We start from the raw sequence: 69,105 nt of genomic DNA, 5'->3' as shown, positions 1-69,105 counted from the left end.
AACTGCACGAGGTACAGAAGACAATGGCTCTCCAGCTTGTCCTCTTGAGCAGGCATCTAACAAGGCACAGTCACCGGAGCACGACTGCTTCCAAGAAAGCAGTCTTCTGCCTTGCTTTTGCCTCAGAAATTGGCTGCAGATACAGGTTGTTTTGCTGCGGGGTTTGTGAGCCCAGCTTTGCCTCATACCTCTCCTTCTTCAGCTTGCCCAGCCGTGGCTCCTTCTCCTCCTGCCAGGCCGGAGAGCAAAGAGGGTGGTTGCTCGAGAGGCACGTCTGCCTGACGTACCATCTCCACCTTTATGCCACGGTCCCCAGGCTCATCTGAACACAGCTCTGGAAAGCAAAGGCATAAGGGACGACACGTGTTGGGCTTGGTTGAGCTTTAAAAGTCATGACCCTGCCCAATGATTCAGCAGGACAAACTACATGCCAAGAACGTGCCGCAGAAGGGCTCCTGTGAAGTAAACCAGCCAAAACCTACACCCCAGCTGAAGAGGGACATTGTTTGGATCTGTCAGCCCTCTGATGCAGTGTGCTCCACACTGCTGCTGCCCTCCTCAGGAGGGACTCGTGGCAGCTGTTGTCACTGTGGCTGAAATGCTATGCCAATGGAGAAAGGCCTCAGTGCAGCTGCCTCAGAGGGGCCCCAGCAGCGGCACTGTTCACAAAGCTCAGGCCATGTCTCATGAGCAGCTGCAAAGAGCAGGGAAAGCAGCCCTGGCTTGTGTGCCAGGATGTGCTCCGAAACCTGAAGAAAGGTCAATTAATCTCTGCAAAGGGTCACCCTAGTTTGCCCTGTTTGTTAACATTAAAGCCGCGACTCCCAGGATGGGATAAGGGCAACAGAGAAACACAACCCGAGGCGATGCTCCCAACTGCACCATCAACTGCCTGTTTGAGGTGCATCTGGATCTACGGGCTTTGAGTTGGAGATGAAGTGAAAACCATCACAGCATTCTACCTGTCTGCACATCGTCGTGCTCTCTGCCGTCCTTGGGCTCCAGTGCTTTTGACTCCAGCTGCACCTGTGCTGGCTGCGTGGCCAGGTCTGTCCCGTGGACTTCTCTGTGCCTTTGAGTCTGAGGACACTGATGTAGGCTCACCTGCACAGGTGGGAGGAAAAAAAAAATCCTTCCCAGGTTCCTTTCCGTATCTCAGTGGTACTCCTCCCCAAAGGTCAATGATGATGGTCGCCCTTAACCCCACGGACTTGCAGTTTGGGGCCCTGACCCTGAGGAGGGAGTCATGGGCTCTGTGCTCCACAGGGCTGTTCGCTCCAAAGGCTTGCGCTTCCCCCTTTGGGGTGACACTGGACACTGACCTCGGGATCTGCCCCACAGGGGACCGCCCCAGCACCCTTCTCAGCTGCTCTGTGATCCAGAAAAGCCATAGCCAGGCACAAGTTGTCTGCATGGTGCACAGGGGACACAGGCTGCCCGTCTGTGCTCTCCACCCCTGCACTGGCGATTTCTGCCCAAACGCCGCCAGGGAGAAAGCGGCCTGAGTCATGATGGCTTCCCACCCCAGAAAAGCTTAGTCTCCTAAGGCCTCTCCCACCCATACACACCGCCAAGGTTGAAGAAATGGAGCCACTGCTTACTTTTGCCTGGCACTGAACCAAAGTCTTGATGGTCTTGGCAGTTAACGTCACCGGCTAGAGAAGAGAAGAAAGGCCAAGTGAGAGAAACTTCTCTGATTGCCTGTGCTAGAAAACAGAGTCCCTCTCCTGACCTGTCTGGAACAACCAGGACACTTACAGATCTATAGAAGCCCAAGACCATCACGAGGAGATTCATCGAGGGCACTGTGGTCATTCGCATCTCCTGGGCTCCGCTCCTTTGCCTGCACACAGGGAATGGACAAAGGAAGAGCTCTGTGTCACTGAACCTGGCTTTGCTCTCTCCCCTGCCAGCTCGTCCCGCACCATTTGCGTCAAACTGGCCGAAGAAGTAGTGCGGGCACAGAAGGAGCAAGCGGTGACAGCCGGCTCGTCTTGGCCTTACTTTACCAACGCAAGGCTGAGAACCCGGCTAGCACTGCCCCGCAGCTGCCCCAGCAGCACGTGTACCTCTCCCCCAGCTCTCGAGCTGCCTTTCAGCTGCAGCCACGGCATCCCACCCACTGCCACGCTGGCGCCAGAGGTTTGCTTCTCCAGCGGGGCTTACCTGAGGATGGCATCCAGCCAGAGCTCTTTCACCTCTTGCGAGCTGCAGAAGAGAGAACAAGTGTCACGCCCTGCTGCCACCAACTGGGTGCAATGCTGTGTGCCGCACAGGGGAAAGCCCCGACCTCTGGGATCAGCTTTGCCTCTCAAGGGGTGATGTGTTCTTCTAGCAGAAGCAGAAGACATCAGGCTGATGCCTCTGCTTCCCCCCACTCCCCGAGGGCCCCTTTCCCTGCCTGCAGCTGTGCCTCAGTCCCAGCAGCTGGAGTACATGAACAGCAGGGCTGTCCTCCCCACATCATCTGGGAAGGGGGCTGGAGCTGAGCCCTGGGACCTTGTGCCACTCTGACACCAGGAAGACCTAGCCAAAAAAGCTGCTCCTCCCTTCTTCTTGGGCCTTCCCAAAAAGAGGCTCCCACTGTGCCCGGGAGCTTAGGGACTGACAGAGGGAGCAGGGGCAGTAGGATCAAGCGTCTTTCTGCTCTCTTTGCACAGAAGAAGAACATCAAAGCCAAGAAGGGTCTGCTCGCCACCGAGCCTCGTCTCTCCAGGAGTCCCTTTCGATCCTGCAGCTCTACAGCCTTTGGGATGCCCCTGGGCTGAGAAGCACCATTGCAGACACAGGTGTTCTCCAGAGTGGGGAACGACAGCCCAGCTCTGCCAGAACTGCACCTGGGCTTTCCTGGGACGGAAGGGGATCGGTCGACTCTGTCTGCACACACACACGCCCTGCACCCAGCTCACGCTTGGCCTCAGCCCTTTGACAGTGCATGCCTCGGGCACAGCCTGTTTCCAGAAAGGAGAGGGTCAGATCCGAAAACAACCTATTCATGCTGCAAAAGCAGAGCGGTGCCCCTGCTTTCCCTCCCCACCCCCACCCCCTGACGTGAGCCTGAGGAGCCAGCTGGGGTCTGAAGGTGAGCACTGGGTCAGGCAGCCCAGCGCCTGTGCCACACGTCACCACAACTCACCCGAAAGTGACCACGTGGAAGCTGCTGGGCCAGACGAGGACGAGGGTACTGCTGCAGTCCAGGCCCAATGCTGCATCTTCTTCTGCACACCCGCATGCCGCCTTCTTGCTGCACAACACCCACAGCTCGCTGAGATGCACCCTGTGCTTCAGCCAGAAGATGCTGCCACATCTGCAGCCAGGAAGAGCAGAGGTTGATGGCGAGGTTGCCTTCTGGGGGCACAACTATGGCAGTCCCCCCTTGGGAGAGCCACTGCGCCCAGGCCGAGCCCTGGGAAGGGCGGCCCAGAGCAGCAGGTCGCACAAATCGGTGACATCCCTGCTGCCGGGGAGACATCCTGACTCTTACAGCGCTGGTTTCTGACCCTACCGAGGAAGCCTCCCTGGGACTTTCTCGGCCATCGGACCGAAGGCAAGCCTGGGAGGGCTTTGCCAGATGTCTCTCAAGGGCTGGTGTTGGAGGCAGGAGTTGGGAAGAGTGAGCACCGGCCTCTTCTCTTCTTACCTGAGCTTGGCAATAGCAAGGGAGTCTTGGAAAAGCAGGAGGTGTCTCCTCTTTGTCCTCCCACGCTGGGTCACCTCCACGCACTCGCAGCGGAGGAGCTCGGGATGCCGTCGGGACACGAGGGCACCCGACCAGCTGCCACTAGAGCTGCCCCTGCAAAGGACGCAGTCGCAGGTGTCGGGCACGTGGCTCTGCTGGGAACCGTCCGTGCCTGGGTGCCACAGAGAAGGAGCGGGCTCGCGCCGGGAGAAGCAGCAGTTCAGCTGGCCCATCGTGCCGTGGCCAGGCAGACGCTTGTGCTGGGGAAACGCTCAGCAAGGGGAAGAGCAAGGCCCCGCACGGTCTTCTGAGGCTGGGAAGTGATGTCCCTGTGCCAGGGCTGTGCTGCTCTGCTCAGAGCCTGTCTCTCCCCAGCACTGCCCGTGCCAGCACAGCGTCGCACTGGGAGATGCTGGTGGCCGTGGGCAGGGTGGCTGTGATGGCACAACGGACCACAATGGCACTTTGTGATGCGTGCCCCCTGCGCATTGTGAGGTCACAGCCACCCCACCCAGCATTCTGGAGGACCCCATGGGCCGATGGATCTGGGCAGCAGCCATGTCTCAGCTCACCTGGAAGAAGCAGCAAAGGGACTTTGAAAATCCAGAGCCCCATTCATGGCAGACACAAAGGATACACCCGTGTCTCCACGCTGGGGCATCCTTCACAAGGGCAGAACGTTCAGGCCTCCCCACCCTGCTTCATGATCAGACCATACTGAAGTGGCAGAGTTAAGATTCATACAGGTAAAAGCCCAGAACAAACGTTCCGAGCCAAAACAGCCTGTTGCTGTGTGTGCAGTCCCACGAGACACAGACACACCCCAGGGTCTGCTGGCATTTCTCCCCACACTTTCATTACTTTTGGAACCCCATTTACTGAAATTATTATCCAAATCTCTAACGTCCACACTGTCCTTTATTACTCTTGAAAAGTTTTTTGGTGGGAACAGAAGGAAGGTGTCACTCAGCTGCTTCACTTTGCAAGAGCAGCTGACCTGACTTTGTGCCTGACCCTACTAAGTGCTCAGACTATTGTGAACAGCCTTAACCCAGCAGTTGCTGCTGCCCCGAGCACTAACAAAATCAGACTGCTTTCCTGCTTTGCCAACCAGAACGTCCACCCTTTGTGCAAGAAGCCTCCTGATGTTTCTAACTCACGGAGCGCAGAGTTCAACACTCTGATTAAGAACTAGAGTTTCTCAAGGCTAATTTGGTTGTTTAAAGTTACAAAAGTTATCCAGCAAACATGGCTCCTTCCAGGCATGAAATCACCACAGTGCCCAAGAGCATTTCTCCATGGAGAATAAGGGCCCTAATTTTCCCTTATTAACACCCAAACTCAAGGCTCCCTACAGGCATTACAGAGGCTGTAACAGCAGAAATAAAAAGAATTAAACCACTAAAGGAACTTGAGCAATTAGCTCAAATATAAATGCAATACATGTGAAAGCAGGGCCACTTCAGACTTTATCCTAATGGCAGTTCTCCAGCATTCTTATCCTACAAGTAGCATGGGCTAACAGGGCCATGGGCCACTCTTCTTCCAACCACCAGCCTGCAGACCGCCTCCCTTTGTTGTGTCACACAAAGTGGGTGTACAAGAAAGGGCAAGAAGAGAAAACAACCCCAGAAAGCAGGTCTCAAGCACCAAAACCCAAAGATAAACATGTTCAGCATTTACTAAGCACTGCTTTGGACGAGAAATCATTTCCCTTCCCCTTCTGGCTAACTGGACCAGGGAACAGATGGATTTGCCCGCTTTTCTGGGACTTGAAAGACCAGTGCTCTCAATCCCAGCTCTACTCTGAAGCTTTTTTAGATCCTGACATTGAGTACAATCACAGATCACATTCCCTCCTGCTTCCATTCATTCCACATCATTTTTTCTGTGGACTTGCTGTATACAGCAAGACATCACCTACACAGAGATGACCATTCCCTTCCCCTCGAGTTTCACCCACATCCTGCACGCAAAGCAGCAACTTCACTCCTTTACTCCCAAAGCAGCTACAGCATTGCACGTGGTTGTGGCACTGGGCCTTTACAGTTTCAGGGAACAACAAGGTTGTTCCTTTTGTTCTTGCAAGAAACAGGAGCACAGCACTGTCCTACGGACACTAGGACCTGCTCCAGCAAGAGCTAGGATTTAAAGCTGGAAATGACTGTTTTTCAAGAGAGAAATCTAATGGGGATGATACAACATTTATCTGGATTTCAGTGCTTTATTACTGGGTCTTGAGAATAACTGGATTATTTGTTCCAATCTTCTACCTGCAATTTCACTTCACTTGAAATTAACCCTGTTCATCATGCCCACAATGCTTATTTCCAGAGGGTTTCCAGCCTCCACACCCCCCATCCCAGTCTTACAGCTTCCCCTACCCTCTAGCCCTGGAGTAAGGCTCTCCCACAGCCCCACTGCCCTAGAGCCTGCAGGGATCAGCCTCCCACATTAGGAGGAAAGGAGCAGAACTACCAAGTCAGCCCCATCTCCCTGCAGAGGCAGGACAAAGCAGCACCCACAACACGGCATGCCTCCAGCCCAGCACCCCTGTCTGGTGGGGGGAGATCTCCATCTTCCCCACCTCAGACAGCCCTCCACCCCCCCACCCCCCCCCCCCCCGAAATTAAGGAAGGACTAGAATCCCCCCTCTGCTCCAGGCTCAGGGCACAGACAGCTCTGGCACCTCACGTTTGGGTTCAGAGCACGAATGCCCTGAGCCTGGGCAGAGAACCAGCTGGGCCAGGACACAACAGCTAACACCACCTAGAAAAGCAATGAAGAAATATGCCCAGGGCTGGGGCAGAAATTCCTGACATGTCGCAGAAACCCAGATGCGGCAGAGCAGGGTGCCAAGCTGAAGATCACCAAGGCCATCCAAGCTTCAGCCTCCTCCCCAAGGCTCCCTTTATCCCAGTATCCACAGCTCAGCTAGAAGCCTCTACCATCCCTGCAAGCTACACAGCAATTTTAGAATGCATTAAAAGCCCTTGTACCTCCCCAGACCTGCTCTTAGACCAGGTACATAGTTAAATCCTGCCGAGTATCACAGAGCTGCTGCCCCCCGGCTGTTGGCCCTCCTGCCAACAAAACTGCCTCCATCCTGCCCAGTGGCCACGCACCACCTCAGGACACGTAATCCATGCTTCTCTGGGAGGACACACTTTGTGTAGTGCCCAGCACTGCTTCCTGAACCCCCAGGGGCTATTTGGGGGCTGTGAACAGCCGGGAGGGACAGGAGCAGGCCAGCGAACCACGGGTGTGACCGTGCACCCACCAGTGCAGCAATAACTGTCACTGGGCTGGCGGCCGGGGAAGAAGTTGACAGGAGCACTTGGATATGGCCCTACAGCATCCCAATCCCTTTGTGCACATGTCCAACAGCTTCCTTCTGTAAAATACAACTGAGCAGCTCTCTGAGGACACTGGGCTGAAAAAGACAGGATATCAAGAATAAACAGCAAATTTCTTAACAGACATTAAGGAAAAAAAAGGGAAGTTTCATGTAAAGACAGCTTCGTGTCTATACAGATCCTGTGGCTTTCATTATGCCACATGCCAGTGCCCTCATTTCAAGGGACCCCACGTCACTTGGGCTGAAGCAGCAGCACCAACCTTAGAGCTACTCTGATACCAACCGACTGCCCTCCGAACTTAAAGGCTGGGCGTGTATCGGCACACTCTGCACCACAGTACAATCTACCCGACTTTTCTGTAGGAGCACAGGCTGGTGGCTGAATCTTGCCTCAGTGTACACCATAAACCCTCTTCCTTCTTCCTTCCACAAAGAGAAACCATCTCTCTCTGGACTGACTGGTTAATTTGCCTTTCTACTGCACTTTGCCGGAAGACTAAAACAGGAGATCTGTTAAAAGGGAGAATCAGGATGCTATTTCACCCATTTTGTTCAGTTAAATCATTTTGCCCTGTTCAGGCTTAAGTAGCAAGATCACATTTCTTGCCTAGAAATCACCTGCTTAGCTATAATTACCATATAAACAGCATCTCAAGGAAGCCACGAAAGGAGAAGCAGAATTTCCAGGACTAATCTCTTGCCCCTCCAGCCCACTGCTAAGTGGCTGAGGACTTTCTAAATCAACTCTTGCTACCCAGGAAGTCTCACCTGTCATCTTGATATTCCAGTCCCTCTGTGTTTTATCACTTAGGTACTGTCATCCTGCACTTTAATACAAAAGCTCTACCATAGCTGAGAAAATTAATAGGAGCCTGGTGTTACACCTTCCTGATATTTCTTTTAATGAACTTCAGCTGACAGTGAGATGGACCAAGCTCCCCTCCAAGGGTCTGATGGAGATTCCTCACTTCTACACACTACAATTTACAACTGTGGCTCCCGCCTTAAGTATTCACAATTTACTATTACTATTTTCCCTTTCCCAACTGCCTCCTCCAGCATCTGCTCTCTGCTGTCCTGGCTTTGCAGCTTTACAACTCCTTTTTTATTTACTCTTTTTCTGGCATCTGGATCACATTTCATAAAATCATTTAGGTTGGAAAAGAACTTTAACATCATTGAGTCCAACTACTCACCTAACACTGCCAAGTCCACCCCTGAACCACGTCCCTAAGTGCCACATTTATGAGCCTCAAACACCACAGTGACTCCACCACTTCCCTGGGCAGCCTGTTCCGATGCTTGACAACTCTTTCGGTAAAGAGACTTTTCCTCATGTGCAGTCTAAGCCTCCCCTGGCACAACTTGAGGACATTTCCTCTTGTCCTATCGCTTGCCACTTGGGACAAGAGACCGACCCCCACCTCACTCCAGCCTCCTTTCAGGCAGTTGCAGAGAGCAATAAGGTCTCCCCTCAGCCTCCTCTTCTCCAGACTAAACCACCCCAGCTCCCTCAGCTGCTCCCCATCAGACCTGCTCTCCAGACCCCTCACCAGCTTCGCTGCCCTTCTCTGGACATGCTCCAGCACCTCCGTGTCTGTCTTGCAGTGAGGGGCCCAAAACCGCACCCAGCATTCGAGGGGCGGCCTCACCAGTGCCCAGTACAGGGGCACGATCACCTCCCTGCTCCTGCTGGCCACACCATGGCTGACGCAGGCCAGGATGCTGTTGGCCGCCTTACCCCCCTGGGCACACTGCTGGCTCACGTTCAGCCGGCTGCCGACCAGCACCCCCAGGTCCCTCTCCGCCGGGCAGCTTCCCAGCCACTCCTCCCCAGGCCTTGTAGCTTCAGAATGTAAACCCCCAACCTCACCTTGGCCGGCTCCAGCCTCATACCCCATTACCCAGCACACACACAGTACTGCCTGCCACAACAGTAAATATTCTGTACTTACTGGATTGCTACCGTAACACTACAGCACCAGCTGGAACCCCAAGGTGTTACAGAGGGAGCTTTGGCTTCACCCAGTTATTTCTCACCTTCAAGGAGCAAGGCTGGACAACCTGTTACGAGCAGCCCGCACCCTCCTGGAGGAGCCCAGCCTTTGTCTTTTCCCTAGATGTAGACAGGAACTGCCTCTTAGAAAGCCACCTATGGATTTAAAGTGCAAGAAAAGGATAGATAGCCGGGGTGAGTTAGCTTTGCAGTCACTTCTGCCTAGGCCATCTGTGGCATTTTTTCATAAGCCTTCACACCATTTGATAGACACAGCAAGACTAATCTCATCCCTCACTTACAGGCTGGGCAACCCAGACAAAAACTTAAGGCCAAAATGTCCAAAAGCCCACATGCAAGACCAGGAGGGCAAAACCAGCAGCAGCCGGGCAGGCAGCCTCTGTCCCTGCCATGTTTATCCCACAGCCTGGAAGCAGTCACCGCTGCATCCCATGGGAAGCAAGGAGGAAATTTAGGAAGTTCCCTGGAGCAAAGCTGGCTCCCTGTCCAGCTCTGCTGAGGGGAGAAGCAGCTCCAGCTCCCAGGCCCCAGCACTGGGGAGCTGCTGGGAGCTGCACCTGGGCGCTGCAGCCTCCAGGGGCCCCTCACCCAGCACAAGAGCCCCCCTTGGCTCCACGGGCAGCCTCAACCCTAAAACCCTCCCCGCAGAGCGGCTGCCTGGCTGGGCAACAGCCCCGCAGCGCCGGGCTCTGCTCAGCCCCGCTCCCCAACCCGAGCGGCCCGGGGCTCACCGCCCCCCGTAGTTCGGCCGCGGCGCGGACACAGCCCCCGTCACCCCAGCGGTGGTCTCCCCAGTGCCCCCCCCCCCCCCCCCCCCCCTTCCCCAGTCCGCCCGGGCACACTCACGCCGGGCCCCGCAGCCGGCCAGGCCGCTGCCCCCGTTCCCATGGCAACACCGCCGGGGCGCCGGCGGGGGCGCGCGGGGGGCGCGCGCAGCGGGGGCTCCGGGAGGCGCCGGCGGCCCCGGCGGCAGCGGGGACAGGGCTGCTCCGGCCCGCAGAGGAGCGGGGGCTGCCGGCGGTCCCCCTGCCCCAGCTCGGCGGAGGGGCAGACCCGGGAGCGCGGCAGGAGCCCAGGCTGCCCAACGGCCCCCGACAGCCTCAGCAGGGAGCTCCTGCCCCCTCGGGGCTGCCCCGGGCCCCCCAACCAGCTGCCCCCCTCCTGGCTGTCGGGGCACGGGCACTGCGGACGCCCGCCCAGCAGGGCCTCCCCTCCCAGCACTCCCAGCAGCGCGGGGGAAGCGCCCAGCGAGGACACTGCCTCCAACACACCCTGCGGCTGCAGCCCAGCCACAGCCCTGCCCGGGCAGCCCGACACCGAGCAGCGGCGGAGAAACTCCCGGCAGAACCCGCAGGGGGTCTCCCAGCTCCCAGAAAGCGAGCCAGCACCCTGGACTGGTCAGGAAAGACCCGCACACCGCCGGGAAACACCCACTATGTCCACGGAACCTAAAAATCGAGTCACACACAACCCACAGATGCCAGCGCTGCCCTCAAAGGGACCGTCTGCTTTCCTCTCCTGCACACTTTGTCGTAACCTGGATCCCAGTTCAACCAGCTCACTGCTTTGCTGGCACCCCGCACCTCCCAGCCTGCCCCTGGCGGGGCTCTCAGCACAGGCTGACACCGATGCACAAACCAGCACAACCGACCTTGTCATTCCCAGGGAAGCACTGCAATAAATAAACCCTGATCAGCACAGCCCAGCAGACACAGCTCTAACCTCTTCCCTGAGCCCAGACTCCCCCTCCTGCCCTCACTGAGGAGCTCCCGATGGGCTCTGAGCTCCAGCCACCTCTGCTCTGCTCACCCAGACGGATTCCACCTGAGTGCCTCTGCCCAGGGCTCTTGTGCAGGGTCTGACACTAAAGCGAGTCAGTGCTTGCTGAGGTTTGCTCAGATCCCTCATGTTCATTTCAAGGCCAGAGATGCTGCTGCAAGGAGGAAAACAGCCGGCTGATCCCACCACAGGGGAAAAATGAAGTTGCCTAAGATGGCAAACAAGAGCATTTCCAAACCAGATTATCTGGAGATTAATTCCTGCTTCGTAGTGAGCATCACCAGCATTGCATTAAGAATCAGTCCAGGACACCTCAAACTCCAACCACGTGCTTCACCCGGGAGCGTGTGCATTGTGTTCCTGGGCAAGAGCAAGCCTTCGGGCAAGGCTCACCCTGTGCCACAGGAAGGGACACAGCAGAATGCCTGATGCTCAGTCTCTTCCAAAGACCGAGCAAAAAAATGTAAAGGAGAGCAATCAAAAGTCACCTTGGTAGGCAGCACATCCCCCTCTGGTGCCCTCAGCAGGAGCACAGCCTGGGCTCATCCTCCTCTCATCACACTTTGGCCGCGGAGTTATGAGCTACCTACGGGTCAATTCTTTGCTCCTTATGTTCCCTACGCTGCTACAGAGACGAGCCAGTCGTTACCTGGCACGGGGAAATGCAGGGCTCTGAGGGCAGCTAAGTGGGGCAAGACGTGACCCGCAGCTCTTCCCAGCCCCTGCTTTCCTTCACCAGCCTCGAGCAGCCAAGGTCAGCTTACTCACCCCCATCTGACCTGGGGGACATTGCGATTGGTTATTGCACTCTATTTTCTCACACAGATTAAGACCCACCAAGATCTTACAGATGTTGCAGAAAGTTTAGGCAGGTTCTTTTCCCCAGACAGGTTCATTCCAGAGTAAAGCAGAGCTCACAGTGCAAGAGAAGCCTGGGATGGGGGAGCTCAAACATGCTGGACAGGGAAAAACATATGCTGAGATTTCTGTATGTGTATGCCTTCACTCCAAAGCCTTTTTCTCCCCGACTCCTCCTCCCTCATCCCAACTCCCAGACATAAGTCCCTTATTTCAGCTCCAGGCAAATCTCCACCTGCTATTGCCAGACCCTGGGCTGGACATATCCAAGCCCATCGACTGGAGGGCAACTCCAGCACGCACGGCAACACAGTTATCACTGCGGAAACTCCAAATGGCAGCCCTGAAGAGGTCACCCCTTGGTAAGAGCACACCAAGACAGCCTGCAAGAGCTCGTTTTGGCCACCCAGGCTAGAGAAGCACAGCACCCAGAGGGCCCCAGCTCCATCCCTGGCTCAGCCAGGCTCTTCAGCCTCCCTGCAGTGCCCATTGCTAGAGGCCTGGGTAACCCTTGCAAAACCTACTCCCAGCCCCACAGGAGGCAAACTCCCTCTGCCAGAGCCTTCCACACCCAGACAAAACCCTTGCAGGCAGCAGGGAACAGCTGTGAAAGCAGAGCTGCAGAGACCCTGATGACCAAGCAGAAGGGCACCGATGGGCTCTGCAAAAAGCAGCTCTGTTCGATTCTCTCAGCTTTTGCACACAAAGCTCTTGGGGGGCTCCAGTGCTTTGCGAAACACACACGTTCTGCCAAAGCTGCTTGATTTCTGATGGCAGGGAAGGCAAACACTGCGGATTATTACTTTTTTCCAGCTAATGGGGATTTTGAGGGACAGGAATACACTGCATTCCCAGGGAACACAGCAGGGAGATGTCACTGCAGGTGGATGCTACCAGCCAGACTGCAGAGGGAGGCCACAGCCAGCTTGTCCTGTAGCTTCTTCACCACAACCATGGCTCTTGATGGCCACAGACACGAGGCAGCCCTGCCAAACTACCCTTTTGGAACAGCAATGGACCCAAAATTAAAATCAACATGGGTGCACATAATTTGCAGGTCTACACACACAGCTCAGGACACCCTGCAGGATGCAGAGGACTGCAGCCACCACTTTCTAACCCAGTTCTGGGCTTCACCCTGCTTGGAGATGGAAGTCGTAAGACAGACCGTCCCTCTCACAGAGCTTGCTGCCCAGGTACACAGGTGTAGCTGAGACAGGGCAGAGGAGGAAAGACCAAGCCTCTTCCAGGCTTCTTCCTCAGGACAGGGCTGATCAGCCCAAAGGCAGCTTGCAAGCCAGCCACAAAAGGAAGCATCACCCACCGCCCCAGGGCAGACCCACACTTTCCAAAAGTGAGCCCAGGAGCCCAATTTCACACCATCACAGATGCTCGGGACCACGGGCTCAGGGGAGGTACAGAGTTCACATCACTGTGCCCTCTCCATTCCTGGGGCTGTACGTACCCACCCCTGCACCCTCCTCAGGGACCAACAAGTTCCCTCGCCAACACCCTCTCTGCCCCAAGAGCCCCCCTCTGGTTTCCTTCACCACGTCCAACGGTCACCATCAAGCCCAGCTCGGAGCCATCACGCCCCATCACACCCGCTCTCACCTGGCTGCCTGCACTTCTGACTCCAAGGACACATTCCAAGCAGCACAGCCTGCGGCCAGGCCCCGGGAAGCGCAGAGGGGACCACACTTGCACACAGCCCAGGCAGAAGCCAGCCAGCCACCGAGCACTTCAGACAAGCCACCCTTCTCCACCCGAGCAGGTCTGACCAACCCAGGCTGTTGGCCCTGCTCTCTTCAGAGGCACAGGTACTGCTAGTTCATGCAGGGAGCTGCTCTTCGGGGCTGAAAATCCCTCCCCCTTCCCCTGGGAAAGGCAGTTTACTCAACTCCCATCCCCCTGCAGACCCCAAGGAGCACACAGCCCAGGGCAGCAGGCAGGCCTGTTGCATTATTAACCTCTCCTTTGCTGCAGTGCTAGAAGGACACAGAGCACTATCAGCCAGCGTCCTCAAAAGCCCTGCTGCAGGCTCTGAGGTGAGACCTGACAGCACAGGCACTGTCCAGCTTCTGAACACCAAAACCAGAGCCCCCGGGGGGGGGGTTGAAACAAGCCCATCACAAACATCTTTCCTGTCAACACTGTCACTCACCAGATCAAAGCCATAGAGTTTTGGACTCACTGGGTCTTGCAGAGGACACGGAGCTGCAGCAAAGGCAGAGACAAGGGCTGCAGCAAGGATCCAGGGAGAGGAGGGAAGCGCTGGCACAGACAGCTCACACGAGCAGATGGGAGCATTCACTACTCCCAGGTTAACCCAGCGCTCGGTTAAAGAAGGGACTGACAGTGACACTCCAATCACTTGAGCTGCTATCAGAACATTTCCCATCGAGTGACTGCGGCGAGATCACTCACCCACCTGCACCTTGATGAAGTCACAATCATGAAGTCACAACAGGCGGCCCATAACCCTCTTCAATCCAGGCAGGGTTCGTATTGGTTTTCTTCTGAGAAATAAGGAAAGGAAAGTTGGCTCCATTTAACCATGTTTCCCCTGCCTTCCTCTGAGCAATGCAATCCCATATTGCAGGGGAGAACAGTGATTTTTTGGATAGCACAGACCTCCACAAACAGCCCTGGGTTTGCTTTCTCCCTTTTTATTCCCATGTCAGGAATGAATTTTATTTCCTCACTTTTTGCTTGTTTTATATCTCATTTCCAAATCCTGAACTGTTTCTCTACTCCTTTTCTAAATCAAGACAATATTTCAAATACCCACATTTTGGAGACACTGACATTAGCTGTGCAGCCATGAAATCCAAAAAGCGTCAATTGTTTTTTTCCCACTGCTTTTTAAAACAAAGCAAAGCCCTTGGCCCCAGCAAGTGTAATGCCTCCTAGGTTTTCTTTTCCCTTAATACTATTAAATCATTTAATCCAGCCAGCTGTCTTTGTGTAAATGCAGAAGGAAATTTATAAGCCTCAAGATGTTAATCACAGTTCAAGGGGAATCTCTCACACGGAGGTTAGCAAGGCAGTAACTGAGGCTGTGATTGCCAGGAGACAATGTCACAGGAAGACAGGTAGATTTTGGATGGAGGTTCAGGCCTGACTCAGCAGTAACATCTCAGCCTAAACAGGAAAGCTGACAGATGCCAAGGGCACTGATCACCTACGCAGTTACCGGATGGTTCGATAGTTGTTCCTGGGGCTGATCCCAACTGTCTGGGCCTCGTGTTTCCCCTGGCAGCTAAAAACCATCTAAACCCCCACAATATTGAGGACAGAAACACGCTGCAGTACCACCACGCGGCAGGACGAGGGCTTAGTGGTCTTTCACAGTCACAGAGGCAAAGCAGGGGTCAGTCTCTCCTCCTTCACACCCAGCTCTTTTCATCTGGCAGGGTCCTGCCAGGGCAGTCTCCATCCCACCCAGCGCCATGGGGCACCACAGGCTGGGGAGCACCAGGCCCTCCTTTCCTCCACCCAAGGCACAGGACATCCTTCAGAGCCTGAGCACACGGCAGCTCTCTGCTCCTCGGCACCACGCGCATTTAAAACCGCAGCGATACCTGAGCACCCCCAGCCCACCAAGACCCTTCGGTGGGCAGCTCCAAGGGCCACGCTGAACGCCACAAGCGGTCCTTCCTTCCAACTGCTCCAGGCCAAGAAAAACACCTTCACCTGCTGAATCCAGGCCACAGCAGCTTGGCTGGCATTTGCAGCTTCTGGCATCACTTGGCAGCTCCATTTGCAGCAGGACGAGGCTCCTTGGCTCCTGGCTTCACAGCAAGTCGGGCGTTCACAGCCCCAGCAGGTCTCACCCCTCTCCTGCAGGGGACTTTCAAACACCAACATCTGCGTCTGTGATTTGAAGCCTGGCAGAGGAAGATTAGAAAAAACAACAGCTGTCAGTGGGACACAGGGAAGGGACAAACAAACCCAGCCCATGACACGGGTTCCAACACGAGCCCACAGGAGCCCCTGGCACAATCCCAGCAGCTACGAAGCACCACAGGGTGTTCAGCAGCAGTGCTGGGAAAGGAGTAGCTGGTTTTATTTATCACTTGGGAAGCACCAAAGGGACAAGCTGGTCCCCTTGACACTGCCAGGCCAGCTGGGGCAGCTCCCTGCAGCACACAGGGCTGTGCTGAGAGGTGCTGGGACAGCCTGCAGGCACCAGCCCTGCTGGGCAAGGAAGTGACAGACTGAAGGAGGCACTAAGGAAAAAAATGTCAAAGCCGAACGTGGCTTTACCTGCTCCAGGCAGTTGCCTTCACAGGCCAAATCCAGCCGTGCAACAGCCACAGCGGCTGAGTTTGAACTCGAGCAAAATCCTGAAGCAATTCCCCATTTGCTCAAGGAGGGACTGCTGGATCCCCTTTTGCTTAGGCAAGTATTGGGCTGCATTTGTGTCCAAGTTTTTTGCCAAAAAGACTGGGAGTTTTGTTAAAGAGTAGCTACGCAGAGGCTGTCCTGGGCTGGAACCTGAGCCAGGGCTTTCTGGTTTTTAAACAGGGCACCTACTCCATCCCTTCGAAGAGCCTCTGCTCTCTGCCATGCAGGTACCATCAGTCTCTACAGCTTTTACGTGACCCAGGTCTCCATGCTGACTCCAGCACATCACATTTTGGCAGTGGGGTCAGAGGGGCAGGTTTTCACTTTCCACATCGAGATTGTCCAAGCTGAACTGTTAAATGAGTTCCTCGGGTTCTGCCTTTGAACTTATTCCCATCCTTCACATGTCCTAAGAACTACCATGAATCAAAGAGCCAGCAACAAAACCAGCCCCAAACATCTCCTGCAGATTGTCCTTGAGAGAAACTTCCACACTCATGAAAGCCCAGCTTTGGAATAAATATACGGACTCAAAAGCAGAGGGGAAAATCCTTCAAAACACAAAGCAGAAGGGGAGCCACTCAGGAAATTAAGCGTGGTTGATCAAAAAAGCAAATAGGTCTGTGCAGAGAGCACCAAAGGCCTAAAAAATGAACGTGTCAAGTCGCTGATGTCATTTAAAACAGCTGGGATTGCAGAAGACAAGACAGTAGCCACACTAAAAAAACAAAGATGAGGATAAGAACATTAAAAGACGAGCACCCCAGTGGGTGCAGAAACAGCCAGGTTTGCATCTCTGTGACCGTCAGCACAAGCACCTCTGCGTTTCAAGGCTCAGACAGACCCACCCGATGCAGAGCTGCCAGCCTCACTGCAGAGTTCTTGTTTCCCCTTACCAGGTCTGTTACAGGAGCAGCTCCAGAGGGTGCAGGTTTGATTTGAGCAACCTCTCTCTGCCAAGGATGAAAGCAAGAGCAAGCCTGCGAGCCAAGGACATGTTCCTTGACCACACACAGTCAATTCGAGGAGTGGTCGAGACCTCCCACTCACGGACCACCTACCCAAATCATACCCCCTACTCACAAGGGAACAATACAAGACTACGACAGAGGCTGCGTGCTAATTTGCATCAGAAGTGAGGAAAGAAGAACCAATCATTGAGAGGATGATAATGAATATGCATTGTATAGACTGAATCTGTATGAATTTAATGTATAAATATTTGTTGACTGCAATGTGCAGGTGGACATCTTGGGGAAGGATCTCATGTCCCTGGTGCGCATCGTTAATAAAGGACATCTCTACTCATCTGACTGTGTGCAGAGAAGTTTTCCTTACCAGTGCAGATTGGCGAGTCACAGAGCAGAGACGGAGGATTTAAGAAAGGGCCCAGTAAGGGGGGCAGAGAGAGACTCCAAAATACCAGAAAGCCTCGATGACCTCAAGGGGGGAGACAGGGACAGGGAGCCAGGCAGAGACCAGCGAAGGCAAGAACGGGCTACGGGACAGAGGGGGAAGAATGAAAACACAGGGACAGGACCCTGGAACGAGAGAACGTCAGGGGCTCCTGGAGGCACTGTCCACGTCCGTCTTGCCGCCAGCACGACGGGGCTGGGAGCGGCCCGGGGCTTCGGGACAGGCTGTGGAGGAGGTGCCGGCGCTGGGGGCAGCTGCACGGGGCGAGCGGGGCCGGGGACGCTCAGGGGCGGCTCCGGCGACCCGCGGAGGCGGCCGGGGTCTGCGCCCGGGGTGGGAGCGGGGGCTCTCCGCTCTCGGCAGCTCCCCGGGGCTGCCCCGGCCCGGCTCGCCTCCCGCGGACCGGCAGCCGCCGCAGCGGGGGGGGTCGGCGCTTCCCGTGCCGCCACCCCCGGGCGCCCCGCGGGCAGCAGACATCCCCGCGCCCGCCCAAGGGGCTCGCTCGCCTCACCGCTGGCCTCGGCCCTCACCCGCCGCCGCCGCCGCCGACACCCGCGCCCGCCGCGCCGCCACGCTGCTCCTGCCGTGGCACCGCGCATGCGCCGGTCCCGACGGCGCGGCGCAGGGGCCAGAGCCGGCGCGCGACCGCGGGGCTGCAGGACCGCGCTTCGGCCACGCGGCGGCGGCGCGGCCCGAGCGGGAGGGGGCGGTGAGCGCGAGGCACCGCCCCGCGGCACAGTGCTGCCACGGCGCATGCGCGGCGGCCCGGCCACAGCAGCGGGCGTCGGCACTTTGGTGGTGGCGGGGTAGGGTCGCCTTGGTCGTTGTGTCGCCTTAATGACTCTGTGTCCCTAATGACTCTGTGTCCCTAATGACTCTGTGTCCTTAATGACCCCTTCCGAGCGCCCGGCCGGGCGGGAACGGCCGGTGCCTCAGCCCCGCGGGAGCCGCCGAGCCCCGGCCCGCTCGGGGCACAGGGCTGCAGGTCTCTGCCCGGCCCCGCTCGCAGCCCGCACAGCCTCATTTTCACTTTCTGAAGTCCTAGATTTTGCTTCTGAAGCCTCATTTCAGGCTCCAAAGGCTCATTTTGAGGGTTCAAAGGGTCAGCTTTACTTTGCAAAGTCTCAGCGTCCAAAGGCTCATTTTTAGGGTCCATAGCTCAGGTTCCAGGGGTGAAAGCCTCATTTTTATGCTCCAGATCCTCCTTTGAAGGTGCAAATTCCTCACTTGAGGCTCAAAGCCTCATGTCCAAAGCCTAATTTTCAGCACCCAAAGACCCATTTTTAGGCTGGAAAGCCCTATTTCAAGGGCCCAAATCCTCACTTTCAGGCTCCAAGCCCGGCTTTTCGCACCCATTGACTTTTTTTAGGACCCACAGTTCCAGTTTGAGGCTATGGCCCTGCTGACTGGCTCAGCTGTGGCCGATGGCCCCTCCTCTCAGAGACGCCCCATGCCCCTTCTCGGGCCAGAGGGCCCTGACCAGGCCCAGGCCGTTGCAGTCATTCCCAATTCAACATGGAGCAGGAGAGCAGCCACAAACCCAACCCCAGCGGCTTCCCCAGCCCCACATGGCCCAGGCTCAGCCTCACTCCTCCCTTCCCATCTCCTCGGCCCCCTCTGCCCCCTGAGTGGCGCAGGGGGATGGGGAACGGGGCTGCAGCCTCCCTGATGGGCCTGTGCCAGCACAGAGCTCCCAAAATCCCCAGACATCAACCTCCCGCGCTGGGCATTTGCACCAAGAGCCCCAAAACCTGCACAGAAGAAAACTCCCTGCAAATCACATGTGGAAGGTCAGTGCGTGCTTTTAATCATGGCTTTGGCTTTTCTGCTTGCTCTCCTTCTTGCTGGGCACTGGTGATCTGTGTGCTCCACAACCTGGCTGCGGAGATCGTAGCCCTGCCGCGGGGATCTGCTCCGGACCCTCTCCCTGGCGCCAGTCCTCTGGCAAGGGGATGAAGGGCTGAATCCTGGTCCCGCAGCACCCCCCTGCTTGCTGCCAGCCGCCTGCCGACTGAGGAAGGAATGGGCGTGTGATGGTGCCGGTGAGGAAGGCCGCCTTGGTTCAGTCTCCACGTCCAGGCGCCTGGAGACAAAAAGAGTGATCTCTGGTTAGGGCTGTTCTCGCAGCCTCCTCTGGGCTTCAGCCATTTTCTTGGGGCGGTTTCTATGACAGAGAGAAGATGTAACCAGGACCACAGATGGGAAACGTGACTGGCGTCTTCCCACCAGGTCTCCCCTGCCGGGGCAAGTCCTCGTCTTCGTACCCCCTACAGCCTCCATTTCATAGGATCATGGAATCACAGAGTGGTTTGGGTTGGAAGGGACATTAAAGACCATCTAGTCCAACGCCCTGCCATGGGCAGGGACACCTCCCACCAGACCAGTTGCTCCCAGACCCATCCAACCTGGCCTTGAACACTGCCAGGGAGGGGGCAGCCACAGCTGCTCTGGGCAGCCTGTGCCAGCACCTCACCACCTTCACAGTGAAGAACTTCTTCCTAATATCTGATCTAATTTACCCTCTTCCCATTGAAAACCCTTACCCCTTGTCCTATCACTGCACTCCCCCATGACAAGTCCCTCCCCTTCTCTCCTGCTGGCCCCCTTTACATGCTCTTCTCTGCTTTAGCCAGCTTCAGATCATTGAAACACTCAGGAGGGTGAGAAGGAAAGGAGCAAAGCCAGGAAAAGGAAAGCTATTCTGAGCACCTTCTAACACTGCTCTTACCTGATGTAAAAGAGTAAATAGGCTTGCTGCTTGAGAACTGTGGTGATGTCACAAGGATTCACAGCTGTGTCATCCATCTGGTACCACAGTCCGTCGCTGGCCTGTACAAAAAGGCACCGAGATCTGGAGATGAAGTGCACGGTTTCTCCACAAAAACACAGGTTCAGAAAGCTGCGGCACCAAGAGGACGCCCCAAGCAAATCCAGCCCAGCCCCTAAGGAGACCTTCTTCCCCAAAACCTTGGCTGCCAGGAATGCTGCCAGGAAAGTTTGTCTTCCCCAGCACACGTTGCTCCCTGGCTGGGGAGGAAGTTGCTCTTTACCTTTATGTAGCAGAAGTAGTGTCCTGCACCACAGCTGCCACCTGCGTGCACCAGGACAGCATACAAGGAGTAGAGGAGAGGCTCTCCAGCTGTCTCGGATGTGTATGGGCGAAGGTCCAAGTACTCGGGGTACTGCACAGCCTACGGCGAGAGAAAGAGGGCTCAGAAACCATCCTGAAACAGTGCGTGAAACAGCCTTCCAAGGGCCAGGGGTTCATAAATACACCTCTGGGTCCTGCACACGCTTGCTTTTCCCCAAAGCAACATGTCATGGTTTGGGTGGCGGGAAACTGCTCTTGGCCAAAGCAGCTCTGTCACAGCAGAGCACAGGCTGGTCTTCCCACAGGAAGCCTCCTCTCCCCAGAAGGGAACACGAAAAACCCAACGTGACCAGCTTGGGAAAGAGCGCGCTGCTTTGGGAAATCCGCTCCGGGAAGAGACGGTCGCACTCCAGCTGCCTACGCACCTTGCAGATCTTCCTGCCGGTGAAAACGTTGTACCTCTTCAGACACAGTGTGAGGACCTTGGGTTCGCGATGGACAGTGAACCCCTTGGAGACAGCAACTATCTTGTTGCAGCTGGAAAGCAAGCACAGAGCCTGGTGCTGAAATGCACCCTCTTGCCGCCAGAAGGCCAGGCTGCCTTCCCTGTCTCACACACCCCTCCGCTCTTTCAAGGCTACTCAGCACCGTGAGGCCATAGGAAGAGAAGCTGCGTCTCACCGTTGTGCATTAAACCCAGGGGAACAGGTCACTTGTGCTTGATGCCGTGCAGCACCTTCCTGCCGGATCTGGTATTAATAATGGTGTCAGTGATCATCTTACCTGGCACATTTAAAGCAGTTTTGGACATCCAGCCGCTCGGGTTCCACAAAGGCCTCCAGGGCTGCGGCGACAGATGAGGCTGCCTGGAGGAGTGAGAAAAGAGAGCGCTGAGCTCTGGGAAACATCCTTGCCCAAACTCTCACGAGCAGTTTATGCCAAAACCCAGCTCGGTGGTGCCAAGGAGAGCCACCGTGAGCCCATGAGCCGTGCCCAGGAGGAGGCAGAATGAGGGTATTTGGCTGAAGAGTCCCTCAATTCCCAGGGATTCCCGGGGCCATCAAGAGCCACGGCTCTGTGGCACCGCTCAGCTCAGCTCCCGACAGTGTGCGGGGTCATCCGTAATGAAACCAGCACAACCCATCAGCCTGGGCTGGAAGCCAGATGGGTGCGGGGGGAGGGCAAAGGGAAGAAGGACGAGAGTACATGGAGGGTGCAGAGAGGACAACACGTGCTTGTGCAGCTGAAAGGCAGCTCCTCCAGGGAGAGTGGTGCCATGGCCTCCCCAGCAGGACACTGTTCGTTCCACCTCCCACCCGCCACCAAGCTCTCCTGGGTTTGCACTAGAGGCGTTTAAGCCCACTGCATGAATTCTGGAAAGCTACAGGGAGTCTGGAATCACAACTAGAGAGCCTCTTACTCTGATATCCAAAGGGACATCCAGGAAGGCCTCGTAGGAATCAGAAACCGCTCCACAGCTCAAGCACGTGACTGGAAGGCAAATCAAAATGCTCAGCGACAGGGGAAGTCGACTGGCTGTGCCGGCTTTCGCTCTTCTTGCCGACCACGCCAGTCACAGTGTCAGTGGTTTACCCTAGGCAGACAGAAGGGCACCGGCAATCCCAGGGGGAGCAATAGTTGTGGAAAAGTACCTCTGGATCTCAGGGAGCCCCAGAATATTTGATGGATGGCGGTGGTCGATTGAGAAGAAGCGTCCAAGCTGGAAAGCAATGGTAAGGCAGAGGGTTAGTTATCTCCTCCGAGAGCTTTGCTTTGTCTGAAAGCCCTGGTCATACGGTTGCCTTGACGGGAGTACGTCAAGGAGCCCCAAGGGCTCAGGAACATTGGAAAGGTCACTGCTTGTGCTTACTCGCTGCTTCCGTGCAGACAAGCTGTCTGCATGGCATTCAGAGTGCAGAGGAAGAACTCGTGGGCATCTTCCTGCTCATCAGGCTGGAAATGCTCTCCTATTACTAAGAAAGAAGAAGTTAGTTGTTCTCTCCTACAAGAAGGGAAGAAAACCTGTAAAAGCACCAGAAGCGACTTACGATTGAGGACATTGCTGATGGCCGTAGGATAGATGGCACTGATTGAGCAACTCAGGACCTTGTTGACGTGCTCTTCCACTGCGCACATCACACAGGTGTCTTGCTGGAGACCTGAAGAGGGAGGAGGGAAGGAAGAAGCACCTCAGGTTAGCAAAAGAGCCGCAGGGATGGGAAATCTGATGGTGATCTTGACGTTCTAAGAAGAGTCTCCGCTCCTCTCCTCCCAAGGTCCCAACAAGCCCAGGAGAAAACTTTCTTCGGAGGGATGCTGAGAGCCGGGGCTAGAAAGAGGTGCCTTTCTAAAGGTGGACACACCTAGATACGACAAGCGGCTTCTAGGCTTGAGTGTTCTAAGAACACCCACTTGGGGGGCCAACAGAGAAGGGCTGCTTTTCTCCTAAATCAGATTCCAGACTCTGGGAACCCTTGGGGCGTGCCCAACAGATTGACACGGAGATGTTCATGAAAGCACTCACATGACTGGCTGTGCTCCCGAGAGAGCAGGTAGTTGCCCAGAGGCGGGGTGTAGGTCAGGCACTGCAGGACAGAGTTGAGGAAGCACGAGTTGCCCAGGTTGTAGAGTCCCGCTCCAGCGCCCCATCGTTGCTGCCAGTCCAGGCAAATCTTTTCCGGGGGACAGAGGATTCTTCGTGGTGGAGCCATCCCTTCGGCAACGACTGCAGAGAAACAACATTTGAAAAGAGATGAGACAAGCAAGTACTTCTCAGAGAGGGTAACCCTACGGATGTCAGATCTTCCCAGGAGCAACGTCATCTCTCAAAGTCTGGTTCCTAGTGACAGAGGAGTGAAAAAATTTGTTTTCCTGCGACTAATCGAAAACATGTGGGTAAGTCTGGCTGCTATCAGGAAACCCCCCAGAATGCACTCTGGGCGGTCAGCGCATCGACGGCCAGGGATGGAGCATCAGCCACGTCCATTGCCTGTGGGGATTCACAAAGGCCAAGGCTGCTGGTGAAGCCCGTACTCACAGGAGTTGTTCCCCATTGCGGCCATTGCTCCTCAGGAACAGAGGGGAAAGCTCAGGATGACCAAGGGTGTCGGGACGTGCTCCAGAAAGAGAAGATTAGTGCCAATCTCATCACCTGATGGCAAAGAAATAATTGTAGATCAACAAAATGACTTAGAAAAGCCCCAAAGATAACCCACAGATCAGCCCCCGCCATCAAAAGTGTCTTGGTGGTACTTGTAACTGCTGCAGAGCTGCAGGCTGGTGGCCCTGCTGTCCCTGTCACAGGACTCCAACTGTCAGCAGTTCCCAAGGCCCTTTGGAAGACTGCATTGCGTGCCACCTTCTCAGAAGCGAACCTGTTGCCAGTGTTAGCAGCAGAGCCCTCTCCTCCTTGTAGGCAGGAGCGACCGGCTTTTGGCCACGACTTTAATGGCTGCCTTTGCCAGGCTCCTTTTCTGTTTCCCTTCCGACCCATCGGTGAGAGTGGGTGGGCTCCTTGTCACTCCAGGCTGAGCCCAGCCCCTCAGGCTAGACTGCTACCCCCCCACTTGCCTATCCTAGGCTATGGTAAAGAAATCAGAATCGGCAAGTAGGATCCCTACCCACAGCCCACCTCTGGCCGGCCTATGCAGGTGCAATAGCTCAGCCCCGAGCTCAGAAGGCAGAGACCAGGCTGTGCTTCTTTCCTGTGCCTACCCACCTACAGTCTGTCCCGAAAGTCAAACCATAATTACCTTTGACAGAGGATGGACGTTGCAGACAAGCGGCCAGAAAACGAGAAATGGCTGGAACAAAGTAGCCGCACCAGCAGCAAAGGAAGGACCAAGCTGCTGACCCAAAGGCCAGCTCAGCCCGACTGGCTTTCGCTGGGCTGCTTCTCGGGATACCAAGCCTTGGCCAGGGGAGGTCACAATAGCCAGGCGGGTACTGCATCACTGCCCCTTTGTGACACGGGGCCATGTCACAAGCCGCTGGGCTTCCCCAGGCGCCGCTGGCCAAGGGCTGTTCGTCTGCCAGCAGAGCTCCCATCTCTGCCCTGGGCCGCCCCAGCCGGGCAAATGGAAACCTGCCCAGGGCCGTGAGCACGCCTGTCCCCAGCTTCGGCCGGCACAGGCGGGTTGCTGAGGGTTTCTTTTCCACTCGTCCCAGGTCCGGGGCTGTGTCTGTGAGCCTCATGTAGCAAAACCCCCGCTCTCTCACAGTGTCATTTCCAACGCCTTTCGTCTGCCCCCAAGATACAGCCACGGGCTGACGCCGAACAAGCGCTGCCCGAGAAACACCTTCAGCAACTGCACGGGGTTGAGCTTCGCTGGCTGCCAGGCCCCTGCCCAGCTGCGCTCTCGCCCAAACTCCTTCATGGGCAGCTCTTTGCCACCTTCCCATTTCTCCTGCCTCCAGGGATTGTTAGCTCTCTGTCAGCCACAGCTTGGCCAGATCCCTGCTCGCGGTGGCTGGAAGCAGTTTTGTTCCTGCCCGGCCTGGCCTGCATAGCTTTGGGCTGCCCAGATGAGGCAGCTGGTTGCTATTCCTGCCCCACTTGAACTGGCCAGTTTGGCCCCTGCCCCAAACTCAGGTCATCCAGTTTTCCCAGTGTCCACTCAGGGCAGTTGGTTTTCCTCCTGCTCAGCTCAGGGCAGTTCGTTCTGCCCCTGCTCCACCCGGGGAGACTTTCTTCTTTTTATCCCCCACTGGGGCATCCCGTTTGGCCACAGCCTTGCTTGGGTGCCTTTTGCTCATCATGTCCCCCTCGGTTCTTCCCCTCCCTTGCTTGGGGAGGCTCCTTTTGCCCCTTCTCCACACAGGCTGCCTGGATTTACTCCAGCCCTGCTCTGGGGGCTCTTTATGCCCCTGCCCAAATCGGGGTGGCTAACTTTGCTCCTGCCCCACTTGAGGCACTGAGTTTTCTCCCTGCTCCCTGCTCCCTGCTCCCTGCTCCCTGCTCCCTGCTCCCTGCTCAGGGCATCTCATTTTGCCCCTGCTCCCGCCCTGCTTGGAGTGCCATTTTTTGCAAAGTTCCCTCCTGAATCGAAGAAAACTCAATAACAACCCAGTGTTGTCAAGCAGGGATTCTTTATTGCGGTGCCAGGCAGCACGAGGGATGGCTCCTTCCATCCGTGTGTGCGCAAGCGTTAGGACTCTTGCCTTATAGTTACAGCTTTTATACATATTTATTACATTTCTAAGGAAAGGTCGGGTTATTCTAAACATTTCCAGGAATTCGTTAACGTAAGTTCCTCCCATAGTCCCGCCTCAGTCCGCCCAAGTTACGCCCCCATCGGGGGTCCTTGGTGGTCGTTGGGGATGAAGGTCCGAGCCTTCCTCAGGGTTGAGCTTTTGAACTTGTCCTGTGGCACATGCCCTGTACCATCCCGGGTCTTTTCCAATTTGCAGAACCAGCTCATGCGAGCTGCCCTCCCTGTCTCTCCTGCTCAATCCTTTGTGTTCCTTGAGCCCCACAGTCTGATTGGAGGAATCCAGCCGGTGTCCTTCATTTGGCTAACTTGGCTTCCTTCTCTCTAAAGGCTGGTTAGTCAGTTGGCAATGGATACGTACATATGCATAATTCATTACAAAACGGAGAACAACCAGTGGTGGATGGGGATCAAGCCAGGGGTTACTTGAGCAAACTGCGCTCTTCCCAGGCCATGGGACTTGGAGGGGCTGCATCCACAGGTGCTGAGAGAGTGGTTTTTCCCCAGGAGGCACCAGTTCATTATAATTCCACTAAGAAAGGCACTCAGATCCTGTTTATTAGCACTAAGACTATAAGGAGAGAATCTTGCAGATAATCTTAGGTCCCTTTAACAGTGGCAACCCCAGGGAGTGTAGCATCGAGCGGGCCTTTGACCTTAACGCAGCCAAGCATGCAGACCCCATCCATGGAAGAATCTCCAGATTTGGTCACTCAAGCTAGTACAGGATTTTCTGACAAGGAAACAGCTCTATTCATGATCTTGAAACAAAATCCGGAGCTTCCAAACCCCCCTGCTTTCTCATGCTCCTCACCGAGGTGGGAGGCTTGGTGCGGCCAGGTGAGGGTTTCGAGATGAACGCTCAGTAACAACAGGGTGTCATGAAGCAGGCATTCTTTGTTGCAGCGTTGGGCAGCACCAGAGATCGCTCCACCACGAGTGCTGCACTGGAGCAGTCTCACAGAATAGCTTAAGGACAGTTTAACTCGTGCCTCTTCATTACAGTTCTCAGAACTAATTGTAACATTCAGGACTTTCCTGGAACTCATTACTGTGTGCTAATGATTTTGGAAGATGCGCAGTTAAGTTATGGTAGGGGTCTCTTCTCCCTCTGGTGGTCGTCTGTAGTCTTCCTCACGTTGTCCTTCCTTTAACCCCAATCACCACACACGCTCAGTTGTCCTTTGAATGTATTTTTGTGTCTCCTGGTCTGGAGCTTTACTTGGGTGTTTTTCAAAGTTCCTGTTATTTGCATATGGCGGTGTGTTTATATCTTCCAGACACCAAAGGCCACACAAACTGTTCTTCCCTGACACAAACACACGATCAATTTCCCTGTATCTTAACTGGTAAAAATATCATTCTCTGACAAACAATGTAAACTACAGACAGAGGGTGTAAGATCAAACGATCCTCGAAGACTAAGCTCCATAGCTGACAACAACCAGGCTTAACACCCATGTGGTGTGGGGGTGTGTGATGCCAGGTCCAGGTCAGCAGTAGGACCCCTCCCAGGCTCCATGGAGGGTGGGTGAGGAGACAACAAAGCGCTGGAGCTGTAAGGACCTTGTGTCCTCCAGCGGGTCTCAGTGGAAAAGACAGAAGCCAGAGCTGAGAGAGAAAGGGTCTCAGTTCTGTTGGGGTGTCAAAGCCCCTCAAGGCCCATGGCTATCCACACCACAGCTACACTGTCCCATGCCCGTGCCCGTTACCTTGCTTCCAACACCAAGCTGTGGTTTGCTGAGCATTCGCCAGTGCCTGTGAGCTCCCCACAACCCAGCCCATTTCTCCCAACACCTTGCTAATGCCCATTTTCACCCAAGGTTTCCGGTCCCCAGACAGGTGTGACTTCTCTATTGCGCGTCCTTCTCCTGCTGCCTGGAAATACAAACACAACCTATTTCACTTCAGCTTGACACCCTCAATATTTTGGGTCTTCTTCCTTTCTTCAACGCACTCCCTGCTACACCTACACTCATCTCTCCTGCACTCCCCTGTGTCCAACAGACACAGAGGTGGGATCTGAGTGGACATGCTCCAGGGCACAGCCGTGGTTGCCCTGCTCACCCACTAGCCATTTTCGAAAGCCCCATTGAACATCTGGGTGCTGCCAGTAAGAAGGGAGTTCCTTCCACCTCCATGACCTCTCCAAGATGATGGAGAGTGGCTTCATGGTGACACCAGCCTGCTCTCTCAGCTCCCTTGGATGTCGCACCTCCTGTCCCTGGGAAAAGCTTGTGTTTGCTCAAGTGACCTCTGACTTCATCCCCATTTGCCACTGGTTCTTCTTCTCACCGGTCCTGTCTCAAGTCACAGAAGCCTGTGAGACCTTGCTGGGGAAGGCTGAGGCAAAGAGGATGGAGAATCTCAGCTCTAGCTGCACCTGCTCTCCCATTCAGCAGTGGCCACACATTGTGTTTGTTCCTTCTTGAATTGTCCCTGACATTTACAGCAGTAAACAGGCACCGTGGGGCCCTTGAATTGTCTTTCAAGCTCAGAGTGACTTTCAGTCTGGGCTGTCGCTGTGCCTGGAGGATGGTGTCCTGGAACAGCAGCTGTGCAGAGCTCTGCCACCGTGCCTCACCCGTTTAATCCCCCAGTGCCACAGCTCCTTCTCCAACAAGAAGAGCTCCAGCTTGTCCTGTCTGTGCCCCTGTCTGAGAGTATTGCTGTGCGTTTGGGCTGAAGCAACACAGCTGGGGAACCGGGCAGGCTCCCCCTTGCCATAAGGAAATCTTGCTTGCAAGACCCTGTGTTTGCTTCAGGGCAGAGACACGGCATGGACAAAAGTCAGCTGGATGTCTGCCTTGGTCTCTGACTGCCGTCAGAGGCTGAAATGGCTCTGCTCACTGAACTGAAGACATCCCCCTGCTGGGAGAAATTAGAGCCTTGCCTGTCATCTTCCTGGTGTGCTGCCTGATGGTAGGGGAAGGAAAGGTGATTCTCCTGCCCAGCTCTTTTCCCAATAGCAGAAATAGCACTCCCAGGATGAGAGAGAGAGAACATCAGTGGTTGCTTCAGGGTGTTTGACAGAAGGTTCCCCTGGAGGCCCAGGGACACCTGGAGGGAGCCCAGAGGGGGCAGAGAAAGGGCTGCCTTGGGCTGCTCCCCTGCTGCTGAGCTGGGCTGGGCTCCTGGGATGGAGGGAGCTGCTGGCAAGCAGGCAGCGCTGCAGAGAGACAGCTCTGCCCAGGAGCAGGGCTGGGGGCACTGCCTGCAGGCAGGGAGGGGAGAGGAGCCAGGCAGAGAGAGGTTAAAGGCAGCATGGGGTGGGAGGATGGCTGAGAGCTCACTGGAGGAGAACTCTTCACAGCCTCTGACCCAGTAAGTCTCTGGCTGCAGGGCACTGAATCTGCAGTTGCCGGAGGGATCTCCAAAAGCTGGCGCAACCTACAGCCTATGGGATCTGTAAGTACAACTCTGCCAGTTTCTCCAGTGTAGAGCAGGACATCTTGTGAGAGCAGGCCTTCCCTGCTGCCCCGTCAGAGGGACAGGGCACAATGTGTCTCTCTGGGTGCGCGGTAATGCAGAGAGGCTTCCTGGAACAGTGTCCTAACGCTGGCATAGCCCACGTCTCATATGACCTGTGAGGAAGGCTCCCAAGGATCCTTCAGGGCTGAGAAGGATGTGCTCCAGAGCAGGGCACCCCTACCGCATCATCAAGGGGACAGAACATGATGGCTCCTTGTCCCAGGCATGGCTTCAGAGGTACAAAGCTGGGTGTGCAGCCAGGAGTGCCCAGGGCTCTTCCTCCAAGCAGGATCCCTGTGTTGCAGCGGGCTGTGTGCTGGGGGCAGGGACCCTGCTGCCTGCCACAGTCAGCACTCAGCCTGCCCGGGGACTTCCCCATGGCACTGTGGGGAGAAGCTGTGGATGGAAGGAGTGACCCTTGCAGGGCATGGCAGGGTCCTTCTGCCATCGGGAGGGTGCTGCGTGGGTCAGGTCTGGTCACAGCTCCAGATCACCCCTGGCAAATTTGCAGCGTGTCCATTTGCAGACGAGCATTGAGGAAGCATTCACCTGAAAGACAAGGAGTCTGTGCTTTCAGTGTTCTCCTCATGGCTGACTGGGTGGGTGGAGGAGATGGGAATTTCTTTCTCCCTTGGGGAGAAGACATGGAGAGCCCAGTTCTCGTTGGCACGTGTCTGCGCTACTCCTTAGCCCTTGCCCGCACAGAGATGCTGCTGGGCAGTGTCCTGCTGCAGAAGGTGCCTGCAAGGCAGAGCTGAGAACACAGCAGGGTGCTCTGAGCACTGAAAGGGAGGACAAAGGAACAGCCCCCGGCAGGGGCAGCTCCAGGCAGCAGAGAGATGGGCAGGGAGGGAGAGGGAGCTGCTGCTTGAACGGTCTTGGGAGGGGGGATTCCAGTAACTCCCTGCCATCCCCTGCAGTGCAGGTGCCTTCCTGGAGCAACTCCGTGGTCTCCTCTGACACACAGTACAGTCCCCCACCCCTTAATATCACGGGGAAATAGCCCTGCATTATCCTCCAAGCAGCCCAACCACCAAAGAGGAGAAATGCTTGAGTGTCTGACCGGGTCTCCCCATCCTGACTCTCTCGGCAGCAGAACTTTGGCATGTTCTCCTCTTGCCTCTGTTGACCTTCTTCTTCCCCTTTTTCTCTCTGTGGTGGGGGGGGTGAGGATCCAGGTACAGCTCAGACACTGATGCTGCATGTCCTCTCCTGCAGGCGTAGCCATGGAGGAAAAGCACCAAATCCCCTAATATCTGGGACTCTGGGGACGGCAGTGTGTGGGGCTGGGAGTAAGCCGACCCTGCTTCAGGGTGCCCAACTGTAGGACTTTCCCTGGAGGATCCTGCTGGGATGCAGGCTGCCCTCCACAAGGGCACAGCTCTCCCATGGCATCTCTGTGTTTTCCAGGAGCCCCTTGGAGAAGACGTGCCAGTGCCAAGGCCATGAGAATCCTGCTGGAGGGCTGGTGTGGGCAGCTGCAATGAGCACTGTGTGTCCCTGGCTGGGAGAGCAGAGCTGAGACCCTCCTCAGGTATGAGGAGACTGGGTGAGGGGGTGGGAGAGGTGCACTCGTCCATCTGACTCCTCTGCTGTCAGCAGTGTCCAGTTTCTTCTCAGGGGAATGGCTGAGCGTGATCATCCTCCAAGTCAAAGAGGTGCCAGCACAGGGCAGCTGAGAGCAGCAGTGACGGACAGACCGGCTGTCCCCACCCTGCACTAAGGGGAAGTCCCTTTGTCTCTTAGGACCCACAAGGTTTCACTTGGAGCACAGCAGAAGAGGATCTCTGCCTTCAGAACCCTTCTCAGCTGCGGTGGGCAAACTGGAATGTGCTGCTCAGCTCTTTCTGTTTTCCTTCTTGCTTGGAGCAGAGTATTGTCTCCTCACTGTCATGGCCTACGACCGCTACGTGGCCATCTGCAAACCTCTGCGCTACAGGACCCTCCTGGGCAGCAGAGCTTGTGTCCACATGGCAGCAGCTGCCTGGGGCAGTGGGTTTCTCACTGCTGTGCTGCACATGGCCAATACATTTTCACTGCCCCTCTGCCAGGGCAATGCCCTGGACCAGTTCTTCTGTGAAATCCCCCAGATCCTCAAGCTCTCCTGCTCACACTCCTACCTCAGGGAGGTCGGGCTTCTTGTGGTCAGTGCTTGTTTAGCATTTGGGTGTTTTGTGTTCATTGTGGTGTCCTACGTGCAGATCTTCAGGGCCGTGCTGAGGATCCCCTCGGAGCAGGGACGTCACAAAGCCTTTTCCACCTGCCTCCCTCACCTGGCCGTGGTCTCCCTCTTTCTCAGCACGGCCTACCTGAAGCCCTCCTCCATCTCCTCCCCATCCCTGGATCTGTTGGTTGCAGTGCTGTACTCGGTGGTGCCTCCAGCAGTGAACCCCCTCACCTACAGCGTGAGGAACAAGGAGCTCAAGGATGCAGTGTGGAAGCTGATGACTGGCTGCTATGCAGAAGCAAGAAACTGCCCATCTGCTTCTGCATAGCAGTTGCCATGTACCTCAGCACAAGCCCAGCCTGCTGTTGGTGGCGGTGTTTTACTTGCCATTCCCTTTCTAATTTGCTGTCTGATTTCCTTTCCCAGCTGAGTGGCTGTCTAAACGCGGAGCTCTGCTCTCTGTGCGGTTAAACAAAATAAAGGACCCTACAAAGACTTTTTAATTTTTTTCTGATCTCCTTCCTCCAAGACCGTTTGAGCTGCAGAGAGAATTCCTCCATGCAGAGGTGGAGGGGAAGAGAGCTCCCACATGGCAGCACTGCGAGAGAGCTCTTGGTCTGCCAGAGCTCTTCTCTTTCCACTTCCACACTCTCCCTCTGAGTCCTTGTGTGCTGTAAGGCCCAATCGCTCTGGCAGCTCGGTCACAGTCCTGCTGCGTGGTGGTCCCGTGACCGCAGGCAGGGACAGGCAACGGGCATCTCTGCCATACAGCTGCCCTCTGTAAGAGCGGTTCCATCGTGAAAGGGGATCTCCTCAGGGCAGGGCCTGCAGGCTTGGCTCTCCCTCCAAAGGGGCTCTCAAGAACATGCCCAGGAAAGCATCCCACAGATGAAAACACCAGTGAAAAGCTGAAGAGTGTGAGTGTGCAGGGTGGGGGCAAACAGCAGTGTCCCCACACAGCCAGGCCTCCTGGGAGAGACCTGAAGGACTAGCAGAGCAGCGTCTGGTCTGTGCCTGGGCTCACTGGACACCCTGGGGAAGCTGCCTGCGCTGGTTTGGGCTGGGATAGAGTTAATTGTCCTCACCGTAGCTGGTAGGGGGCTGTGGTTTTGATTGATGCTGGAAAAAGTGTTGATGACCCAGGGATGTTTTAGTTATTGCCAGAGAGCGCTTGCACCGAGTCAAGACCTTTTCTGCTCCTCAGCCCACCCCAGCAGCGAGCAGGCTGGGGGTGCACAAGGAGTTGGGAGGAGACGCAGCCGGGACAGCTGACCCCAGCTGACCAAAGGGTTATTCTATACCGTTTGACGTCATGGTCAGCAATAAAACGCTGGGGGAAGGGGAAGGAAGGGGGGCCTTTTGGATGGATGGCGTTTGCCTGCCCACGTAACTGTTAGGTGTGTTGGAGCCCTGCTTTCCTGGGGATGGCTGAGCACCTGCCTGCTGATGGGAAGCAGGGCCTGAATTCCTTCTTTTGCATGGGTGGCTTTTGATTTACCTGTTAAACCATCTTCATCTCGACCCACGAGTTTGCTCACTTTTGCCCTTCTGATTCTCTCCCACATGCCTCTAGGGGGGCAGCGAGTGAGTGAGCGGCAGTGTGGTGCTTAGCTGCCAGCCTGGGTTAAACCACGACACTTCCCCAGGGCGACCCTCATGGACTAGCGCCTCGCAACCACCATTTTCAGCACTGCCTCTCACCACAGCTCGGGGGGGTCCTTTGTCCCTCCATGGAGGGACACTGAATGACCAGGTCAGACGTCGATGTTCGCATTGTACAGATGAGCTGTAAGAATGCGCATCGCGCCCACGAGGTGAGATGAACCTGAATGAGCACAAACACCATCAGCCCCTTCTGGGGGTGTCATGAAGGCCAGTGGGACAGACAGGGTCTCAAGGTCACTTCACGTTGAAAGTAGCGTCCCCTGGGAAACCACCGGAATGCAGCACTGGGGTGGGCTTCCTTGAACCAATATCTCTGAGTCCATTTCTCTTGCTGTGGGGCATCTCGTGCAAGCGCAGAGCAACGTGACACACGCAGGGCTGAGATGCCTGCCAGCCTCTGGGAGAGGGAAGAGGAGGCCAGAGAGGCACTGCAACTCCTTCCCTGCACTGCCTGTGTGTGTAAGGACTCGTGTCTCTGAACACCCCTGTGGGCAAGATCAGTGCACGAGGCCAGCTCAGATGTGGAGATCTGGCAGAGCCCTGACATTTCTGTGTGTGACTCCAGGAACAAGCCCCACTGGCCCAGTGAGATTCATCTCAGCCGCCTCGGACAGGCTCATTGCAAGGGCTCCTGTTTGCTGGGTCACCCTTGCCTGTAGTTCTGGATGTGCCCTCAAAAGTGCCAGAGCAATCAGAGAGGTTCTGGGGTCCACGTAAAGGAGCCATCAAACCCATCTTCAGGAAGGGCAGGAAAGACATTTGGGAGAATTACAGGCTTCAGAATTACCTCCGTCCCTGGGAAGGCAATGGGACATGTCGTCCTGCAGCCATTCCCAGGTAGCTGAAGGACAGGAAAGGGATTGCTGAACCAAAATGCCAAGGGGAACAAAGGGCACGTTGTGTACCTGGAGTTTTGCAAGGCCTGTGACATGGTCTCCTGTCATGTCCTTACAGCCAGATTGGTGCTCTCTGGGCTGAAGAAGCAGACGTTGTCGTGGGTGGGATGTTGCCTGGATGACCAAGGCCAAGTGTTATGTGGTACAAAGTCCTCCGTGCAGCCAGTTACTAGCAGCGTCCCTCAAAGACCAGCGCTTGTGACAACATGCTCGAACAGCTTTACTGTCGCCCGGCATGATGGGACAGAGCACACTTTCAGCACCTTTGGGGAAGATGCAAAGCTGGGTGGAGGCTTGAGCAACCTCACCTAGTTCACCCTGCCTGGAGCACGAGAGTGAGACACGATGTTGTTCAGGGCTCTCTTCCAACCTCAGTTATTCTGTGATTCCATGAATCTTTCCCTCAGAGAGGTTTTTGAAGACAGAATAGGTAGGGGAAGAAGAAGAAAAGAAAAAAAAAAAAGTCAGAAGAGGAGCTGTAAAATTTGTCAACATAAATGCATCAGTTCCTGTGAAGAATGTTGCTCCACTCAAATTGTTAGTAGGAAATATATTTCGTACATTGTATAAAATAAGCACACTTTTGTCTGGCCATGTCCTGGCCATAAGGAGGGGGATGAATGGGTCTGGCATTATGGGGTCAGTTGCTTACAGGAGGTACGAGAGAGAACATGGAAAGACAGCGAAGCTTTACCTCCCTGAAGCTCAAAGCAGGGTGAGAGGTGGGAGGGATCTGAATGGTCAAAGAGTAAGAGGAGGAGGAGCCCTGGGGAACAGTGGAAAGTGCATATGTCCAGAGAGGCTTCTGAAGAGATGCCTGCAGACAAGGTTAGTTTAACCAGGACAGGCAGAAACAGGTGGAAGGTTGGGAGATTAAACAGAGAGCATGACAGGCAGAGTGTGGGCGAGGCACACACAGGGTAAGGTCAGTATTTCAGAGAGTATTTTCTCTCCAAGTTGGACAGATATGGGTTCGATGGGTGGACTGTTCAGAAGATAAGGACTTGGATGGATGGACGCATCCAGAGGGCAGTGGTCGATGGCTCAATGTCCAGATGGAAAAGGGTGACAAGTGGTGTCCCTCTGGGACCAGTGTTGTTTAATACCTTCATCAATGATATTGACAGTGGCATCGAGTGCACCCTCTGCAGGTTCACTGATGACACTGAGCTGGGTGGTGCAGTTGATATGCCAGAAGGGACGGGAGGCCATCCAGAGGGACCTGGACAGGCTGGAGAGGTAGGCCCAGGTGAACCTCAGGAGGTTCGACAAGGCCAAGGGCAGGGTCCTGCACCCAGGCCAGGGCAACTGCTGGTATCAACACAGGCTGGGAGAAGACAGGCCAGAGAGCAGCCCTGTGGAACAGGACTTGGGGGTGCTGGTGGGTGAGAAGCTGGACATGAGCCACCAGTGCGCAACTGCAGCCCAGAAGGCCAATCGCATCCTGGGCTGCACCAAAAGAAGTGCGGCAGCAGATCGAGAGAGGGGATTCTGCCCCTCTGCTCTGCCCTGGTGAGACCTCACCTGCAGTGCTGCGTCCAGCTCAGGAGCCCCCAGCACAAGAAGGATGTGGACCTGTCGGAGCGTGTCCAGAGGAGGGCCACGAAAATGCTCAGGGGGCTGGAGCACCTGTCCTATGAGGACAGGCTGAGAGAGTTGGGGTTGTTCAGCCTGGAGAAGAGAAGGCTCCAGGAGGACCTTGTAGCGACCTTCCAATACCTGCCAGGGGCCTATAAGAAGGCAGGGGAAGAACAGTTCGCAAGGGTTTGCAGCGATAGGACAAAGGGTAATGGTTTTGAGCTACAAAAGGGTAGATTTAGGTTGGACATTAGGAAAAAGTTCTTTAATATGAGGGTAGTGGGTCACTGGCACAGGCTGCCCAGAGAGATACTGGAAGCCCCATCCCTGGAGACATTCAAGGTCAGGCCTGATGGAGCTCTGAGCAACCTGACCTAGTTATAGATGTCCCTGCTTATTGCAGAGGGGTTGGGCCAGGTGGCCTTTAGAGGTACCTTCCAACCCAATACTTTCTAGGATTCTTTGAGGTGGAGGCTCAGGGCGCTACAGTAGCAGCGTGCACCTGCTTGAAGGTGGTTTTAGAGCTGATGGAGCTTTTCTTGGTAGTGGGAAGGGAAGGAAACCTCCACAAAGTGCAGCTTGGAAGGTTCAGACTGGAGGTGAGAACAAAAGAAATGTCACTCAGAGGGTCGCCTTGCAGTGCAAGTGGTCCCCCAGAGGGAGTCTGGATCAGCCCTTGGCTTTGTGTTTCAAGGAATGGCCAGCGAGAGTAGAGAGACATGAGGGAAGGTGTAGAAATGGTGGGGTGAGAGCTAGGTGGGAAAGCAAGCAGGGTGTCAACAGCCTGAAGGGAAAGAGGTGCAGGCTTGGGGCAGGGTAGGACAGCTTGCAGTAGAGATGGCCAAGGGCTGTAGCAAGGCTGAAAGGTCCAAGAGGCCTGAGGTCTTGGTCCTCTTGGCTAGAGCAGTTGCCTCTGCCAGCGAGGCTGATGAGATGGAGGGTCTCAGGATGATCCTTCCCAGGGCCTGAGGGTCAAGGCTCGGCCTTTCTGCTTCCTAAAGCAAAGCAAAGGGTTTTCTCAGCATTCCAGCCACCTGCACAGGGCCTTGGCCTGCCTGCAAGCATGGCCTCCAGTGATCTGCTCTAACGACGCCCTGGGAAGGCTTTGTCAGTAAGGGCCCTCAGGGGGGCCAGTCAGGGCTTCAAGGTACTTCTGGGGTTTGCTTCTGACTTTGGCTTCTGGAGAGCTTTCTTCAGGCTTCTCTCAGTACCTGAGGGTCATGTAATGAGCCCCAAATGCCCGAATGAGCCGTTTATTTGTGTCATTTCCTTCAAGTCTTCAAGACTTGCACAGCTGATGGGAGCTTTTTCATAGCGTAGTTCAGGAGGAAGATTTCAAAGTGCTTCTAAGAACTTTATTTTTTATTTTCAGGGTTACACCTTCTGCCTTTTCTTTCAGAGAAGGGGTTAGAGCAGCCTTCTCTAAGTGCTAATGATCCCGAGGGTCTCCTCAGGAGGTCTGGACTGGTCAGAAAAGCAGTTTTTTGAGGTCTGACACTGTGTGGACAACCTTGCTCCTCACCTCCCCAACCCCACCATTTCCCTCACTGTCCCCTGGAACCTGCATCACTTTTTGTGACATCAGCCTTCTCCACTGCAGTGCTTTGCTTGCACACACGGCTTTTGCTTCCCCTCTTCAGCTGTCTTTGTCTTGACCCACAAGTTTTGCTGCTTTTGTCACTTCTGATTCTCTCCCCCATTGCTCTGGGGGTGTGTGGGGGGAGTAAGCAATTGATTCTGGGTGTTTAGCTGTTGGCCAGGGCCAAACCACAACTAGTTCCTACCACAGTGACCTTTCTGGGCTCTCCTCTGACCCACACGCAGGCTCTCACCTACACTCTTGCCTGTCCGACAGAAGAGCTCAGATATCTGAGCTGCCCTGACATCAAACAGGAGATCTGCATCATTCCCGTTGGTCTCTCCTAAAGACCCTGCATCTCCACCCACCCCAAGAGCCGTGGGAGCTGTCCTTTCCCACCCCAGCCCTTCTTCCACTCCTGTCACAGCTCTGTGGTGGCACATGGGGCTCCTGCTCTCTATGCCCCGGGCTGTGGGGCCCATTTGGGCTGCAGCACCTCAGACGTGGCACCAGGGCCAAGGGCGGGCTTGTCACCTAGAAACCTGGTGGCAAGAGATGGGACGCCGTGTGTGGGAAGGCTTTGCTTGCCAGCAGAGGCACGCTGGAGGGGATGGCAGGTGGCAACGTGCTGATGGCTGAGGTTCCCACCACGAGAGCAAGAGCTGCAGTGCCCGAGGGCAGAGAGAAAGAGACCTGGGCTGTGCAGCCCTGGCAGGAGAGGGGTTGGCTGTGCCAGGGGACTCTGCAGCATGGTGGGACCTGTGCCAGAGGTGGAGCCCATCTCCAAGAAGGACCGTGATGCTGCTGGAATGTCCCTGGGGGAGGACAGCCTGTGATCCAGCCGCACAGCGGACATCCTGCTGGAGGCTTGTCAGCTCCAGAGCAGCTCTGCAGAGAAGGCCCTTGGGGTTCCGGAGGACCAGCTGAGCCTGAGCCAACATGGCACCCGCGTGGCCAAGGCCAACAGCTCCTGGGCTGCATGAGGAAAGGCCATGCTGGCAGGTGGAGGGAGGTGACCCTTCCCCTCGACTCGGCGCTGGTGAGGCCACACCTGCAGTGCTGTGTCCAGTGCTGGGCTGCCCAGGGCAGGGAAGCTGTTGACCTACTAAAGGAAGCCCAGTAAAGGCCACAAAGGTGGTGTAAGGGACTTTCCATACCTTCCATAGGAGGGAATGCTGAGAGAGGTGGGACTGTTCAGTCTGGAGAAGGAAGCTCGGAGGGATTCTGTTACTGTGAATGAATACCTGATGGGGGGGCATGAAGACTGAGGAGCCAAACTCTTCTTGGTAGTTCCCAGCAACAAGACAGGGGGTGATGGACAGGTAAACACTTTTTGACTGTGAGGATGGTCAACCCCTGGAACAGGGTGCCCCAGTGAGGTGGTGGAGTCTCCATCCACCCACCTAGACACGGTCCTCAGCAACCTGCTCCAGCTGAGCCTGCCTCACCTGAGGGTTGGACTACATGATTTGAGTGTCTTTAGACGACCATTAAAGGTCCCTTCCAACCCAAACTGTTCACGATTCTATGATTCTAAAAGCTCACTTTGGTGAGGAGTGGGCCATCAATTAGAGTCCTCTTGGGTGACGTTCCTGGGCATCTGAAAGAGAAAAATGTGTCCAAACACAGGCAGCATGGACTTAGCAAGGATACATGCTAGGAATTCCCTATCTAGCCCCATTTTGAGGATTCTGGCTGCAGTTTTGAGGGCCCAAATCCTCATTTTGAGCCTCCAAAGACCCATTGTTAGGATGCAAAGCCTCGGGTACCAAAGTACAGTTTGAGGGACCAAAACTGAATCTCGGGTTTGAAACCCTCATTTTCATTTCCAAAGCCCTGTTTTAGGGTCCAAAGCCCTATTTTTAGGGCCCAGACCCTCCTTCAGAGAGTCCAATGCCCTCTTTTACAGCTCTAGGCCTGCACTGGAGTGCCCAAAGCCCTGTGTTTGGGATCAAAGCTTCATTTCTAGGGGCCATAGAGGAACCAAGAGGTTCCCTTCCTGTGCAAGGTCCAAAGAGCCATATGTAGCACCTAACCCATCCTTTTTATTGCCCTAAGCCTCATTTTGAGGGCCAGAATTCTCATGTTTCTGGTCCAAACCTGTCTTTTATTACCCACTGCTTTACTTTCAGCGCCCACAGTTTCATTTGCAGGGTTTTAAACCCTCAGATTTAGGGCAGAAAGCCTCTTCTCAGGGTCCAGAGCTACATTTACAGTAACCAAAGCTTGAGTTTTCCTTTCCAAAGTCTTAGTTTTGGATTCCAAAGCCTCATTTTAGGCTCCAAAGCCTCACTTTTATGGACCAAAGGCTCCATTTCAGTTTGCAAAGTCACACATAATTTTCAAGCTTCGTTTTCAAGCCCCAAAGCATCAATTTTAGGATCCAGGCAGGAATTTCTAGGGCCGAAGCCACATCTTGAGTGTCCAAATCCTAATTTGGAGAGTCCAAAGCCCTCTTTTAGGCCTCAAAGCCTTAGTTTGTGATCCCAGTTTTAGGGTCCATAGCTCAGATTCCGGGCGTGAAGGCTTCATTTTCATGCTCCAGACCTTCCTTTCAAGGGGCAAACTCCCCACTTAGGGCTCAAAGCCTCAGTTTCTCCAGGTCCAAGTTCTCATTTTAAGCACCCAAAGACCCATTTTTAGCCTGGAAAGCCCCATTTGTAGGGCCCAAATCCTCATTTTTAAGGTCCAAGCCTCTCTTTTCACACCCGTGGCCTATTTTTAGGACCCACAGTTCCACTTTTAGGCTCCAAATCCTCACGAGTAGGCTCTAAACATTATATGCAAGTTCCCAGGTTTACACTTTTAAAGGTTCAGAGACTCATTTTAGGGGCCCTAAGCATCATATTGAAGCCCCAAAGTCTCATTTGGAAGCGCCAAATCCTCGTTTCTACAGCCCAAACCTCTGAGGTGCTGTCCATAGCCTCATTCCTACTTGCCAAACTATTCGTTTTGGCTTCTAAATGCTCAGTTCAGGCTCCAAAACCTCATTTTGCAGATCCAGGCAGGCATTTTGAGAGTCCAAGCCAAATCGTGAAGTTCCAAACCCTGATTTGGTGGGTCCAAAGCCCTCCTTTAGGGCTCAAAGTCTCACTTTGAGGTCCCAAAACCTTACTTTCAGGCTGCAAACCCTCCTTTTAGTGTAGAAACTCCCCCCCTTGGGGCTCAAAGCCTCATTTTCTTTATGTCCAAAGCCTCATTTTCAGCACCTGAACCCATTTCTAGGCTGGAAAGCCCCATTTCTAGGGCCCAAATCCTCACGTTTAGGCTCCAAGCCTGGCTTTTAGCACCCATAGCCTTTTTATAGGACCCACAGTGCCAGTTTTAGGCTCCAATCCATCACGGTTAGGCTTGACAGCCTCATTTACAAGTTCCACGTTTTACACTTTTAAAGGTTCTGAGACCGATTTTATGGGCTGTGAGCATCATTTTGGCCCCCCCTCCGGCTCCAGTTTCAAGCCCTCTCCACCAGCTTAGCAAGCCTATGCCCAAAGACCCTCTTCCCTTTCTTTGACAGATGGAGCCCCTCAGCCCCCAACAGACCAGGTTTCTCCGAGTGAGCGCCATGGTCTAAGCAGCCAAACCCCTGGCTGTGGCACCGCTCCCAACAGCAGTTGCTGACCTGCTAGATTCGACTGGCCCTTTCAAAGCCCTTTCCTTTGACCAGGAGAGCTGATGAGAAAACCACCTGCACGCCAGAGTCCTTTACCATCGCTCCCAGGGCTCTGAAATCCTTCGTGATACTCTGCAGATGGCTCCTGGCTGTATCCCTGGTGCCCACATGAAGCAGCAGCAGTGGGTAAGAGCCAGGGGGCTGTCCGAGGCTTGGCAGCCTCTTGGTGACATCCCTGGTACGAGTCCCCAGAAGCTTGAAAGCTTGAAGCTTCAAAGCCTGAGTCCCTTTGAACAGGCCAGAACAGAATCAAGAGGGAGTTGAGGCAGTTCTGGCATTCATCTGACGAACCACAAGCACGGTTTTCATTTGGTTCTCATTAAATACTACCTTTTTACAAAGTGAGCTTAACAACTTCTGTAAAGATGGGGGATTTCTGCAGCTACAGGGGCATAAAGGATTTGGGCACGTTCCTGTCTCAAGGTCGGACTGACTGGCATGAACAGCCCAGAGCTCCGTGAGCCCTGACAGATGTGCATGTCTTCACTGGTACAAGTCATAGCACGGCTCGGGAGACCCCCGGGGAAACACACCCGTCCTGAGAACGACATTGAGCTCTGGGCCAACAGAGCCGCAGTTTGTTGGCGAGTTACAGGAAGCTGCGCTGGGTCGTCATCAACAGCAGCAAACCCCAGACACCACATTTCATCTACAAAACAGCCACCAGAAAAATACACCGGAGCAGCCCAGCGCTCTGACATCGCAGACACAAGTTCCTGGTGTCTCCAGAGCACTGAGCACACGGCCGAGGAACCTGGGTTTCCAGGAGGCCGGCAGAGCGCCTCCCCTGCGCCTGCCAGCCTCAACGGTCCGTGTGTTCGCGCTGGTTGAGCGAGCCAGGGTGCCGTGGGCTTTTGGGAGGAAGCCAGCTCTAGGCTGAAGGAGGACTCTGGGCTCCACAGCATAAACTGAAATGTCACCTTCAAGTGTCACACAATCAATTTCTCTATGGACAGCCTGCAGTCAACTGTTGCTGCTTTGGTTTGGTAATTTTAAACCCGTAATGGGAGGGCCTGGTCAAGAGCAAATGTTCTCTTCACCTGACTCTAGTACCTCCTCTAGAAGATTTCTGACCCCTGCTTTACAGCGTTTGGGCAAAATCTACACCTTCCTCAATACCACTAACTCAGAACAGGTACTGCTAATGTATGCGCCCATCAAGCTGGGAGAAGCAGACAACAAAACGCCACCAATTCACACCATTGCAGTAAGCAGTTTTGCAATTGCTGGCAAAGTTTTATCCAAGAGGTATCAGAAGAGCAAACCACAAGCTCCCTGTTCATGATGAATGCTCTCAAGGCTGTCCTCCCCCAGCTGTAGGACATGAATTGGTGCATTACGCCCTCCAACAGATCAACGAACAAAAGCTGAATCGCATCAGCTGGGAGAGGTAACCAGCTCCCAGGCGACACAAGCATTAGCTGGGTACAGACCACACAGGAGCCCTCCACCCACCCCAACTGTCCAGGGCTGCACGTCCCCTTCAAGTAAGAGCCAAAAGACAAGGAGGTCCCACAACAAGCAGTTGTGCACCGCAACCGCGTCCGTCTGGCTTTGCACTCGCAGCAGGCTGTCAACACCTCACCCAAGCACTCTTACTTTCGACAAAGCCTTTTTAACACAGGTTTTGCCCAGAATCTCACTGTACAGAAGATAAAAGGGAACTTTACATTTTATCTTCATTAACTCATTTCTGGGATGTAAAAGTTCCATTCCAAAATAACAAAGAAATGACAAAATACGATGTTCAAAGTTTATTAATGCAGAAGACTTAGAGATGAAACAAAATTCAACTCAAACAGGAAAATTTAGTACTCGACCACAACCACCACAAACTTGTGTAGTTGAGCTACCAAAGGAGTTACAGTAACGTGTTATTTCAAGCAAACTTAAGTCATAAAACACGTAAAAGTTCTACTGGTGGTGGATTAAGAGGAATCTTCCCCAAGGTAAACTTTTTGGCTTTGAATTGTTCCACCTCTTCAGCTGTTAATTTGCTCATCGGTGTATATAAATTTTCTGATGTGCTGTTACTTGTGACCGCAGAAGATGTTGATGTTACGTGATGTCCAGAGGCACTGGCAGTCTGTCCAAAACCAGCGCTGCTTGAATGGGAGGGAGAAGCTGTACCTGCTGCATTCGAATCTCCAAAGGCTGGAAATGGAGTGGTGCCTGAACGGTCCACAGCCGAACTGCCAAACCCTGAAAAACCAGTGGGGTTGGAATTCCTGGTGGTTCCAGAAGTTTGAAATGAGAAGGAGGCTGCAGATGGAGTTGCCAAGCTGCCAAAACCAGCAGAAGGGGGTACACTAGGAGAGGACATCAGCCTAAACGCGGGAGGATTAGAATCAGCAGAGGAGCTCCCCAGAGCAGGACCAACACGACTGGAACTTGTTTTAAAGGAGAAATCGCTGGCACTAGTACTGCTGCTCTTCACAGGAAAGCCTGCAACTATAACATTTGTAAGAAATCTTAGAATGTGCACCCCTGTGATGCTAAACCACTGCTGTATTTCAATAATGCAGTAGAAGAGAAACTCAAGTAAATGTTTCACTGTTGGTTCTTCATGCAGGAACTTACCTGACAACCCAAAGCCTGATGTTTGCTGTCCTCCAAATCCAAAGACAGGCAATGGTCGAGTGGTAGTCTTCTTCAATTCAGGTAGCTGCAAAAAAATACCAAAAGCATAAAGGAAAATTAGATTCCAAAACAGGGAAATGTCTTTCGATAAATACTTGAAGCAAAAATACAGCGGCCCAGTGCAAGGGAACACAACTCAGACCGAGTTAGACACAGATCGCTTTCATCATGACCCCATGCTCTGGCAGCTACAAACAAAACGCTGTAAAGCCACATGCTGTTCCCTGTAAAACACTCCACAAACACAGATCTATCACAAGGTACAGGTTTTGGTCTGTCAGGCACTGGCCTGAACGCCTCTTCCAGCTCTCGTTCTCCTCTCTCCCCTGTTTCAGTCAGTGTTTCAGGACCCTCTCCCTGTCACTGCTGTGACTGGGTCTGTTCCCTCACCCTGGCACACCCAGCCTGCTGTGCTAAAGCTCCAGTGGCACTCCTGCACCTTCCGCACGGAACCCACCAAGGGCTGGGATCATCGCACTAAAACTTGAACGCGCCTCACGCGGACTCCGCTCCAATCAGCTGCCTCTGTCTCCCTGACTGGCTTGAACTCCAGCATTCTGTTCTGACACATCTAGATTCAGCAGTGTTTGTCACCTTCCCAGAACAGCTACGTAGCCAAAGAGCTTCTCTCCCTCCTCTCTACCCATTTCTCCTTCTGGCACCACCAAAATGCTCCACTGATCCTAAGATGGCCTGGAGGACACTGCTGGTCTCATCTGCTGCTGACACCTTGGAAGACTCAACATCAGCACGTGGAAGAAAAGGTGGGGTGGACATTCGCCTCTCCCTAGACGGGCACTCGACTGGATCCCAGCCTCAAGCTGCGGTGACCTGCCCGTGGCTGGCAACGACAGCATTCCAAACCTGGGACCCAGCGGCTGCCTCGCTGACATGGAACCGTCCTGACCAGCTGCTCTCCTGAGTCACCTACAGGGTTTTACAACACCCGCCTGCAAGTCACTGAGTTCAAGACTCCACAGAAAGGTGGAGGTAAGACCCCCAATGGTGTTCACAGACTTTCACGGTCGCTGGCCTCAGGCAGTGCCAGAACATTCCGTCCCGTTTCTGTTGCCTATGAAAACCACAGAGAGGCAGAGCCGGGGCAGTTTGCAAACTGCCAGCGTTACTCTCTTCTGCAATTGCTCCTGACACCCTTTCTGCTCTCTCTGACGGGTCCTGCGGCGTGCCAGGGTCACGGTCAAGGTCTTCGTGCCGCCAGTCAGCCCAACGCTTTCACGCCAGATGTTTTTCAAGGCTGCAGTGCCAGAACAGAACACATCCCAGCTGAGATTTTCAGAGCAGTTCACAGAGCTGGCGTCAAATTGCCAACGAATCCAGGAACCGCATGTTTCCACATCTCAGCTACTGAGGGGCAAACACGGATGCCCTAAAAGAATCACGTCTGGCTGGCTGTAAAACAGAGCATCCTGCGATCTTCAAAGCAACACCGATCACCTACTGATGTGAAGTCAGCAGAAGTGCAGTTAAATACGCTGGTGACAGCCGACGCTTCTGGGGAACATTTGCAAGATCTCTGCATTAAAAATGAGGTGGCACGTTACAGTTCTCACGTCTTAGAGATCTTTGCAGCAGAAATTAAGGTCGGCATCTGCAGCACAGTTTGGTGGGATATGCCTAAAGAAATGTGAACCTAAGAAAAAAATTACATCAGGAATGGAAACATTTTACCTTTCATTAGCACTTACCAAAGCTGCTTTTGTCGATGCCTGTGAAGCTTTCAGCTGGCACAGACGATTTTTCCATTGTTCCGCTAACTGTTGGACAGAAAATATCTAAAAAGGGGGAAAAGAAAAGCCTGGGTTTATTATTGGCGAAGACTTAAAAAAAAAAGTAAAATAGTGATCTGACAACTAAAGTGAAAGATTTCTACAGTTAGAAAAGAAACTTTATTAGGCCAAGACGACAGGAGCTGAAATGTTTGTTATTAACACAGAATTCCTTTCCACTGCCCTTAAATAACTTTTTTATTTCCTGGGCCTTTCTGAATCTAAGTTCTATCACTATCTGAATCAGGTGCTTAGGAAAAAAAAAAAAACCACAACACAACCACCACCCACCAAATATGTCAGTTTTAAGGGTAAGAGAACAAACTCTTCAGTCTTTGTTTTATTTCTGGCTTGTCCACTGATGTGCTCACTCATTAAGCTGAAGTCCTAAGATTTGCCTTGGCTTCTCTCACATTTTCAGGAAAAATGCCCCCTTTCACACTACTATAATTCAGAGCCCTTTAACAGTATCATCCTACAACATTCAGCTTTGCAGAAATTAACTTCCTTCAATCAAATCAGCCCCTTTAATGTGATCCAACAGATTACTGCAGGGAACATACACAGCAATAACTAGTGCCTGTGTCCGTCCCATAACTGTGATTGAAGTATTCAACAAGGAACTGGCAAGTCATTAAATCATTTACTTCTCGGGAATATAATATATATACGCAATACAAAAAAAATAAAAACGTATGTATTGCTGCTTCTCTAGAAATGTATACACTCCTTTAGCAGTATCTGCTATTTTCAGCATTAATTCCCCGCAACAAAGGTACGTGAAAGCCCAAGGTCAAATAAACTTCCCCAGAGTTCTACCTAAAGCACTCCATCTCCAGCTAGAGCAACCCAACAGATGAAGAGCGTACAAAGGATGAGGCTGTGGAGACAGGATTCAAGTAACTTCTACAAACAACGCACAAGAGCGGGGCCAAGGCCAAGCCGAGGTGTGTCTCGGTTTAGGAAGCCCACACGTTGAACGGAGACTCGCTCAAGGGCTCTTGCCACCCGTTTCGGAAGCCCAGATCGGACAGTTTTAGCCCCTGTTCTCAGGCAGAAAGAGCAAGTGACGGCCGAGCACACAGACTGGCAGCTACTTTTGCAGTCCATTTGGTGCACAGGAACTTAAAAATATCTTGGCGTTCTGATCATCTCCTAGAGTTTGGTCATTAAATGGGTACAGAGTCACCACCTGAAGAACAGACACAAGTCCCGTCTTGAAAGGTGTTCCCAGAAAAAGTCAGCATTTTTTAAATACTTACATAGCTTTGAATGTTGAAATTTGCTCTGCAGTTGTAACACTCCAGGCGCAGCTCTTCTGGAGACAAGTCGGAAAACCCTGCGAGGAGAGGAATCATCAACAACCTCCAAGAAAACATAGTCCTACTCCCAAGTGCCCTGTATAGTCATGAAGAAACGGGCCTCGGTACCTCACCGGTAAGTCAGTAACAGCTGGAGACACAACAAGGATTCGGGAGAGAACTTCAAGGATGGGAATGTCCCAAAGGACATTGCCACAACCCAATATTCCTTTCTGTGGCACCACAAGGCAAATCATCCCCTTGCAAATTGCTCCACAGAGGTACAGCAGCGTGGGCGAGCGCAAGAAACATCCTAAACAGCAGCAGGACACGGCAACACCGAAAACATCACCTACCCGAGACATTCGGCTCTTCTCTCATCGGGGAATAACATGAAAACATCCATTGTCCTGACGATTCCCAAATCTCCATGTCCTTCAGTACACACTCGCTAGAAAACAAAACCAAACCAAACCACAGATGTAGGTGACATTATATGGTCAAAACAAAGCCCCCAGAAGCAATTGCCTAGTTTGAACCCAGAGTCAGATTCCATGAAGATGAACAAGGTGTGACAGTGGTCGGAACGAGCAAGAGAAGCACTCGGTTCTCTGGGGGAAAAAAATGCACTTGTTTGGCAAGAGACATAAACATCCCTTCAAAACATTTCACTTTATCATCGAACTGCAAGTAACACAAACCCCATCTTAAAAAAAAATCCCAAAATACACAGGTTTTTTTTTTGAAGCAGTGTTTTCTAGGGTTCTTACATGTCCCAGATTTCTCCTCATGATCATGGTCTCTGCCTTACCTCTTCAAGGCAGATGGCTGGATGACGTTAGTGTATCCTCCTCCTCCTCCTTCTCCTCCTTTGCTAGTGCCTTCCAATGAAAAAAAACCCCAACACAAGTCTTAAATCATTAAAATATTGAAGAATACAACATCAACAAAACCACTATTTTTCTGAATAGAGGAATAGAATAACGATTCCCACGGTGGCAATAAGCAGCTTCAAAAGAAAATGTTGGTTTTTTCCTCAGGAGTTAACTAATTATTTAGGGAGCTTAACCCAGCGAGTTACCCAGGGCAGCTCTGGAATCAGAGCTCACAGTGACCTCCTCCTCACATCCCCACACCAACAACTCCGGCACTCCAGAGAAGAGACTGTTTCGCTTCTGTTGCTTCACCAAGTAGCTGCTCCAGCAGAAACACATGAAGTTTAACCCCCAGGACACCGACGCTGGGGGCTCCTGCCTACACGGCTGCAGCAGAGGCTCTGCTGCACAGCACCGACCGCCCCAGCTCAGCTTGAAGACCTCGGGCGCGTCTGTGCGGGCGACAAGCAAACTCCGACCCTCCTTCCGCGGGCAGGAGCGACGGCGGCCGCACTGCTGCCCTGCCAGAGCGGGATCTGCCCCTTCCCCACCACAGCTCCTGCGCGCCGAAAGCTTCCGAAGAGCCACCTCCAACCGCAACCACGGCAGCCTCAGAGAGGTGCAGCCCGCGGGTGCCTGACGCCTGCTCGCTGCTCTGAGCAGCCAAGTCCCCGGAGCTGTTTTCCTTCGTCCCCTGTTCTTGGGGCCCATTTCGCAGCGCCTTCGCCGGAGCCCGACTCCACCCGCGCCACAGCAGATGCCGGCAGCCCCAGGCCAGCGCCACGGCAGCGGGGCCGCTCGGCTGCGCAGCTCCCGCCGGCAGCGGCCTGCGCGGAGCCCCGGGGGCAGGCCCGGCCCCACCGCCCGGCGCTCGGCCGCCGCCTCCAGCCCCCGCCCGCCGGGCCAGAGGCTGCCCGGGCCGCCGGGAGGCCCCGCGCCTCCGCCCCCGCCCTCCGCGCCGCGGGGCCGCCGCGCTCGCTGGTACCTTGATGGTGCGGGGCGGAGGGGCCGCCGTCGTCGTCGTCGCCGCCGGGGCCGCCGCCACCGCCCCGGGCGCCAGGATGTTCATTCCAGCGCCTCTCGGCGAAGCGGCAGCGGCCCTGCAGGAAGAAGTGACAGACAACCCTGGCGTCCGCCCGCCCCGCTGCCGCCCCGCACCGCCCCGCAGGCGTTGGAGGCGGGCGCTGCGCGGCGGGGCAGGGCTGCGGCGGCGGAGGGGCGGGGGAGCGGGAGGAGGAGGCACTGGCAGCCGGCGGCCGGCCGCGGCCCAGCGCCACCGCCCCCAGCGCCGCCGCCCGCCCCAGCGCTGCCCGCCTCCACGCCGCCACTGCCCCCAGCACCGCCCCCCCCAGCGCCACCGCCCCCCCCAGCGCCCCCAGCGCCGCCCCCCCCAGCGCCGCCAGGAGCGCCCCCGCCGCCATCGCCGCTCCGGAGCAGCCGCCGGCACAACGGACCCAACGGCCGCCGCTCGCGCGGGCAGGAGGGTCCCGCGGGCGGGGGGGCGGGGGCAGCCCCGCGGGAGCAGCCGGACCGAGTCCTCGCGGCGGGAGCGGGGCGGGATGGAGCGGCCTGGGAGCGGGGCGGGCAGCCAGGCCTCGGCTGTGCCGCTCGGCAGGAGCTGGAAGGTGGGCGCAGGACCGAGAGAGAGCTTGACCAGGTGAGCTCCTCTGCTGGGAGGAGGGCGCTGTCCTGTTGGCTGGAGACATTGGCGGAGCTGCGCGCTTAGACACCGCAGAGATGAGTGACCGTGTGCGGCTGGAGAAGACTTCTAGCGAGTCTCTTTAACGACTTGGTTCATGCCGTCTTAAGACCAGTCCTTTTCCAGGAGAAAATCCAGACATCTGTTGTACTGACTTGGCTTTCCCGTTTCTGTTCCCAGCTTTGCTAACGGTTTGGCATCCACAGCAGGTACAGTCTGATGCCTGGGAAGGTAAGAGTGAAAATTCATCCCAAGTTTCCAACTTGCTAATTATAGTGCACACTTACTGTGGACTTCCTCCACCATCCCCCTACTGGAGGATCCTAAAAAAAAGGGAAGGCTTTCTGTGAAAGCTCCCCCAAATGCCAAAGATGTCACTAGCAAAGTATTTCTCTAATCTTTCTATAGGGCCTGTCTAACTTTACAAAGAGATAGGCAGTCATGCCAGTGCTGGAAGAAAATCTCTGGAAAAGGGCAGTTGTCACGATCAGGAGAGCTGTGTAACCTATCCCTGTTCACCATGGGAATCTTTATTATACTGCTGTCCTCAGTCTTTCCTGAGGAAAAATCTGCGTTGCATCCTAGTAAGAATTCTGCAGGTAGGTATAGATGAGAAACATTTTTGCTCATCTTTCTCATGACCCAAGCTGCATTTCCTCATCTTTATTAAATGAAGAATCTCTGCAACTGAGCTCAGGAAAGTGTCGCTTAACCAGAAATCTTCCCTTCATCCAACGCTTTGATTTCTTCTAAATCGTTGGATTTGGTCTCTTTTTGACAAGGCTGCACACACGCTTCCTTTTACAGGAAGATGCCATATGATCTCAGCTAGATAGCTGGAGTCCCAAAACACATCCCTATCTCTCAAAGCAGACAAGGAAATGGGTCTGACAAAATCCGTGTTGTACAATATGCTGTACACGCAAATTGAAAGACTGCGTCTCAGTTTTTCCTATTACTTGTTGTGACAAGGTTCAGTAAAACATGGAAGCGAAGCACCCATAGCCATCTTTCTCCAAGTCCTTGAAGAATGTCTCAGCACCTCCTACAGGTCTTCAGGACTCTAGAGTTTCTTCATTTGCCCCACAAGTGACTACCACACAGATTAAATGACTTGTCACTGGAAAGCACGGACTTTGGAGCTGGCTATCCACTTGTCTGTTTTGGTATTGTATTCAAGAATGTGCCTAAATCGACCAACACGCTGAAAACCAGCCAGGACACAGACTACAGATCCCACAGCAGCACACTTCACTGTTACACCTTGCCGTGGCATCGGAGGCACCATCTTCCATTCATTCATCTTGATGTTGTAATATTCTACATTGTCAAGGCCACCTACAAAGCAATGAGATAGAGACCTGTTTATTGCATTAGATTGTACAGACTGAACTATAGCATACAAGTGCTTCATTAAACTTAGTTTTATTTTCAAAGTTTAGATTAAGTCATAAATCCTAGAGTAAAAAAAAACAAAAAACAACCCACAATGTGAAAAAAGGCCACACCTTTCTAAACTAGCAGTTTACCCTTTTATAAATGCAGCAACAGAGAAAAGTATAAAAGGAAACAAAATGAGAAGTATTGTAACATAATTCACATTGTACACTTTCTGGAGATTTTAACATGTTACATCGTGAACAGAAGAACTAACAATGCTGAATTGCTTACAGATTTGTGGCTAATGGCTAAAACTCAGGAATCCACCTGACGCTTCCCTCGAGTAAGGGCATTTTATTCTAGAAGGGTCACCAGTACCTATACCTAAATTTGTCACTTACTGATAGAGGATGCCTCTCTTCATTACGATATTTTAATATCGTTGAAGCTTAAAAGCCCAAGTCCCTTTGAAAAGGGCCAGAGGAATCCAAAGTTATTAGAGAAGAGCAGATTTTGAGACTAAGATTTCCTGCTTTAGAAAATAGGCTAGTAATTACATTTTACAGTATCTACAAGCATCCCTGTTTATCCCTATTTAACAACTGTAACATGAGTCACAGCATTTTCACTTCCTGTCCTGAATTATTAGATCTGAGAGATTAAAAAAACCTTTCCATAATGTTGAGAGGTACGAAGAGAGAAGACCTCCCCATGACAGTAAGAAGTCATACTTCAAAACTAGGGCAGTCCAAAAAGTTCTCACTTTTTAACAACTTTAAAACAGCTGGCTAGCTTTAAGTCTTTAGACTGAGGTTCCTAAAATAGTGGCTGCACCTTTACCTGCCTCTCAAAAGAACGCTACAATCTCTCAAAATGCATGTTGAATAACTAAAAAGAAAAAAAAAAACCTTTTCCCAGATGACTGGTTTAGCCATACTAATGGCTGCAGAATTGGGCCACAGTATGGGTGTGTATCTGAATTTGACAGTACTGTCATTAGTAAAAGAGTTTGAAAAATAAGATACAGTGAAGTAGGGAGGTGGAAGAAAGAAGGCAAGAGTGATGTGACAACAACAGGACATGTTTTATGGTACTGCTGGGGTGGTTTGAACCTGGTTAGATGGCAGGTGCTCACCAAAGCCACTCTATCACTCTCCCCCTCCTCAACTGGACAGGGGAGAGAAAAATGTAACAACAGGCTTGTGGGGTTGAGATAAGGACAGGGAGATCACTCGGCATTTACCGTCATGAGCAGAACAGACTCGACTTGGGAAAAATGTAATTTATTGCCAATTAACTGAGAGAGGAGTAATGAGAAATAAAAACAAATCTTAAAACACCTTCCCCCACCCCTCCCTTCTTCCCAGGCTTAACTTTGTTCCCAATTTCTCTCCCTCCTCCCCCCGAGCGGCACAGAGGGACAGGGAATGGGGGTTGGGGTCAGCTCATCACCCTGCTGTTCCTGCCGCTCCTTCCTCCTCAGAGGGAGGACTCCTCACGTGTTTCCCCTGCTCCAATGTGGGGTCCCCCTCACGGGAGAAAGTCCTCCATGACTTCTCCAGCGTGAGTCTTCCCACGGGTTCTGTTCTCCACGAACTGCTCCAGGGTGGCTCTCCTCCATGGGTTGCCGTCCTTCAGGAACCAACTGCTCCAGCGTCAGCCCCCTCACGGGGTCACCAGCAGCAAACCTGCTCCAGCGTGGGCTTCTCTCTCTCCATGGGCCACAGGTCCTGCCAGGAGCCTGCTCCGGTGCAGGCTTCCCACGGGGTCACAGCCTCATTCAGGCACCCACCTACTCCGGTTTGGGGTCCTCCACGGGGTGTAGGCAGTCATCTGCTCCACCGCCCATGGGCTGCAGGGGGACAGCCTGCCTCACCGTGGTCTTCACCACAGGCCTCAGGGGAATCGCTGCTCCGGCGCCTGCAGCATCTCCTGCCCCTCCTTCTTCACTGACCTTGGTGCCTGCAGGATGTTTCTCTCCCATATTCTCACTCCTCTCTCTCACTGCGATTGCTGCTGCCCAGTAACTTTCCTCTCTTAAACACACTCTCCCTGAGGTGCTGCCACCGTCGCTGATGGGCTCGGCCTTGGCCAGCAGTGGGTCGGTCTTGGAGCCGGTGGCACTGGCTGTATCGGACACAGGGGAAGCTTCCAGCAGCTTCTCACAGAAGCCACCCCTGTAATCCCCCCACTACCAAAACCTTGCCCTGCAAACCCAGGACACTGGTGTAAGCCTTAACTCACGGAACAGACCGTGGGAAACTCCTGAGCGTGGCGAGAGAACTGGGTGCCCGTAGCAAAGCGGGTGAGAAGCTGACGGAGTTACAGTGCCATGAGGAAGAGCTGGATTTCCCGGGTAGTCCAGGGGATGGATGGGCGAGGTGGCCACGCTGCACAGACGACTGACGGAAGGGTTGGGGTCGTTTTGGGGAGAGGAGTCTGGCAGGGCCAGCAGTAACCAGGAAACCGTAACAGTGATGCTGTGGAAGTCCAAGGGGACTGAGCCAACAGCTCCTGAAACACCAAACCTGTTCACGGATGGGGTAAACCTGGGAGCAAGGGGGAAAAATAACTGGGGGGGGTAGGGGCCCTGTTTGGGAGGAGACAAGGGTGGAGCAAGGGGGGGGCGGGGGGATGTCAAGGGAGATGAGTGGGATGTATAAGCCTGGAGAATGGAGGGAAGGGGGGATGAAGGAGCCAGTCCCGCCCAAGCAGACTGGGGGTCGGTTTGCTTGTTTCCTGAGCCCTGCTCCTCATCGCCGCAGCGTGTCCTGCCTTCTTTGGGAGACGCTTCCAGACCCTCTGGTGTGCGGCGCAAGAGGTGATGCCAGCCTCAGCGTGGGGATTTTTGTCACCTCACCCCCAGCTGAACGCATCCAAATGTCTCAAAATCAAAACGTACCAAACAATAACCTATCAGGCCAAGAAGTGACTTGGTGTCATTCTGTGTGTGTGCCAGCAGCCGGTCTTGTCACATGCGCCCTTCCCAGGGTTTTGTCTGTTTTTACAGACCTTGAGTGCTCTGACTGACAAGTCAGACTGACGTTGATTTAAGAAAAGCGGTAACTGCAGTTTCCCTTCTTTCCCTATTTCATGTGTGGTTCACATTAACTTCTAAAGGCCAAAAAACTAGTGTAAACATTAGGGACTGTTTTTTATTTGTCAGCTTCAGACCTTAAAAATGAGGCTTTGGGCCTTAAAATGAGCATTTGGACCATCAAACAAAGGGTTGGATACTAAAAATGAGGCTTTGGGCCCTGAATAACAGAATTTGGGCTCTGTCATCAGTTTTGGACCTTAAAATTGAGACTTTGGACCCTAGAAATTAGGGGTTGTACCTTAAAGGTGCAGGTTTGGAAACTAAAGGTGAGGCTTTCTACCCGAAAGAGGGATTAAAACCCTAAAGCTGAGTCACTGGAGTCTAAATGCAGCTATGAGCCCTGAAAGGGAAGTTTTAGACTCTAAAAAGGAGGCTTTTACCCCTAGAAGTGAGGCTTTGGAGACTAAAAATGAGGCTTTGGGCACTGAACCAGGGGGTTTGGACTCTCCAGGTAACGCTAAAGATGCCTGGCAGGATCCTCAAAATGAGGCTTTGGAGCCTGAAAGTGAGACTTTGCAAAGTAAACCTGACCCTTTTGGTCCTAAAAATGAGGCTTTGGACACAGAAGAGAGCAGCTGGCTCACTGCCGGGGCCAGCAGGGAGGTCTGTGCTTCAGCCCGTTTCCCAAGAGCTGCAGGAGCTGCCAGGTCTGCTCTTGGCCTTCTGGGACACCTTGGCCAGCTTCCCCACTGCGCCCTGCGCTGGCCTGGGAGCACCGCTGTCGCAAGAGACCCTCTTGAGGGTCCCAGTGTTGTCCCCACTGCCCCCAGGCTCCTGGCAGCGGCCGGGCTCCAGCAGCGCCTTGGGTGACACAGGTGGCTGCTTGCGCTCGCAGGAGCTCTGCCGGGGCATCTCCGCTTTGGCCACGCTTGCCCTGCTGGTGCTGCAGAAGCCTTGAGCTGCTCTGGGTGCGGGAGGCAGCTGCAGGAAGGAGAGCGGCTGCTTGGGCCGCTGCGCTGCACCATCGGGCAGAGCTGTGGCCATGGGGGTGTCTGTGAGGGGCAGTCTGGGTGACGGGGACACAGCAGGTGGCTTTGGTGGAGCGGTTCTGTTGGGCAGCTCCAGCCCTGCCCTGGATGTACTGCGGGCCACAGGGACTCCAACCTCCTTCGGCCCCGGCAGATTCTTCCCCAGCAGCGTGTCTGGTCTCTAAACAAATAGAAGGACAGAGGTTCAGGGAGGAGAGCGTTCAAGGAGCCAAGGACACAGAGGGATACATCCCTCCCCATCCCTCGCCAGGCACGCTCAGGAGCCCTTGGCTCAGCAGGATCCCTCCTGCCAACCATCCTCCCTTGCGCCTGCCCGTTTGGAGCAGTGTGCCTGCCCCCCTGCGAAGCTGCAGCCCACCCGCCCTCACAGAGCAGACAGAGGGGCAGCAGCTCCCAGCTCCCAGGAGCGGTGGCCAAGAGCAGCCTTCAGGACTCACCTGGCCCATCAGTGGTGAAGACAGGGCGCTGTTGGTCACAGTGGTCTTGACCTGAGCGGAGACACCTCTGGCGCAGCCAGGCAGGCTGGAGGCAGCTTTGGCCATGGGCCCCTGCGAGCTCTTCCTGGGGCTGGGGGTTCTGGTGAAGGCAAAGAAGTGCAGGTGTTAACTGCGAGGGTTCGAGCGATGGGAACGCTCTCGTCAGAGATGCACACAAGCAACAGGAGCCAGAAGCTCCGAGGAGATGAACTGCTCTTGATCTACAGCAAAACCCTGACAAGGGGCTGGACCTCTCCCTGCCACCCTGCTCTGAGCCAGCGCCTGCACACAGGCTTTGGGGCTACTTGGGCCAAGCTCCATCCCACACCCAGGCACTTGCTACCAGCCCCGTCCCAAATGCTGAGAGCAGGGGGAAGAGGGGCCGCGCGACACAGGGCGCTCTCACCTCAGGTAGAACAGCATGTAGGCCTGCTGTTTGAGGACTGTTCTGATGCTGCTGGGGTGGACCCGCTCATCGTTCATTTTATACCACTGCCCATTGCTGGCCTGCAGAAGGAGAAGAGAGAATGGGGTCTGACTGCGACCGGTGATGCTCCTGGCCTGAAAAGCAGCAGCAACAGTGCCTGTCGGCAGAGCTCCTCTCCCCAAAACCCACAGGCAGTCCAAGGCAGGCAAGGGCACTCTGTGAGAGCAGACCTCCACGCTTCCTGCAGCAGAGCATAGCCTGTGCTCCCGATCCAGTGCTCCACACCACGCACCTCTGCTCAGCACCCTCCTTTCTGCACACTACAGGGACCTGTGAGCACCCACCAGCCCCCAGCCCAGAAGGGGTGCCAAGGGAGCGCCCTGGGCTCACCTTCACGAAGCAGTAGTAGTGCCCGGCATGGCAGCTGTACCCAGAGTGCACCAGCACTGCGTAGAGCCCATACGTGACAGGGTCCCCATTCTTCTGAGACATGTAAGGGCGAAGGTTCAAGAACTCAGGGTACCCCACGTCCTGCAGAGAGAGGATGTCTCAGGAGCCTGCACAGCAGACGGCTTTCTTGCTAGAGCAAGAGCAGCTCAGCCGTCCCACAAATCCCGCCTCTCGAGGGAGGGGGACCTGCTCTCGCCAGGCAGAGGGCACAGTGAGGAAGATGCCAGGACGAGCAAAACTCCCTCTGTGCTGCACAGCTGGGGAAGGTCAGCAGGACTGTGGCAGAGCTCGCACTGGACCACCTCCCACCCTGCTCTGGGCAGCAGAGCCTTGGGCCAGGAGACAGCCCCCGCTCTGGATGGCCGAGCACTCACCTTTGTGATTTTGCCTCCACCAAAGTCAGCAAAGCGCTTCAGCGAGACCATGAGAACGTTAGAGGCTCGGTGGATGGTGAAGCCCTTGCTGGCCGTCACTTTCTTCTCGCACCTGCACAGGAAGAGCTCGAGCTATTCAAGCTGTTCCACCACCCAGACGATGCCAGCCCTGGCCAAGCGGCACACCCCATGGCAATGACCCTGCTGACAGCGAGCACCGCTCCAGAGCACCTGCTTGTGGCCGTGTCTGCTGGCCCCGGTCCTCCCCACAAGAGGGGGGAGCTGAGGAGCAGCAGGCTTCATTGCAGGCTTCCGTGGCCACGTGCCTCACGGTTTAGCCATGGAGCAGGTAGAGAAGCCGTCCCTTACTGGCGCAGGCTTTCCGCCTGCTTCCCACCAGCACACCCACGGGCCCCTTCCCGCCCACAGCCCCACACACTCACTGGGCACACATGTAGGCGTTCTCCCCGCCCAGCAGGTCTGGCTTCACAAACAGCTCCAGCGCCTGCACTAGGTTTGTGGCTTCCTGCAAGGGCAGAGGAGAGGTCAGGGCACGAGTGGCCTGTCCATGCGACAGCCCAGCTCCCTGCCGAGACGCTGGCCCCGAGAGATAACGCAGAGCATGAGCACAGGGCCACAGGCTACACCACACCCGTGAGCCTGCCACCAGCTAGGCACTCTGGCCAGCACGCCACGAGGGACGGCAGCACTGCCCTCCGCACCACGGAGCCTCGACGCAGGAGTCGTGGCCCACGCTCAGGCAGCGGGCACTGCTCTGCCAGAGAGAGAAGGCAGCGCCACAATGGAAGCGGCTTCCTCTCGCCTACACCGTGCCTTGAGGCTGGCCGGTTAAGGAGCCTTAAAAGCAGTAATGGTGCGGGTGCAGGAATGTCCCCCTGTGAGAGCAGAGCTCCTCCCCATCCCCGACCCTGCCCCAGTACCCCGATCTCCAGCGGCAGGTCCAGGTAAGAGTCGTAAGTGTCCGAGACGCTCTTGCACGCCAAGCACTTCACTGCAAAAGAGCAAGTGATGAGCACAGCCTGGTACAACACCTGTACCCGCCACCACCCCAGCACAGCGCAGGCAGCTGCAATATTCCCCCTCTCCGCGTTTGGGCTCTGGGAGGTGAGCACCAGGATTCACAGCCTGGCAAGGAGGAAGGCTGGCAGTTCTGCTGTGTGCTGGGACAGCAGCTGTTGCTAGAGAGCTGGCAGCATGGGTTCCTCTGCCGGTGGCAATGAGCTGGAGACCCACGGCCAATAGCTTTTTCCATCGCCACAACGGGGGTCACGAGCTGCAGGCACTGCCAGACTGACCAGCTGCAGCTCTGGGTACTTTACACATGCTTAGCAACTTTCCCAAAAGATTTTTACCGCAGGGCTCTCGGGGCAACAGCAGCCCTGAGCGTCACAGGCCCAGGACCTGGCAGCCAGCACTCACCACGGGACCGCAGGTAACCGCCAAAGATCTGGTGAACCAGCGTCGTGGCCTGGGTCTCGCGATCCAACCTGGAGACAGCAGCACCAGATCTCACACCGCCCCTCCGCAATGGCCACCCCCTGCGGGCCACCCCTCTGTCCTCGAGACAGCTCCCCTGTGCGCTCTGGCCAGGGCTCCTGCAGAGCTCCAGGCGCAGAGGGAAGTCACAGCCTCTGCCAGTCTGCTCTCCCGGTGCCGCAGCTCGAGGGGTGGCACCAGGCTCCGATGGACACCTTCCTCGAGAAGGAGCAGAAACTCCTGGCCGGAGTTCAGAGCTGGGCACAGCAGACAGAGGCAACACAGGCTTCCCAGGACGGAGGGCCCACAGGAAAGCGGCTCAGCCCTAGCCCGAGCGCTGGGGCTGAACTAGCAGGCACGCCTGTATTCCTCAGCAACTGGGACAGGATCCAAACCCATAGCAGCCTCAGGATTTGGGGACAGAACCACAGCTCTACTATGGTGGAGGAGTCAGGAGAAGGGAAAAGGCAGACAACAGCCCAGAGCTGTGTCACAGAGGGGCAGGGAGCTGGGCCACCCGCCCGAGGCCCCTGGAATCAGCAGCTCCCTCTGTGAGTCTGGCCTGGGGGACACATTCACCCATCCCACAGACCCCTCCTGTGGGTGCAGGGGACCAGCAAGGGGACAGCGGGGAAGAGCAGCGACGGGCCATCAGAGGCCCCACGTACGTGGTACAGCCTTTCAAGCAGGCCTTCTGCATGGCATCGACGGTGTAACACAGGAACTCATGTGCATCCTCCTGTCTCCTGAAGCGGATGTGCTGGGCAATATCTGCAGGAGAGGGAAGAATCAGCCCCAGCGCGTGCTGCATGATGCAGGCCTTCCCCCCCTTCCTTGGGGCAGGGACTGTGGGGTTTGAGCCCCCTCAACCCAAACCAGATGTCAGACTCTTCTCGGCCACAGGGGAAGCCCCACGTGGCCCATGAAGGCGCCAGCCCCTGGCAGGCTCAGGGAGTCATCTCAGAAGAGCCGTTTGCCAAGACCTGCCCCCATCGCAAAGGTTACGCTCCTGCATTAGCCACTGCTCTCCTGCATGGCTAGCAGGGGGAGGGGAAGGCAGCCATCCTTACTCTTGAGGTTTCGGACGAAGGATACCGGCTTTATTGCCTTGCCGCTGTTGGCAAAAGCCTCGATTGTGTGCTCCTCCATGAGGCACATCATGCAGAAGCCTCCTTGGTCACCTGGAGCAGGAGAGGAGAAGACAGGACGTTAACGACAGGACATGGCACCCAATCGCCGGAACCACACGCAGAGGTGCTGAGCACAGCACTGGCAGCAGGACAGGCAGGTGCTCCTCCTCCCACCAGCACCCCCGCCCCAGCCCTGCTGCCCGCCAAGCCGGGCCTCCCCACTCACAGCTGCGGCTGTGCTCCTTGGAGAGCAGGTAGTTGGCGAGCGGCGGCGTGTGGGTCAGGCACTGCACCGTGGAGTTGAGGAAGCAGGTGTTCCCCAGGTTCTCCAGCCCGGCACCGATCTGGTAGATCCGCTCCCACTTCATGGAGAGGCGCTCCACGGGGAAGAGCACCTTCTGGGGCATGGGGACCCCGTCCCCCCGTCCCCCTGGGGCATGGCCGCTGCCTGCGGGGAGAGAGGCGGTGAGCCGTGGCAGTGCGGAGTGTGGAGAGGAACCCCCTCACCCGCTCTACCTACCCTGCTTGCCTGGTGGCTCCTCCTCGGCAGCCTCAGCCCCGGAGTTGAGCAGCACGTACGTCTCCTGCAGCTGCTCCAGCTTGCAGGAGAAGCCATGGCTGGTGGGTTCAACCTCCTTCTTCTGCAGCTGCATCTTCTTGGCTGAGGGGGCCAGCAGCCAGCCCAGCTTCCCATCCTCAGCCATCTCCCACCAGGTCCACTTCAGCACCAGCCTTGCTGCCTTCTTCAGCTTCTCCATGATCGATGTGGCAGAGGCTAGTGGCCCCAGCTGGGGGGAAGGGGTGGCCAGTTGAGTGGGAGCACCGGCCCTTTCCACTCTGTTCCCAATGCAGGGTGGTGTTGTCAGGGCAATAGGAATGCAGGCCTTGGCGTCACCCCTCCCATCCCATCCCATCCTGTCCAACCGCAGTCACCATCTGGGTCCCCACCGCTGTGCCCAAGTGTAGCCGCCTTCAAGAGCAGACTGCCACTTGCCTGCGCAATGGAAACTCCTGCCGCGCCTCCCCTGCACAGGGACGGGGACAGCACTGCTCCTGCTCTCTGCTGCAGCCGCACTCCCTCGGCACAACCCCCTGACTGCACTCCTTCCCTTCACGTCTGCCACGCTCCACGTCCCAATGTGGACTGAGGGTGAAGCTGTGCTTGCGCCTTGGCTGCAATGGCAAGGGGGCAGGGCCTGTCAGGGCGTGGCCGCTTGGGGTCTGTGACGTTCATTGTGTGCTAGCACAGGGTACCATGGCAGGGGCACCCGGCCCTGGCCCACTCCCGCCCCTGGCCCCGGCCCTTTCTACACCTTAGTCAGCCCTGACGGGAGGGCTTTGAAAGTGGCCCCGCAGCAGCTCCTGCCATCCTCCCAGCAGTGGGAATGGACCCCCTGTGATGCTGGGGAAGGCGTTGAACCCCACAGTCACCCGCATGTCCCCATGGGGAGAGAAGCAGATGGAGATAGGGGCAGCAGTGCCCGTGTGCATGCCGGGGGTCACCCCAGCCATGCTAACGTGCCCCTCCAGCTTTTTGGGACAAGACACCTGCACAGGAGCCGTCCTGCCCCGCGAAAGGCCATAGTCCCTCACACATAGTGGGGGCTCTGCCCCATTGTAAAGCCCCCCAGAGCCCCTGGAGGCCTGTACCCTTCCTGCACCCTGAACAGGGGGACGGGTGGTGGGTGGGGAGGGGGACAGCAGGGTGCCTGGTGCTGGAGGGCAGCCAGGGATTCTGCGGTGGGGAGGGCTGCCTGGCAAGAGCTGCTGAGGTGGCTCCCCCATGGCGGGGGCACTGGTAGACCTGCTACACAGTCGGGGCAACTCCCACCATTCACGAGGGTTCGATTCCTTCACAGCTGCCAGGGCGCCAGGGCTGCGTGTGGCCAGGCAGGCAGGTGGCCCCAGCAGGGGGGTGTCCCCGTGCCCCGCTCAGCCCTGGCGCGAGTGCGGGAATGCCCAGCATGGCCAGGAGCTGCCAGGTGCCTGCGACAGAGCGGTCCCTGCCCCTGCCCTCTGCAAGCGCGTAGCAGCCGCTGCAGCCCAGGGACCCCCGCAGGCGGACAAATTTTCATGTTCTCCAAGAATTGATACCAGTATGGACCAGACTAACATCTCAGGTTAGATTTTTTTTTCTCCTGGCTGCTGGAATGCGCTCGTTTGACTTAGGGTTCCCAATGTCGAGAAACTCTTGCTTGGGGGGGGCCATGCTTCAGTATCAGGCACACGAGCCATCGCTTCTCTTGACGCAAGTGTAGCGCTTCACGTCCCACCCATCCACATTGCTCTTGTCCATCGCCCAGTCTGTCCAGAGACACTCTCCCAAGGAGGAGATGAAGCAGGGGATGGAGAGGTAGCACGAGATCTGTGCACAACAGAGACCATCACCAGGCATCCCGAGGGGGGAACGCCGGGGCAGGAGGTGGGTGGGAGGAAGCACCATGGGGCAGCTGAGGCTGGTGGTCCTCCACAGCTCTGCTTCACCCACACCCCCAGCTCTGGACGAGGGATGCCAGGCTGCCCCTTCCCTGCGGGCTCTGGTGCTGGGATAATCAATAAATCTGTCGGGTTGAGGCTGGGCCGGCCACTAACAAATGACAGACGCTCTCTGTCAAACCCTCTCCCCTCCCAAAAGGAAAAGGAGAGAGAACAAGGGAGAGAGACTTTATGGTTTGGAAAAGAAAACTAAAACACCTTTAATGAAATAATAACAATAAAAGAAAACATAATAATAATAATAATAAAGAAATAATGAAATATATAGAATATGTACAAATACACACAAAACCAATACCGAACCCAACTCCCCCCACCCTGATGACAATACGTCCCCACCATGCTGCAGGGCTGGCACTGGGGCAGTCCCAGGCTGGACTGGGCAGCAGACAGGGACGGGATGCAGGAGCTGGACTCAGGCACTGGATTCTGGGATGCATGGATCGGGATCGACGACAGAAGAACAGAGACTCCTCAGATGTTGGCCATCGAAGAAGAAGAGAGAGAGAGAGACCCTCGTGATCTCTCAGCTTTACACTGAACATGATGTCTATGGGATGGAATACTCTGTTGGTCAGGTATGGGTCACCTGGCTGGTTCGCTCCTCCCTGCAGGTGCGACCCTTTTCACTCCCAGCACCCCAACACGGAGATTTAGCAGTGACCTTGGTCGCTCTAAGAACAAGGATAAGCACGGGCCTCTCTGCATCCCATTCCTTGTTACTGACTGTAAACATCAGGCCTTAGCACTGCTGGGAGAAGTCACTGTCTGGAAAAACATGCTGCTGTTTCAGAAATTGCCATTAGTGAGAGGAGATTTAACTAAAAAGTTAAAGCACTAAAACAGAATTAGTTCTGATTTAGCCCAAACCAGGACACTGGCTTTGTAAGCTATGGCTTCAAGTAGTAAAAATGTTCTCGAGACTGTAAACCAACAGGTGTTGCAGTCACTGGAGCAGAGACCACTTCTGTCAGGCCCATTTGTATCTCTGGAAGAGCAATTCGGATGCTCAGGGTACACAAGACATGTTGTAGGGGTAGCAGATATGGCACAGGGTCCTGTGGGAGATGTGTGCCCTGACAGGACGGCAGCTAGTGGCTGTGCACTGAAAACTGGAAGTCAAAGGGCACTGAAAAGCTACGTTTAAGCTACAGAAACTCATCCACTATATTTTAAACCTCAGTGATCTTATACATATAGGTACTCCAACAGAAGATTACTGGTACTATGGTAATTTTATGTCCTTCCAAAGGCATTAACCTTCTTGGCTTTAAATGAGCTCTCCTTAGGAAAAATACCAATAAAGGGTTTGCACTAGAGCTGACATTGACAACTTTTTGACAGTCTCAGCAGTCAGCCCAACTACAAAAGGGAGTGTGAAAGCAAAGCAACCGATCCACACACACGAACAGGGTTGGTGGTGAAGAAGGCCCAAATATATTCAATAGCACATTATAGCTGCTAATTATTGTTGCAACATAGACCTGTTTAAAGAATAAAAATTATATGCTAACTCTCTTCTACACATTCTTGGAACCAGTTGTAATGATGCAAACAACTTAGATTTGTTGTTTTGCTTTGACTTTGAGTATGCAATTTGTTCTTCATGACAAGAAAAAGAAATAAATCGCTACAGGAGCAATGATTTCTACAGCAATATCATTAATAGTTTCAAATCTGCCACTTCATGCAGAAGTCCTGCAATTATTTTCCTTGTTAATGAATGAGTTTCCTTCATTCAAGACAAAAGGCTAAGAAAAATAGTGATGGATCTCCTAACCGCCCTTTTCCCACACCTTTCAGGAAGCATCACCAATTTGTGAGTGGGAATGCAGAACAAACCAGGAACAGCTGGACAAAGCTGATACTCAAGTATTTCTACACTGTGTCACAGACAGGGAACTACAGAGGCATTCCAGACCCCGCTTCAAAAATGACCTGCCATGCAGAACACTTCAATTTCCCTGTGGGCTCTTCCGTTCTCACACAAAGTACTGAACCGCCAAACCTTGTACCCGTGTGTTAACAGTAACAGACATCTTCGGGTGACAGGTACAGGTACAGAGAATGGTTTCTCCATCATTTCACAGCTCTCTGTGCTTCTTGTAGCGCTCCACCGTTGCTGGACAAATGAGAGATGTCCTTCCTTCTGACTGGCCCTCCATCATTTTTCCTAAGATCAAGTTCAGTGGTTACCCACAATCTACATCACACGGGTAACTACAGGGATCTGTTCTGGGGTGATGTTATCAGCCTGAGTGCCTGGCTGTGTCCCCCTCACTCTGCTATTGAGATCTGCAGCCTTCTTGGGGCCAGCTTACCAAGCAAGCTATTTCTTAAAAGGCCTCATTTAAATTTGAAGTTGACCTAAAGATACTTTGTGAAATATGGGGATAAATCTCTTTTCCTTGCTCCCAGTTAAAGGACTCTGACAATGTGTTGCTCTCTGATTCAGACACTGGATTCTGCCTCACGAAACGTTGCTCTGTCGGAAACTGGGGAACAATACATAGGGAGAGTACTTCATGAAACACTAAGAATTTTTAAATTCTTTAGCATCAAAAGTAAAAAGCAACTACATTTGTTGACTACGCTTTTTCTTTTGTCCACCTGTATTATAACAGCAACCTGTATTACCGATAGCAAATGCACAGCCTGAGCGAAGGATCACTGGTCAGCTGACACTGAACTGTATGTTACTGTGTTCAGTGGCCCCTGCCCATGCACTATCCCCGTGTTAATGCTCGTACCGCAGGAATTACCAGGTGATATCTACCACAAAATACGTAGATTTGTGCCAATGACTACTAGAGCCAGGTTAGTTTGTGTACACAGACCAATTTCTTTTCATTCTGGTCCAAAGCAAGAACAGCAGCTGCTCTGGGCACCGTAATCCCACTGGGGAAGCTGAGGAACTCAGGGAAGAGAAAGACCTCACAGCACACATTGAATACACAGAGAAACAGAAAACAGGCAAATAGGTAATGAACTCCATTACATCCAGGCAGAACACACCTCCTTGGCCATGTTAGTGTATTTCTGCTTTTCTTTTGTCTCTACAACAGCCCACCGACCCGCCAGGACCTTGGTTGCATCACGGCTATTGAGCCAAGGGTGTTCTTTATGCACGAGAGCGTGATGGTGTTTGCAGAACAAGAAAAACGCATTCACTGGTCAGCGAGCTCGTTGCTCTGAGGACTTCTCTTCGGTTCCATCAGCATCCCGCTCTAAACCATCCGCGCCAAGGAGTGACACCTAGCAGAAACAAAAGGGAAGGGGTGTAAACCTAGTTATCCATGCTTCTCCTGGAGACTGAGAGTCTTGTGTATGCTGCGTGTGGACACACAGCTGTTTCCAAAGGCCACCAGTTCCCTCCAGAAGACCTGGAGTTCTACACCAGACCTCCTCACCTGACTGTCCAAGGTTCATTCACGCTCTCTGCAAGACTCAAACTCCAACTTGCAAGTGGAGCAGATTTCTAAGCTGAGGACCATTCTCTAGCAACAGTCCTAAAGGGCCTGGAGGGAGGAGATCCTTCCTGTGCCCTCCCTACACCCTCGAAGTCATTTCAGTGGGATGAGGTGAGCAGAGCTACCTTGGATCCCAACCACCTGTGTTTGCAACTGCAGAGCGCACAGGAAGGAAAGTGCACAGGGAACAGTGGTTTCCCCACCTCCTGCCCTTCACTACTCAGCCTGGGAGCTGTGCTGCAGTACAGCCACTGCACAGCTGCCCAGTCAGAGAGAGAGGGCAAATCTTGAAGGAACACACTGCCAAAATATGCTCTCTGTGCTTACGGGGCAGTGCATTGTTCCTACAAGGGGTGCACCACAGGAGATGAGTCCTTACTGGATGAGACAGAAAACCATCTCCTACCTAAGTGCAACACGGTGATTTTATACCACATGGTGACAGTGGCCTGTAAGGTCAACAGAAAACTGTCAGAGTATCAGGCTCCTCCTTGCAGCTCCTTATTCTTGTCAAGGTCACTCTTCCTTATCAGTAGGTGGCTCGAGGCAGTCTCCTCAGCACTGACCTCTCCCTTCCTGCCTTAGGAAGGCGCCCAGGAGAGGCAGATAGGAATGTTATCCCCACAACTGAAACATCCCATCTCCGTAACACATTCCCGCTTGTTACAGAGGATGAGTCTAACTGTACATTTGTGAGGTGCCACATCATCGGGTCCTTACGGAAAACAGGTAAGGCTGGTGCCATTGAACCATACCAAGTGTCAAACCAGAGACAGATTATTCCACCTGTGCTTTCAATATTCTGCGGGATAAGTTGAATTTCACACGCAAAGATAGTAAAAATGGTTGACATCTTTTTTCTTCTTTTTCCATTTTAATCTTTGTATTTTTTTAATCTTTAAAAAAGAAAGAAAACTATTAGCTAGGCATGTCCTCGCAGCCACTAGAAGCAGATACCAAGCACAGGCGAACTTCATGTCTACAATAAAAAATTTTAAAAAACATGTCAAAACCCCTCCTTGACACTATGAGCTAGGACTGCTGGGCGCAATAGGGAAATCTGACTCCCTGCCCAAGAGAAGTGAATTTTCACACACAAATTTGAAGCAAACAACCGGAAGTCATTACCCTGACACTTCCAAAGTACTCATCAACAAAGGCCACCGCGTAGCAAACAAAACAAACGATCCGCCGAACCAAGCGCACGCAGAAGGTAAATCATGTTTACTCACACACCTACCTTGTGTGTGCATCCTCACCTAAAAAATGCCTCAAAACTGCCTCTCAGTAAAAATACATGCTTAACACATGCAAACTGCCAAATCAGGGGATGGCTTAAGAGATCTACCGCCTAAGTAAGGGGCAAAGAAATACATAAATAAATAAAACCAGCACATCACATCTGAGGACCGAAGGCTGCACAAGCAAGTGCTGCCCGCACACAGTCTGGCCCCTCACAGCCGTCTGTTTACACTGTGCAATGTCAATGATAATCCTAACGGGAGCATGGCTGGCTTGCCAAGAAAACAGCACAAACATCAAAACAAACTGAACCTGTGACTGGTTACCCAGCTAGATCTTTATAAAGCAAAAAAAAAAAAAAAAAGGATGAAGTCTCACAGGGGCTTCTTGCCAGCAAGAGAAAGAAGCTGGGCTAAGTGCTGGTCCCACAGGCAAAGCCAGAAGCAGCTCTGTGGTTGATTCTCAGGAGAAGGGCATGAAAAGAGGTCTAGCCTTGTCACTGCAGGGCTGCCTCGCTGCTTTCTGGAAGATGCCTACTAGAGCACTAGGGTTTCAGCCTGCAGCAGCAGAAGGGAAAGCTGTGACCCCTGTACTTACACCAGCTGCCTGAGCCCTGGAGCCACACTGGGGCAAGCGCCTCCCCAGAACCATCTCACACAGCAGCTCCAGCCGTACAGCTCCAGCCATGCCTGTACGTATCCCACCCATTTCAGTGATCACTAATTCTGGTTTTGGCTGATCTCTTCTCTGTGTGTTTCTTGCTGGTTAACTCAGTGGCCTTTTGGCGACACGCCCTTGTATGCAGCAGAAACGTGTGTGAGCAGTTGCTGCCCCTGCAGACTCCAGCAGCACAACCAAGCGGAAGGACCTTCAGAGCCCGCTGCTGGAGGGAAGAACTGAACCGAAGTGGGTTCAGAGATGGGAACCTACGTCATCAAACGGCATCTGCCGGGGGGGCGGGGGGGGTGAGTCCCTGCCCCTCGCCAGCAGCAGCTGCCCCCAGCAGTGAAGGACGGCCTGGCAGCTCGTCGCAGCCTGACGTCACGCGTGGGCCGGCGGGGATGGCGGCAGCGCGGAGGGAAGCTCGGCCGAGCGGCGGGCCGGGGCGGACAGCCGGACCAGGCGCCCGCCGAGACCGGGAAGCCCGAGGAGGAGCCCCGGGATCCGGCAGGTTCCGCCAGTGCGGCTGCGCGGCTTGGCCGTTGCCAGGAGCGACCGCGGGAGATTTAAAGGGCCCCGGGGAGCGGCGGCGACCGGGACGTGACGCGTCAGAGGGGCGCGGCGCGGGAGGGCGCGCGGGCGGGGAGGGCGCTCCAAGCAGCCCGGCGGTCCCGGCCCGGGACAGCAGTCCGGGCGGCTGCCGGGCCGGCGAGCGCTCCCTCGGCGGCAGAAGGAGCGTTCCCGCGGGGCCCGCCCCGGAGCCGCCCGCCGCGTCCCCTCAGGCAGAGCCGGCGCGGACAGAGAGCCCCGGTCGGGCGGCAGGTCGCGGTGCCCGCCCGGAGCCTCCCCCGGCGGCCAGGTCAACCCCTGCCCAGGGCGTGCGCGGGCTGCGGTGGCCGAGCCGCGGGCCAGCCCGAGGCTGCGGAGAGCTGCGGAGAGACAGGGCAGTGGGTTCACGGCCACGCTCCTGTAGCGGACACCCCTGAGAACAAGGAGGCACCTCGGACCCTGGTGACCTATAAAAGCAGAGCTCCGGTACAGTCTCTGCCCTCTGGCATCAGAGAAAAAAAACAAATGGGAAGCTTTAACAGATCCAGACACTCGTGAGCAAGGCCTGCACAGAGAACCTGCCCCAGCAGCGCCCAGTGGGCACCGAAAGGAGAAACCATCCCAGCAGTGGGTACCAGAGGAAGAAACACTGAGGGCTCACAGTGGGTGACTCTGTTAAAAGGCACTGAAGGGCCCATCTGCCGACCCGACAGAGAGTCACGGGAGGTTTGCTGCCTTCTGGGAGCTGAGATCCGAGATGGAGCTCAGGAGGTACCGCAGCTTGTCAAGAGCATGGCTTGCTATCCACTGTTGCTCTTTCATGTGGGCATGAATGACCTAACAAGTCACAACCTGTGTAGAATCAAAGAAGACTACAAAGTCCTAGGGACAACAGTGCAAAATTCAGGTGCCCGAGTTACCTTTTCCTGCATTTTACCAGTTAAGGGGAAAGAGGCAGCCGCAAATCAACAGATAATGCACATCAACTCTTGGTTTTGCGGCTGGTGCCATCGTGAGGGGTTTGGGGTTTATGACAGTGGGGCATCCTTTGACATTAACCTATTGGGGAGGGGTGGAGTTCACCTGTCTGGCAGAGGCAAGGGTATCTTTGGTAAAAGGCCGGCCAGCTTGGTAAGGAGGGCTTCAAACTGAATGTGCCCAGGAGTGGGGTCCAGGGTGGCAACGCCCTTGCAGTTTCATTTGACTGGGGAATAGACCAGGCGAAGCAGAGCAGCAACAAGTGTCCCACAGCTGCCTCTCCAGAAGAAAACCGGAAGGCCAGCTCCCTCCAGGGCATGTCTAGCTATGGTAGATCCTCCTCTGTCCCTCCAGGGAAACCTGCGTGCTCAGTTACCTCCCCAAAATGCCTGTACACCAGCGCACGCAGCACAGGGAGCAAACAGGAGTCACTTGGAAGGGATATAGAAACACTGCCAGAGAACGCAGGGATGCAACCAGGAAAGCTAAGGCCCACTTGGAATTAAAGCTAGCCAAAGATGTCAAAAACAACAAGAAGGGCTTCTTCAAATACATTGGCAGTAAAAGAAAGACGAGGGAAACTGTGGGCGCATTGCTGAATGAGGCGGGTGCCCTGGTGACGGAGGATATGGAGAAGGTGGAGTTGTTAAGTGCTGCCTTTGCCTCAGTCTTTACTACTAAAGCTGACCCTCAGGAGTCCCTGACCCTGGCACTAGGGGAAGAAGTCAGAAGAAAGGAAGACTACCCCTTGGTCGAGGAGGATTGGGTTAGGGATCTTCTAGGTAAACTAGACACTCA

At 54.5% G+C, this 69,105-nt stretch overlaps 3 protein-coding genes across 3 annotated transcripts; 1 reads left to right on the top strand and 2 right to left on the bottom strand.

Annotated features, from left to right (window-relative positions):
* The first annotated feature begins 31,121 nt into the window (after nucleotides 1-31,121).
* LOC147412346 (olfactory receptor 14J1-like) lies at nucleotides 31,122-31,724 on the top strand. The gene has a single exon (XM_086481454.1). The coding sequence runs from the start codon at nucleotides 31,122-31,124 to the stop codon at nucleotides 31,722-31,724; it is 603 nt and encodes a 200-aa protein (XP_086337580.1).
* A 10,957-nt stretch (nucleotides 31,725-42,681) lies between these two features.
* On the bottom strand, nucleotides 42,682-48,811 carry LOC147412345 (uncharacterized). The gene is made up of 10 exons (XM_086481453.1): nucleotides 48,638-48,811; nucleotides 48,252-48,490; nucleotides 47,810-48,217; nucleotides 47,597-47,709; nucleotides 47,327-47,396; nucleotides 46,872-46,966; nucleotides 46,477-46,553; nucleotides 45,134-45,220; nucleotides 43,368-43,452; nucleotides 42,682-43,232 (listed from the first exon to the last, which is right to left on the bottom strand). Exons 1-10 carry the CDS (start codon nucleotides 48,809-48,811, stop codon nucleotides 42,682-42,684), a joined length of 1,899 nt encoding a protein of 632 aa, XP_086337579.1.
* Nucleotides 48,812-49,194: 383 nt separating this feature from the next.
* On the bottom strand, nucleotides 49,195-59,670 carry LOC147412344 (ubiquitin carboxyl-terminal hydrolase 36-like). The gene is made up of 18 exons (XM_086481452.1): nucleotides 59,433-59,670; nucleotides 59,139-59,360; nucleotides 58,853-58,963; nucleotides 58,451-58,553; nucleotides 57,726-57,793; nucleotides 57,227-57,297; nucleotides 56,729-56,811; nucleotides 56,286-56,397; nucleotides 55,852-55,992; nucleotides 55,441-55,541; nucleotides 54,996-55,134; nucleotides 54,482-54,718; nucleotides 54,276-54,409; nucleotides 52,714-53,018; nucleotides 52,517-52,596; nucleotides 52,047-52,101; nucleotides 50,358-50,427; nucleotides 49,195-49,312 (listed from the first exon to the last, which is right to left on the bottom strand). The coding sequence occupies exons 1-18, from the start codon at nucleotides 59,668-59,670 to the stop codon at nucleotides 49,195-49,197; spliced, it is 2,388 nt and encodes a 795-aa protein (XP_086337578.1).
* Between the last annotated feature and the right edge of the window lie 9,435 nt (nucleotides 59,671-69,105).

Source organism: Leptosomus discolor, unplaced genomic scaffold (assembly GCF_034619465.1).
Source record: "Leptosomus discolor isolate bLepDis1 unplaced genomic scaffold, bLepDis1.hap2 HAP2_SCAFFOLD_82, whole genome shotgun sequence".
Taxonomy (NCBI): domain Eukaryota; kingdom Metazoa; phylum Chordata; class Aves; order Leptosomiformes; family Leptosomidae; genus Leptosomus; species Leptosomus discolor.
This window is presented reverse-complemented; position numbering and strand designations above follow the sequence as displayed.

Coding starts and splice junctions, on each gene's coding strand:
- LOC147412346 (XM_086481454.1), top strand. CDS start 31,122: ATGGCCTACGACCGCTACGTGGCCATCTGCAAACCTCTGCGCTACAGG.
- LOC147412345 (XM_086481453.1), bottom strand. CDS start 48,811: ATGGCGGCGGGGGCGCTCCTGGCGGCGCTGGGGGGGGCGGCGCTGGGG. Junction 47,710..47,809: donor CTTCAAGCTGAGCTGGGGCG/GTCGGTGCTGTG, acceptor CTGCTGGAGCAG/CTACTTGGTGAAGCAACAGA. Junction 46,967..47,326: donor CAGCCATCTGCCTTGAAGAG/GTAAGGCAGAGA, acceptor TTTGTTTTCTAG/CGAGTGTGTACTGAAGGACA.
- LOC147412344 (XM_086481452.1), bottom strand. CDS start 59,670: ATGGAGAAGCTGAAGAAGGCAGCAAGGCTGGTGCTGAAGTGGACCTGG. Junction 59,361..59,432: donor GGAGCCACCAGGCAAGCAGG/GTAGGTAGAGCG, acceptor CTCTCCCCGCAG/GCAGCGGCCATGCCCCAGGG. Junction 54,410..54,481: donor CCTTCCTGCAGCTGCCTCCC/GCACCCAGAGCA, acceptor ATGCCCCGGCAG/AGCTCCTGCGAGCGCAAGCA.